Below are 72,089 nucleotides of genomic sequence, written 5' to 3'. Positions count from 1 at the left end.
AATGAATACGCACTTCACGGAAAAACGAAAGCATAATAAATGCACGAAGAAGCCCTTAATGTCCCTGGCCACTAGAGTGTGCACATTAAAGCAATACTAAGATTTCCGTCTCACCCCACAAAGGAGGTCCATCATAAGAAATCAAATGATGACAAATGACAAGGAAGGTGGGAGAGGGCAGGAAGGCTTGTCCACCGTGAGTGGGAAGGTGAACTACACAAGCCGCTGTGGAAATCAGCGTGCAGAGTCCTCAAAAATCTGAAACTAGAAATTGCATTTGGCCTGGCCATTCTTCTAGATATCTTCCCCCAAGAGTTAAAGACGTCATGGTGCAGTGATCCACACACACCCGTGCGTACAGCAGGACCAAGGATTCTTCAGGCCACTGGAACAAGAGAGGATCACCCAGAAAAGACGGAAATGCTGGGGGTAGGCAGAAAAGCTGCCAGGCAGAAAAAATGCCAGGCGGAAAAGCCGCCGGCCCTCGGCGCACACTGGAGCAGAGGGGCTGCCGGTCAGACAGGGCATGACGGGGGGTCAGCCCAGTCACCGCCTCCCACGCCTGAGTCTACAAGACGTGGGGAATGAGCTTGCTGTTGTTCTCGTCCATCTTCTTCTGCTAAGGCGGAGCGTTCCGTAGTGACTGATCAGGAGCAGATTCACTGGCTCATGGTCCCGGGGGCTGAGCAGTTGCTTTGCTGAGGGCTTTGTGTGGTGGAAGGACAAGAGCTAGCAAGTGAGAGTGAGAAAGCAGGAGAGGGACGGGCGTGTGGGTGACCCCTGCTCCACAACACTGAGTCTACCGTGCAGTGACGACCATCCAGTCATGAAGGTGGGGCGAGTTCTTGTACCCATTCACAGCTAGAGAAGGCTGGGGACACACGTGAGGTCACAGGCAGTTGGAGAGCCAGCCTGTCTGACTGTGCCACCTGCTGGCTGTCACCCTTGGATACTGACCTGGGCAGGGTACCCCCCTGCCCACAAATGGCAAACTGTGTGTGTCTGAAACACAGATGCCTCTCTAACATCTTCTGTAGCAGTCCCATTGCTGCGTCTGATGGTCTGGGCCAAGTTCCTATGGTTCTGGAGGGAAAGAATCACAGCTACCACCAGGCCTGGCCAGAAGCTTCAAGGCTCTCCAGGGTGCACCACGCAGCGTAAGCAGGCTCGGCCGCCTTCTGAGAAAGTCACCCATGGGCGGGCAGAGCTCTGAGCTTCGGTTTTTCCACAGCAACCCCACTGTCCTCTTGTGTGTAGGGCAAGGGGTAAGTGACCTCTTCCATGGAAACGGCTGAGCCTGCTCCAAAAGATGTGCCAAGAAACCTGCTCTTGTACCAGGCTGGCTGCACCCTGCAGGGCCCAGCGACAGCTCCTTCAGGGCAGGGTCTGCGGCAGGAGGAGCTCACGGATGCGCCACTTGGCCCTGCACCAAGCTTGTCTCTGGCTCTGTGCGGTTCCCTGCTTGGATGGCCCTTCTGCCACCATGGACAGGGAATGTGATTCACTGGGACACAAGGAACTGTCCCTGAACTTACTACTCGGGCTGCAGGATGCAAGAACATCAGTGCCTCGGCCTCAGCCGATCCAGCCTTTCTTTCAGGACAGCAGAGCGGGATGGGCTGAGGGCAGCAGGGTGGGATGAAGTAACGATGCTCAGAAACTGGGCTGGAGGCGACTTCCAACAAGTCACCGAACTGTTTTCTGTTCCCTGTTTAATCACCCCGAGACCTGACTCCAGGAGTGTTTCAGAAGTTACATGCCATGGGTGGTACTGGACCGATGGACAGGCTCCCTCTCCTCCCCTCTTGTCCCCTCTCTGTCCTTTTCCTGTGCAGGTTCTGGAAGGATCTGGGAGATGAGCAGCGTGGGCTCTGCACTGTGGGATCTGGGACCCCGTCCAGGTGAAAGGGGTGCCCCTGGCCTGGGGTGATGCCCCCCCTCGGGTGTGTAGGAAGTGCGTAAAGGATGCGCTCTCCCTCCCCGCGCTGGCACTGGGGAGGTTAGGGAGGTAGAAAATCACAGACACCAGGAGCCAGGCTTCATTTTCTGCAATGATATCGGCGAGGATCATCTTCAATCAGTGTCATTTCCAGGAAGAAAAGAGCCACTTCTTAGTTCACCCTCATTTTGTACAAAGGGAAGCTTGATGAGTCTGTCCTCCCTGCCCCTCATCCGCGTGCCACTGCCACCACCTGGAGCCCTGTCCTCCCTCCCTCCCACCTCATAGGCTCAGCATGCAGCCCCTGGATGGGGAGTGGCCGCAGCAGCTGCTGCTCCTTGACATCCCCTCCTTCTCCTCGCTGGAAGGGGCTGTGTCTTCTGTCTGGCACCCTCTCTCCGGCATAGAGCTGTTGTGTTTCTGCCAAGGCAGCACAGCTGGCCCCCGGGTATTCTGTGACACCCCACCCTGGAGTCACCAGCGGGGGACTGGCTCCTGTCTCTGCAGCCACCGCCTGCCACCTTTCCCTTTCCCCTGCTGTCCAGGCTGGAGGGATTGTCTTCCCAGCCGTAAGCCCGCACAAGCCGGTCTGTGATTCCCATCTGGCCCTTGACTTCGGGCCATCTCCTGACCTGAGAGCCTGCTCTTGTCCCTCACAGCTGCAGGAGCCCCCGAGCTTGCTCTGCCTTCTCCAGAGGCGCCTGAGCACAGTCCCCAGCGTTGTTCTGCCAGCCAGCCCTCCGCAGCCTCTGCTCTGCTCATCTGGGGGGAAGCCGCCCTCGGGGGCAGGACCATGCTAGCGGCTCTCCTCTGTCTGCTCCTGCCTCGGCGACCCTCTCCAGGTGCTCCCAGCATCCAGTCTCAGGGCACAGGCGGCACAGGACACATCAGACGCCGGAGCCAGCTGTCTCCGGCCCTCCTGCAGCTGGCAGGAGAGCTCTTGCCAGCTTTGGGCATCGAGCTCCACCCACACATTCTGCCCGTTTCCACCTCACCTCCTCCTAAACTACCTGAACAGCAGTCCCCACCTCTACTGCCCCAAGAGATCCACGGCTTTTCCTTTGTTTCTTGTCCTTTCCCTGTAGTAGTTTTTTTCTCCAATACCACCCTGCGGTGGAAGCCTTTAATGTCACCTTTTGTAAATCACAGCCCTCCCTCCTGCCCTCTGACCCTTTCCAGGCTTCCTGCCCCCCCCCCCCCGCCGTGATAAAGCCCCACAGGGACAGAGCCCCTGTCTGTATCTCAGTGCAGAGAGCTGCCTGGGCTCCTGTCAGGCCCTCGGGAGGCACACAGTGGGTCAGCGGGCAGTCATCTCTGCAGCCACGATGAGCCTGGTCCCCTCTCCACTACCGTCTGTCTCATTCTTCACTGCAGCGTGCATGGCCCTGACACCAGCCTCATGAGCTATGTGCAGCAGGAGCACCACAGAAGCACAACCCTCTCTTCAGGAAACAAATCTCCCTCAACTTTCCCTGGCCATCATTTATGTCCCAACGGTACCTAGATTTTTCATCATCATGTGTCACCAACATTCAGGACTCAATGCAACCCAAGTGACCTTGCTCACCTGTTCCCCACTCAGGGGCTGGGCTCCCCTTGCGGGTGGGTGGCTCTCACAGAGATGAACAATGGCCCTGCCATTGCCCTGAACTGTCAGGAGCCCTCATTGGCTTGATCCATGCAGGCGACCTTTATTCAGACAGAACAGAAGATCAGTCAAGTCAGTTACTTGACAAGGTGTCTAAGACACAATCAATTATGTGATGGAAATATACTATCAGGTGGGTTGGTTGGTTTTGTTTGGATATTTACCCTCCTTCTGAGACTCTGTAAAGAATATGTATCTGTGCCTGGTTTTAACCCCCAGAGCGTGAACCTACACTTATTTCATTTGCTTGTCTGTAGGGATTACTATTTGTGAACAGACCTGGGGAGAAAATTCCTACTCACGTTCAAATGTGGGTATTTGTGATCCTGATCCCTGAGACTGCAGCTGACCTGGAGCTGGGAACGAAGCCCTGCAGAGTGGCCACACTGGCTGAGCACTTTCCGTGCACTGTTATTTATCTCTCAATTCAGCCTCATGGATCGGTTTCATTATCACACCTGACTGATGAGAAAACAGAGGTGCAGACAGGTGTGCAATTGCGTGAAGTCACTAGATACATTGTGGCAGAGGTGAGACTTGGGCCAAAGACTATTTGATTCTGAGATCAGATTCTTTTAGTGCTTTGGTCTTCAGCCTTAATCTTCACTCTTCTGGGCTAGTTCTGTGGTCGGCTGAACGAGACGCATGTTTAAAGGAGCAGAAATGCAGAAGGAAGAGATCAGTATTTTGGTTCCTTCCCCTTGCGTGGTCTTGGAGCTGGTCCACTCTCTCATCATTTACACAAGGATGCTGGGGATGTGGGCGTCACCCATTAGTATCAAAAGTCAACCATCTTACTTGAGACTCATGAAACTGCCAGAGAGAGAGAAACCCTCTGTGAAAGGTTTTAAGAAATGAAAGAAAAGCGTTAGCACTCTGAAAATACCATCCCATTGTTTGAACCCACTTCAATAGAAGTGGCATGCAGGTGCCAAGCTGACCCTGGGGTGACAATGCTCTTGATCTCATGCATCCATCACCCCAGTGTTAGTTTTTGTCACCAACCTGTCCCTTGGGGTGACAAGTTTGTCACAGCCAGCTATCATGATCTTACTTGAGCAATTCCAGAAGAAATGGGCTATTTCTCTCCCAGAATTTCCAAAAGAGTCCAGGAGCTGAGTCTCCCTAGCTTGGCTGGACATTGGGCCTGTGCGTAAACCTAAATAATGGCCAAGAGAATTGACACGCTGATTGGCCAAACAGAGTGGGGTGAGCCACATCCAAATTCATGTGTCGGGGTTAGGGAGGTGGCTCAGTGCTTGCCTAGGATGTGTGAGGGCCTGGGTTCTACCCCCAGCACTACATATACATGCTGCAAAACTCATGCACACCGAGTCAGGGTGATGAAAGGATTTACACAAATGAATCAGGGTATCATGGCCAGAAGGATGGGAGGAACTGGATTTTGGATGGGGAGGAAAAAAAGTGTCCACTAAACAACTGTATTCAGTGTATGATCTCTATGGATATCAGCTACCCTCTCTGTATAACAATCCTTTCAGGCATCTCACAGCACTTTTCAAAGATTCAGTGAGCCAGTGTTTAAAACTGCAGAGCACAATGCTCAGGTCATGGTAAGTGCTTTAAGTTCAGTGTCATTATTTCGTGTTACGATGTCCCAGACCTTGTGACTCTGTTGTGTTCTCTGTGCTACAAGATTGTCATATACCCCTCCCACCTCTGGTTGGCTATTTAAATGGCTGAGAATTTCTCAGATAATCATTGGAATGTCTGATGGCCAGAAGGTCCGTGGGAAGCTACGACTTTCAAAACGGCTCCTACGGAAGCTGTTGGCATCCCTCGCTTTTCAATGGGGAGAATGTGTTTTCAGATTTTTGTACCTGCTGTGTGAAGCAGAGGTACCCAACTTATTATCCCATTAATCTTCTAATGTGTCACTACTTGGCCATAATCCTTTCTCCTGAAAGACAGTGAGGCAGGAAGCAGCAGTAACAAACACAACAGATTGCGCTTTATACCCACGTGAGATCTGGGGGCGTGTGGCTAAGGGAAAAGCTTCATCCATGCAAAATGCTCCTTCCAATCTGGTCCCTCTAGCAATGAACTGATTGGGGAGACTCTTTGAGGGAAGTTATATTAAGGAATTATATTAGGAGATAAGCTCCTGGAGACAGCTTCTCTCTCCCTTTCCCTCAAATCTGAAATGTAAATATTTCAGGATAAATACTGAGAGCTGACTCTGCCTCCCTGGTGGTGGAGAGCATTGTTTTAGGAAACAGTTTATATGCAAGAATCTGAAATGCTGTAAAAAAGCCAGCTGACTCTCCACTGATGGAAAATAAAAATGGCCCAGAAAACCAAGGAACACAAGGGAACAGGTGACTGTGACAAGGACAATGCCGTCTTCACCTTTTGTTTTCAAAACATTTTTTTGTCTGCGCGTAAACATTATTTTTCGATTCCAGATGGAGAAGGTGTGTGGTGATCTTCTTGTGGAACTGGCGCCTGTTTTGAAGAGTAGGGATGCATTCATAACCAAAACAGATAAAGTCCTCACTCATTAGAGCTTGCCTAGTCAAGGAAACCGAAAATTAATGTCATGTAAGAATAACTTTCGATGCAGCAAGTTTACATGATAGCGTGTGTGAAGGGGCCAGGGGTTGTACAGGTGCGCTGATTCCCATTTGGATCCTATTTATTTAACAGATCCTGCAGCTGTTGGAGGCTACAACTCTGGCTGGTAGCTTAAATCTGCCTCCTTTGCAGGAAAATTGTCCTTGATGTGAGAGATGGCTGTGGCACAATGAGGGCGTGACTGATACACTAAATCCTGGACCCTCCCTCCAAATTGGCCCATCTATGAACAGCATTGTGCCCCAGACTTCCCCCATCACCCCAATCCCTGGGTCGATTGAAGGCTGGACATTACCTACCAGCACAGTTAAGTTCCATTCTTGCCTGTGTTGTTTTTTTTTCTCCCTGTCTGCTTTGTCTCTATAAAAGCTTTTCCTAAGGCTTTATTTCTGGGTAGCCCAAACCAAGACAGAAATCAAGAAGGCCTCCTTAAAGGGATGATATGTCAGCTGGGGGATGAATTATAAGAAGCAACCAGGCATGTGATCCTCTGGTAGAGTGAGCTTGCCATGCTGGAGGAACCCAAAGAAAGTCTTAGATGCACGAATTTAGAGAGAAAGATCAAAGCCCAGATCTTACAGGGTAAGGACTGTGGACTTCAGTGGAATGTACCAGGGAGCTGTTAGAAAGTTTCTGAGCAGTTGAACATGCTGACTTATGCTTTAAGAGTGGTCAGTGGATAATCCTGGGGTCCCAATGAAAGCACGGAGACCAGCTAGGAGCCTTTGAAGCGATGACCTTGGTTTCCATTACAGGCATCTCTTGTGTGTCTGTTTTATGCTGGACAGCTTGCTGTACTTGTCAAGTTCCATTAGCAGCTCCATGAGTTAGGTATCATTCTAGACATGTTAAAAGATGAGGAACTGAGTCATAGTTTTCTAAGATGACTAGTATAAAGTCATGCAGCTGTAAGTGACATATCTGGGATTTGAACCAAGGTAGCTGGGTCCAACACCCATATACCTACATTCTGTCCTCATCATCTTATTTCTGTGTGAGTAGTTTTCTCTGAAAGCAGCTCAGCATCTTGACTTGCCAGTATCAGAAGATATTGGAGTGGTTTTGTCTCACTTCTCTGCTGAAACATCAGGCTGAAAAGCTCCGGAAAGACTGGTCGCCATTTGCCAAACACATCTGCTTGTAATTATGAGACGCCCTTAGACTTCCCCTTTTTGTCAGCATAATTACCTTCAGTCACAGGCATGCTGCCCTGACCAGCCCAGGGACCGAGTCCTCTGCCAACTGCAGTAGCTGATTTCCAAAGCCTCTGCCCAGTCCAAACGTATGGGCTCTCTTCTCAGCTCCAAGAACAAGAGGGTTTGAGTTCAAAATCATGGAAATGGAGGTTGCTTCCTGCTTTGTCTGTGTCAAAGTGTGTGCAAGAAGTGGTTAACTTACCTAGTGCCCTGGCTGGAACTGTAAAAACACCAGGAGATTTGTGCCAAGGAGGAAATTTCAGTGGAGATTTAGTTTGGAAGCTTTTTCTCCCCCCATGAACAGCCATGGTATCCAAAATCTCCTCCTTCCATCATGAATCAGATAGAAAAAGAGAAGCCAAAACTGTCTCTAGTGATCAGTTTAGGATCAAGGCAGAAGCGACCTTTCAGTGTTGAAGAACAGTCATGACTTTGTGCATGGTTGGCAAAGATTCTGGATTAAAGTCCAAACTTTGAAAGAAGCAGGTCAAAAAGTTTTGTGAAGTTAATCTAGGAGTGTGGAGTAATCGTGAGAGGAGTCCAGCGTGCACCAGGACATGGCAGAAAAAGGAGCGATAACATTTCCTTAGCATCACGCTTGCCAGGGATAGGTTTGGTCTCCATGGTGACGCTTAACCCTTAGGCCACTCCTGTGGGGGGATGACCTGAGGCTGTGCACTTAGCAGAAGGCATAGGCAGGACTGCAGCTTCGGGCTCTGTGTTTCCAATCTGTGATAAAAACAATGGAACAGTGAGTAAACAAGGGAAATACAGAGAACATGAAGAAGATTCGAGAGATGTGTGCTTCAAGGATTCCTCACCAAAAACAACAAGCAGCCTTTGCATTTGGGGTTGAGGCAGCATTAGAGATAACAGAATCCTAAGGCATACTAACTACAGCTTGATGAATGCGTGAATGTGTGTGTTTTAAATAACAGCATATAATTGCTTATAATCCTTTCCATAGAGCATGGCTCGGTTGTGCTGGAATATTCTCTACGACCCTGGGCAATCCTACAGAGCCCTCGGGGTCCTGGGGAGCTGCAGTAGCACATATCAACAGCATGCAGAGCAGGTTACACCTCTGTCCGAACCGATGGCATCGGGACAGGCTAGTGCTTGCACCTGTGCTGTGGGCAGTGGCGTTGGTTATTACCCTAACTCTAATTCCATTGATCACATGGAGGGCTGAGCCATTGACGAGGGTCTTCCTGGGTATTTCCAGTAACCATCAGCCTCTCCCTGCCCTGTCCTACATTTTTATCAGGGTTTCTGAAAGCGCTTCTTGCTGTCCTGGCGGATGCATAAGCACGCAGATGACCTGCCAGCTGACTCAGATCTCCCGCCCTGATGAGGGGTTGCTATCTGGCTCCCTAAATGGAGTTTCAGCTCCTCTTTGTAAGGTCCTGTTTGTGGAAACCCTGGGGAGCGTCTTGATTTCATGCAGGGCCCTCCCTACGTCTCCCTGCCCTGTTAAGGTGATCTTAACGTCTGTGAAGGTGTCAGCCTGCTCCCGATGGGAGGATCCTCCTGTTTCTCCTTCTGTCCTTTGCTTTCCTCCATCTCTCTTCCCTTTTTCTTTTCCTGCCTTTTTATTCCTTCCTTCCCTCCTTCTTTCCATCTCTTAGCTTTCTTTGTTCCTCTACATGGCTCATCCTTTGCAATTTTTCCCCTTGTCCACCTACAGTTCGAGCTGATCTTCTCTGAGGATTACATATCCAACTACTCTCTGGAATGTCCTTTGAGAATTGAGAAACGCGACTGCCAATCTTAGCAGGGTTCACAGAAAGCTCTATTCAGAAAGGATAAGTGGAAATATGATCAAGTGAGCACTTTAAAGTCTCAGTAAAATGCATTTTGCTGAACTGACAAGACTGAGAAGCCAACTTTAAAAACACAGTCTTCCAACCAGAGCAGCATGGCGGCGCTCCCCTGGCTTTATACGACCTTCCTCCCGGCCAAAGGGATGCCCATTTGGCTGATTGAGCTACATAGGAAAGTATTTAGGGCATGGCAAATTCTGGGTCTGTTTTCTTATATTCCTTTCATGTGTCTCTAATTGGGCCCCTGTGATAGATATAAACATAATCAAACAGTGATCAATTTTTAAATATCATGTCAAGGATGATGCTAAGCATGGCATAATGCTTACCGACAATAACCTTCTGGGGTGAGTATTACGAAAATTCCCGCTTACATTGAGAAAATTGAGCTTAAAACAGGAAGAGTTCGCATCAGCGTCAGCACAGTCAGCAGATGCACCCCTGTCCTGCAACACAATGCACAGATTAGAGCCCCAAGCAAGGGAGAGTGGAGACTACCACACCTGCTCCTGGGATGAAGAGAACAAAAACACCTGGATGTGTAGGGAGGTGCCACCTGGGTGAACCAAAGGACTTGTGTGTACTAAACCCCAGCTCTGCCACTGAGTTATAGCTCCAGCCCCTGACTCAGTCTCCTTAATCAGCTTCTTCAACTCTGCCAGACATGTGGGAGTGGCATCCTCCCTGGTGGATTCAGACTCTGCTGGAATTTTTGTATTTTTGATAGGAATTCTTGCTTAGGTTTTCTAGAGTCTCAGTGCTCTCTAGTACAAACACATTCTTGTCAGTTGGAACATGTTTTCTGTTTATATTTTCCACCCACAGATTTAATGCCTTTTCCCAACTTACATTAACACTTATCACACATTGGAACCGTAACGAGTGCAGTTGGAGGTGTGACAGCAAAGCTAGCACAAATTTCTTTTGCCTTCTTCACGGTTTCACGGACAGAAGATTCGTTCTTGCCGTAGATGGCAGCGACACAGATGCGGCAGAGTATCAGTTGTTTATTCATGTTACAGTGTGGCTGGCTGAGAGCTGCGGTTCACTGCTGCTGTCTGGAGCCACAGAAGGATCACACCACATATCAGTAGTCTGGGAAAAGATCAAAACTCAAAGTTTGAAAGATGTTTCTGTCGAATAGATAGCACTTCCATACCATTGTAAAGTCAAAAATCCTAAGTAAAACCATCCTAAGTCAGCAACCGCCCATAGGTGGAGATGTAAGGTTAGCTGGCGCAAGGTTATTAACATCTTAACTGGCTTTGCTTTCAGTTCGGGAATTGGGCGATGCATCACTCCATAAAATAAAACAAGTGACATGACAGACTAACCACCAGAGGTTGGCTTTATAGACAGACAAAGGTCAAAGGAAACAGAAACCAAACAAACACAGATTGGTCCCTGTAGTGGTTGATTGATTGTGTCAGCCTGAGACATTTAGAAGTTTCACGAGATCAGCTTAGCAATTCTATACCCTGGGGTGCAGAAGACCTACCCTGGGGCGCTCATCGCCTGGATGGTATGAAAGGGAAGGAGAAAGGACGGATGGGGTTCCCCTCCTTGCAGGAGCTCCAGTCTGTGCCTTTGATTTGGACTTTGTTTCCCTCTTCGGCTTCCGCCTTGGATCCTTCAGCCTTCCGTGCAGAGCCCTCAGCTTGCTGGTGTGGACTTGCACAGGCACTGCGGTGAGCTCTAGACCCTGGACTGACTCCTTCGGCCTCCAGCGTGCAGACACCCTGTGCACGCTCTCATCCAGCTCTGTGGCTGACCATCGCAAGCCAACCTGTCATTTCTATGTTTGTATGTCTTGTGTTATGTCTATTTCTCCAGGAAAGCTCTGACCAATACAAGCACTTGACAATTACTTTTCTTGTGAGAGGGGGAGAGGGAAACAGAACAAAAGGAAATCAACCAGTGGGCTGTCACAGAGCACCTTCTTCATGTCAGGATTGGAGTGGGGGAAGCTCCATCCTCACTCAGCTGACACAGGCCTGGACAGAAACTCTCCTGGGTGCTTGGGTAGGGCTGATACTAACTTAGTTTCACTGTGGTGGACACAGACCTTTAGCGCAAATGGCTTCATTCGGATTTTTATGCTTAGTCCAGAACAATGGCCTCCTAGGATGTTTATTCAACCCTAAAGTTCTCATGGGAGGCGTCTAGGGAAGAAGAGAGGGCAGATCATTCCTGGAAGACGGGGGAGCAAGTGCTCCGACTCTGGCACAGAAAACGTGGCTTGTACGCAGAGTCCAAGGGAGCAGAAAAGCACAAACATGTCAAGTGGTCACGGCACCAAGTGAAGCCCAAAAGTCTGAGCAGCAGCCAGCCTCAGCTGAGCCCGTAAAGCCACAGGGTAGCCCCTGACTCGACTCTGGGCACCCCACTCTGGTGTTATACACATGGACATTTTCCATAGGGCTGTGGGGCTCTGCACGATGGTCTACTGACTAACCCAGAGTTTCAAAGGAGACTGAAGGGTGGTGTGAGCGTGGTCAGGAAGAGGCTGGATTCACAGCAGGAGACAAGGGGCTGGTTTCTCCTTATGTGGCCAGGAAGGTTGCCTGAGCCCACGTAGGGCGGGAGAAATCAGAAGACCAAGGACCCCTGTGCAGCCTGAAGACTTGAGCTGGACATGGTCACCCAACGGGATTTCTTCGAGCCCTCTGCTGGACCAAGACCTCGTACTCTGGACTCCTCTGCGGGGCCCCCACAGCAGCTCTTGGGTCCAGTGTCCACCACATCTCCGAATCCCCATCCCCAAGTGTGGTTTCACATTCTGTGGTTTCAGTTAGCCGTGGTCAACCTCAGTCCCAAAATATTTACTGTTATTCTAGAAATAAACAATCCGTAAGTTTTAAAGTGCTGTGATCTCACCCTATCCTTCATCCAGCCAGGACACGAGTCATCTCTCTGTTTGGTGGATCTGGGCTGTCTGTGCTGTCCCCTCTGAGTCCCTGAGCAGCCTTCTCTGCTATCAGATGGATTCCTCTGGTTCACCGTGCTTGTGCTTGGGAGATCCTTACTTGGCCTGAAAGCACAAGGGAAGTCATGCTAGCAATTGAATTACAGCCCTTTGGCATAATTGTTCTATTTTGCTATTAATTATTTTGTTAATCTCTCACTGGGCCTAATTAAGCTTTATCACAGGGATATAGGTACAGTACAGAAAAAATAGTGTACATGAGACACATTATTTCCCATGGCTTCAAACACACATGGGGAGACTCAGAAGGTGCCTTTACTTACAGAGGAGTAATGACTATTGAAATTTCTTTCCATCAGCATGGGGGGTTCATGGGGTTTCTTTTTTGTGTGTGTTTTTCGTTTTTATCGGTAAAAGGGATCGAACTCACGACTGCCTGCTTACAAGGCAGGCGCTTATGCCGCTGAGCTAAATCCCCAGCCCCTCCATGGGGTTTCTTGTGACACACGGAATCAGTATGGAGGAAACAGAATGTTAAATGGCCACATGGACCACTGGATGAGCAAATGAACCTGGGTCTGATTCACCCAGAGAGCTAAGATTCTACTCATGAAGACCATGTAGCACTTACTTTGATGTCCCTGGCATCAAGGTCCTCGTGACTCCTGACATTTGATGATGGGCTGCACATCAAACCCAGACTGTAGGAGACTGGGTCCCCAGATGAGAATCACTGCCCATCCTGCACAACAGGATTCATTTCAAAGGCAGAGAATTTGGATAGTCAGGGACACCTGGACTCGGAGAGATCCCATGGTGCCATCTGAATGCCAGTCCTTCTGCAAGGTGACGCCCTAACTTTGTTCACTCTGTTGACCCCTGAACTCTTTGGTGAGTTACCCGGATGCCACAGCCACCTGTTACCAGTGGTGTGCCCTCCTGTGCCTCTGGTAATCAACAGATATCATCTGGCTGCCCTTTCTGTCACACGCTGGACACCTGATGCCCCCCATCTGCCAATTATCTGCACATGCTCTGCTCGGAAGGCCAGTCTGGATACCAGATTGGAGCTCAGCCTCTTGCCAGGACCACTTGCCTGCCACCTGCTCTCCCCTCCCTGAGACAGATGGCTTGCTTTTGTGTCAACCCACGCATACTTGGGTTGCCTTCTGACCTCAGCAATCAGGGTCTCCCCAGAGTACAGGAGGCTCGGAGAAAGCCTGGCTCGGTTTCAGCCAGCCCAGTCATTTGCAGATGGTGACAGGATTAGTTTTGCTGTCCTAACCCTGGACGGTAGCTCATCCTCAGGAGGTCCTGGACTGTCACTAATCCCCGGCACATGTCCACAGTGTAGTGTATTTGTCCTGCTTCATTTATTTCTTTGCTCTCTGGCTCAGCACTCTTTTTTGGGTTCCTCACGTCCTGCTTAGTGCCTGCTGTATTGCTCTTCCTCAGAAAGTCCTTGTCCTGGTAAATCTTCGCTGATGAGAGTTTTCTGCCAAACTGATGGACTGCCTTGAGCCCGGAGATGCCTTCCTCAGATGTGAATGCCTTCATTGGTTACCTGTGATCCCTAGTTCACATTCTTCCTCGAGACCAGCCTCTGTCAGGTTGTGGTGCTGGACTACGGTTCCTCCTGTGAGGGTCATCCACAGAAGCTCATCCTGCTGGAGAGGTAATAATACCAAAGTTAGGGATTTGGGCCCCAGGCCAAGCTGCCTGAATTCAAATCCTGGATCTGCCTCTTCTAGTAAGGTGTCTTTGAGCAAGACAGGTAGGTGTCTGTCTGGGTTTAAGTTTCCTCATCTGTTAGTAGAACTGACAATCACATCTATATTACTGGTTTCTGTAAAGATGAAATATGTGCCTTGGGAATGACATGAAGCAGACAGTGCGCTCTGGACCAGTACTGGTTATTGTATCTTATCTTTTCCTACTAGGTTGTTGTAAGTGGGTACTTGCTGAGCTTAGGCTGATATTTCAGATCTCGCAGACGTAGAGTGGTTGGCAAGATTAGCAAGATCTCATAAGATTCTCCCCTGGTCACCAAGTCACAGAATTTACTGGAATCAGAATGTGGAAATGAAATAAACTCACATCTCTTTACCCATTCTTTGTTTTGCTTGTGTAAGAAACACTTATAAGCCTCTGCTCTACAAAAGGCGCTGGGCCCAGTGCTTTGCGTCTCTTGCCTTACCTGGAGGTACAGTACTCACATGGAAAGCTAGGACCTTCCATCCTGCTATGATAAACTCTGCCTAGTGAATTGTGAGTTCCGTGCGAGGCAGTCTGGTCTGTGCCAGCGGAAGCTGAAGGTCCCTCACACACTGCCTGCTACCCATTCTTGCTAATATCATCACTCAGAGTTAGATAGGAGGGCATTTTAACATAAGTCCTCAACACGGCCACCTCTGCATGTGGCTTCCTGTGGCTTCCAGGCTCCAGGGGGCTGGGACTCTTTCTCCACCCTGCCTCCTACAGAACGCGGACTCGCCCCACTGTGCTGTGTGCTGTGCCCAGGGTCTCCTTGTCCACAGCCATTTCCGGATCTGTGTCTTTGAACCCCTCAAGTCAAGGTCTCCTGCTGCCTAAAGTTTCCATGTCCTTCACCAATCCCGTGTTCCTGATCACCACAGGATAAGCCAGTGCTCTGGGCAACCGAGAGCAGGGTTTTGTTTTCTCCTAGAATAAAATAAAAGGCCACAGTCCAGGGTATCTTGGGAAGTCTGATCACATTTGCTGCAAAAAAAAGTCCATAATTAAAACCACCAAATTGAATGGTAGTTCTAAAAGCCGGTTTCATTAGTAATGGGAAACTATTTAAATGCATCAGATTATGGACAGTTTCGCTGCTTTTCAGAAAGAATTGAATGTTTAACAAAGAACGGAAGAAGAGGCTAGAAAATACTCTGTCTCAAGCAGTGCATAAGAAAATGTCTCTGAAGGCTCTTGGGCCTGCCTGCCCTTGCTGCTTCCCTTCTGAAACAGCCGTCAGATGGTCCTCAGCGACAGCAGGGCCAAAGGGCTGATTGGGGAACAACGGGCCCTTGGGAAAATTTGCTTTTTCCTAATCTAGAGAAGCTAATTGATTGCTTGGTGGACGGAGGGATGCGGCTGGCTGAGGAGGGGGAAGGACTCGCAGTGTGTCCTGCTGGCTGGGCCAGGCTGGCAGGTGTCCATGTGGTGCTTATAGGTGGTCATTAGTCTAGACCAGGTCGGAATACAGCTGGGAGGTTTGGGGACCCATGGATGCTGGAGCAGCCAGGGAGGAGAGAGGTGAGCTCTGTTCTAAATGTAGACTCGCTTACAGGCTCACTGGGAATCAAGGTCAGATTTTTTCACCTCACTTGGTCTCCTTAACTCAGGTGGAAAATCGGTTAGCAGATCCCGTACATGGGGAAGGGCTGTGGCTCCTGGGGCACTTTCGCTGGCCTGGTGTGGGGTTTCTGAAGGACAGCCGGTCAAGGCGGGTGGGTGGACAGGAAGAAGGACGGGGCAGGGCCTCTGCGGAAGCAGGCGTGTCTCCCGCCACCAGCAGGAACTGGGCTGCGAGCCGTTTGCATTTCCCAGCATTGCGTTCCTGTCAGATGTTCTTTTCTTGTCTCAGACTCGGAGCGAGGACCATCGCTCGAACTTGGCTTGGGCCCAAGGGGCTGCAGGCTGTGGACTGGGCATTCTGGGAGTGAGCACAGCGCTTCAGACAAAGGCCACTCAGTGGCCGATGAAAGCCAGATCAATAACCACACCTGCTCCTCCTCCTCCTGTCTCGACACTCAGCTCCGGCTTAAACCCCCGTCGCCTGGCCCTCGCTGGAGAAGCTCTGGACGGTGTCTTGGGGTTCTGCTCTTTCCTGCTCTGATTTTTACCCAGCCCCCCCCACCTCCAGTCACTGCTGCCCAGATCTGTTCTACAACTCAACTCTGCCAGAAGTGACCGTCAAGACTCTCTTGGGAGGCAAAGGCACCCGTGTGTAGTTTCCTAAGGTGAATTTGTGGAATCCCTTTCTCTGAAGATAGTGATGATAGAGACCAAGCTGGGTTTGCTCACTCTGCGCACCTCTGTCAAGCGTAACCTCCAAAAAGAGAGATAAATAGATGTTCTTCACTCACCATATAAAATGAAAATTTTCTGCTGGGTACCTGGCCCTGGACAGGGAACCATTGATCATCCCGAGCAAAATCCTTCAATAAATCTTTATCTCTCCCAGAGATAATTGGGAAGATGGTGACTTCTGAGTTTGCTGTCTTTCAATAGTTACTTTCCTGTCTTTCTTCTGGGCATATTTGTTTTCAAAGCCAAAATGTACAACACGGCCCCATCCATCAAGCTGAAGGAAGCCCAAATGATTTCCTTTTTCAGCTCTGGTGTGTCAAGCTTGAGGATTCTTTTAATCTTCTGGCTTTATGAGGTGCCTGGCATTTTCCATCTGAGGCGGGCACGACTTCTTGCCTCTGTCCTCCTGAAGGATGTACCTATGCTACCAATGTCATGGACATGTTAATTTTTAGGACATTTTGCCATTCATTTTTTCATTCCCCACCTAAGCCATCAGATGCTTATCATTATCCTGTGATGTCAGTTGCTAAGGTAAATCTACTGTAATGTGTGCCTGTGGATATCTGCCCAGGTGAAATTCCCTGGGGTCCTGGATCCCTGGTCAGTGTTTCTGAGAATGTGCAGCTGCAACAAAAAGACATCATTTTGGTTGCCACTAAATCTGTGCCTTTTTTACTCCTAAAATTCATTCGAAATATCCAAAACCTTCAACTTGGTATTCGTGATTTTTTCTGAAGGCTTAATTAGCTGTGGAGCTGGCACATCAATATCATAAACCTCATATTCATTTCTTAAAATCTAGGTTATAGTAATGTACAACTTTTAATAAAACCTTCCTGCTATAGTAATGCAAATCACAGAAGCTCTGAAAGGCCCATGAATCAAAGCCACTCACGCCCAGTGGAGGTAGTTATTTGGTATTTGCACAATAAACTTTTAATAGAGGAATGTGTTCTCAAACACACTGGGTCTCTGCAAGGCTCCCACCCCCATGATTAGGAGGCTTAATAGCCTGTGTGTTGCACTCTTTGTATGGACATAGCAGAAGGAGTTTTCACCATGGCAGAAACAAAATGCTGATGCTTACGATGAGGTTTCACCAGGACCTACCGGGTGTAAAGGTTACCAGGGCAACGCAGAGGGCTGCTTTCTGTAAATGGTAACATGCTAAGGAGGGCGCCTCCTATGGGCGGAGGGAGACATCAGATTCCACCGTGGAGGCTGCTGGAGTACCTTAGGGATGGTAGACCTGGTTTCCCTCAAAGTGGAGGAATCTGGAAAGCTTACAGTTAGCAAAGGGAGGGGTATCAACCCCACGGACAGTGGAATAAACGGGCACTAAGTGCCTTCTGGTGGCTGCCCTGTGTGGGACAGAAGGTTTCGACTGCAGTCCTAGGAAGTGTGTACCTGGATCTGATGGAACCAAGGCAGAGTGAAGGATGTTCTATAAATACCCGGCTTATCTTCTATCTATCTATCTATCTATCTATCTATCTATCTATCTACCTGTCTATGTTTGTGTACCTCTGACTTCCATATCTGTGTGTATGATCTGCTAACAATGACATGGAATCATTCCACAGTAGTCAACATTAGAAAATTTGACACCGAGGAACATAAAAACATTACCCTCCGTCCGCATCCTCACCCTGTCAGTCGTCATGGTCAAGCCCTTTAGACCAAGGGTCGGCAGACATCGCCCCACTCACCATCTGCTCGCACGAGCAAAGTTGCATTGGAACAAAACCGCGGCCATTCGTCTACATGTTGTCTGGGGCTGCTTCCACACCAGAGCCGCGGGGTGGGGAGCCCTCAGCAGAGACCATACGGCCTGTAATGCCGGAAATGCTTACTCTCTGGCTCTGGGTGGGAAGGGTTTGCCAGCCTCTGCTTTTGCACGGTTTCACGCCAGCCCCATCCGGGACGGATGCTTTACACTCAACCATCGGGGTCTTTGATTCTCCTTGATCAGGATTTGTTCTCCAGCCTTTCTGTGTGTTTCTTGACATTGGTATTTTTGAAGAGCCTCGGCCAGTTATTTTGTAGAATTTCTTTCACCTTGGGTTTGCCTGCTTCTTTCTCCCAACTGGGTGTACCTTCTGCATTCCCAGTAGGGCACCACTGCAGAGAGGAGGTGCTTTTCTCTGGGCTTTGTACCAGAAGAATATTCTAGAATTTTCCACCATAGGATGATGATAGTGTGGGTCATCTAGCTGAGGCAGTCCCAGAAAATGACAGATGTGTTTTCCTCTGAAGGACATTATTGGCATGGTTAACCATATTCAAATATAGGCTGTGTGTCAAGTAATAAATCTACCTAATATTAAATTTCCACTACTTGATCACTGTGCCATGGCTATGTATAAGGACGACTTTGTTCTTGAAAAACTAGTGCTGAAGTATTTAGGCATGGAGGATTATTACAGTTATCACTTATGGTCAAGTGATTCAATGAATGTGCACACACACACAGCAGAAATGTAGAAAACACGCCCAGTTGGCCAATCTATATAAAGTTTGCAGATGGCTATTGTGCTATTCGAAAACTTCAAAATTTTTGTGTGGGTTTAAGTTTTTTAAATAGCAGTTTAAAATCCGAATGAGCCCACATCCCCTGGCACCTGAGATGGAGTGGAAGGGGCAGAAGAATTGTAAATCAGACAGGTTGATCATGGTGATCGCTGCCCCTTTGAACTGCAAGGAACATTTGTAGTCACTGTGAGAATGACAGAGGAGCTTGTAGAGGAAAGAATCTGGTCATTTCTCATGTTCCTGGCCATTCCGTGGCATTCACCCGCCGACTGGGTAGAATTGATTTTTATTTAATTGAATCGCATGCCTCAGTGGGATTTTTAATTTCCCTGCAAAAGCTACAACTTTCAAGTTGAGAGAGAGAGAGATAGAGAGAACCAAATTCAGCCTAAAGATTTCAGCTATAAAAATAGAGCAAATTATTAAGTTTGATGCCTCACATAAGGTCAAAACACAAATGCAAAGTGGAAAATAAATTATTTGCAAACAAGGCTGAGACAAAAACAGCAGACATTAGATCAGACAAATGAAAATGCAGAAACCAGAAGCAGAGAAATGAATGACACAGAGACAGAAGGTGAGATAAAACGCACTGCACTCGTTCTTCTTTGTTTGTTTCTTTCTTTCTGCTGAGTGGATCAAGGCCTCGGGTTTGCTTACCACATACTCTACCAACGAGCTGAGTGTGCAGTCTCTATTTAAAAACGTTAATCTACAGTTAAGACAGAAAGTATATGAACTGAATAATAAGTCACTGATTAAAACACAGAATCCACACAAGAGGTAATTGATAATTATAGAGAGTATCCCAAAGCTCAAGTTCAGTATTTGACATATTGAGGAAACAGCCATCTAAAAAAAAGTTACACACACCACTTAGTTAGCTAGTCCATCACTAGTACACATACATCAAAATGTATTTATGATGCCTGGGAAATGTTTATAGAGATGGATCATGACCAATATTAAAAAGCAGAGAATGTCACTAAATCCGAGATTAGACATTCTGCAAATCTCAAAAGATTGTCTGTAAATAAATCAAATATCTAATACTGAATAACATCCATTTATAAAACATCCATTAAATAATTACAATTATAAAATAATTGAAATATTTTAAACCAAGTAATAGAAAATGAATCAAAATGCTTCATATGTTTAGATTTAAAGTATTAATTTTGATTGTAGCAATATTAAAGAAAAGTCACTGTTAAAAATTTTAAAATAATACTTAGTATTAAGCTATGACTGTAGCTTACAGATTATCTCACACAAAGATATGCTCAAGAATGCATACGCTTACTAAATTACTCTCTTTTTTTTTTACTTTTAAAATTAACTTTGAAAAACCTAATAAATGTAACTCTCTGTGTTAGGAGCAGTGAACAATAAGAACTACCTAGAAAGTTGGTGGAAAATAAAAGCAAAAGTTAATTAGACTAAGATTCAATAAAATTGAGAAAGAAGACACAATTTTTAAGAAAAGCAATAATATAAATATCTTTTTCAATACTAAAAATACTAAAAATGACATAAAATACTAAAAATGACATAAAATGACATAAAATACTAAAAATGACATAAAGAAAACTGTTATGCATGTGAAGTATGCAGACATATGAAGACAGAAGCAGAACTCCAGATAGTATCCCAAGTGGGAGAATGTATCAGTCACCAAGGAACGACTTTTCCAGAAAATATATCACCAAAGTTCCTTCACAGAGCTTGCAGAAACAGAATATTAACTGTGGTAGAAAATGGAACGTGTTGTTAAAAAACTTCCTGAAAAATAAGTATTCAAATTGAATCATTCCTTGAAAGAATTGTATCCAATGGTATTTAATAATAAAATAAAGAACACTCAACTATGAAGCTATCATAAAACTGAGTTTAAGAAACTACCATAAAAATGACTTTAAAAAGCTGAGAACATTAAATATAGTAACTGATACAGAAAAATAAAATAACAAGCAACAGAGGGGAAATTAAAAACTGTCGAGTTACTAAATGATGTTTATAACGATTTTAAAATCATTGATGAAGAAGCTTGCTTATTCTTAAAATTAACAGCTGATACACCACTAAAGAAACAGCACAATCTCGAGCCTCACTCCATAGTGTTCCCAGAAATTCTGTGGTGGGATATAGTTAAGTCACAAATAAAAGCATGAAAAAATTTAACAATGGGGAATACATGTTAAATAGCAGTCCATGAAAGAAAAAAAGCAGCATCAGAGAGAGAACCGAAGAAGAACACCATTATCTGTCTGAATAACATAAAACTAGAAAGTTTTATAGGAAGAAACACCATAAATTAATCCCAGAATTAAGTAGAGCAGAAGGCAACAGGCAAGGCCAGCAATGAATCTGCCTTTAATCTTAAGTTTTAAAAAATGTTTACAAATACTACTGTGATTAATAAGAAGACAAATGCAGAATAATTCAGCTGATGCACTTACAAGTATATGTGCTAATGTTAGTCGAGCATTTGAGTACATTTTTAAAAGTCTGTTCTTTGAAATATTGCAAGACTTGGCTTAATTGGAATTTCAGGCAATTCCTTGCTTGTTGTATGAGGGATTTTTACTGTTATAGGCAGGATGAGCAAGCTGTTTAAAGAGCTTACTGGCAGAACTGGACTCAGAGGTTTCCGAAGAGATGGATTTGGCTCACACAATCAGGGCCGCCTGGGAAAACATCAAGCAAGGAGCATAAACCTGTCCTCCTGACATCCTGTCTTGTTGCTGCACGAACATACAAGTGTCATAAACCTCTGCATTCCAGAAAACCCAGAAACTAGAGGACGAAGCAGAGGGTCAGATCCCCGCATTCCAAACTCATTACCTGTTTCTAGGTACAAGTATGGAAGGAATTAAAGACGGACCAAATGCAGAGCATGGACTCAAGCATTTGAAATTCATGAGTTGGCGCATGGTTTCTCTCATGTGTTTCTGGGTAAGTTTCAGCCAATCATGCTCACCTCCCAGGAGCAGGGTCCACATCATCTGTCTATGGAACTTGTTAAATGCATGGTGCTATGCTACAAAGTGCAGCATTCTCTGTGCAGAACATATCAGTGATGGGCTCTGGACACTTCCTTAGAGAACCTTAGAATGGGACAGAGATGGCAAATAAATTATGTTGGCTGAGATGGAGTCTTCTGTTTGGATCATGGTATGTTAACTGAGCACTGGAAGACAGCCTATTGAAGAGAATGCTTTTCGAGCACATGAAAGGTCAGCAGAGAAGAACACAGCTCTACTTTTTTGCAGGCTGCATAAGGTGGAAAGAGGCACAAGAGGTCTGAGGATTTAGAATGGTTTTGTGTCCCGCTGCCCCGTGGTGTAGCTCCAAGGCTGGTCCTTGGATCCGAGTGTTATTCTTCACAAAAACCCATGCCTGCAATTCAGTGGGACCATATGAAGGGGTCTTTGTCTGAAAATTAGCTTGATTCACATCAGAATTACAAATGATTACCAACGATTAGTTGATTACATCTTGACTTGAGCTTCAATTGCTATAGAGTGCTCTGTAACACCCTACAATATATTCTACTGCAGGCTGATTCTATTTGCTTTGTGTTGTCTCTTTGCGTGGGAGGCTCATTCTCCTAGCACATCCTTTGCTGGATTTAGGGAACCCGTGTGTGTTCTCTTCCTACTCACTAGCTGAAGGTCTACAGAGAGCAATTTCCTGCACCCAAGATAAGGCCCAGAGCTCTTTCAGGGGTAGCAATTTCTCCAGTAAACATACCATTTCTGCTCTTGCTATAATGAAGAGGAAGAAACTGAATCCAAGGCCTTGTCCTAAAGCTTTTTTAAATGTAGCAGATATGAATGGCTTGAAAAATAAGCAGTCTTAAATAATACCTGAAGGCAAGGAAAGATCTAGAATAATATGCATTTGCTGGGATAAAAATTTTCTAAATATAGCAGCATGAAGAGTCCTCAGTGCAACAGAAAATTTCAGAAGAGACTGAATTATAGCAGTTCATATGAAGGAAAAAAAAGGCCCACAATTACTACTCACAATGTATATTGTATAAGGGCATAATATAAATTTATTACTATTGAAAGCTTTCGGGTCTGACTTCTGATTCTATGTGTACCACAGACCTGAAACACATACTTTTTAAATTTCCATTATGAAAGAGGCTGCCCAGCCTAAGGAAAGGGAAATAGCCTCCCCAGTTCATCCAACCATCAAGAGTGAGGATTCAGGTGAGGAATGTAAGCTTTCCTGCGGTTACCTTCTAAGATCTCTCATGCCACAGTGTGGAGTGCTGTTTTGTTCTCATCTGACAGTTTCTCAGAGGAGTTTTCTGCTGTTCGTACCCTAAAACTTCTCCCAAACCACTGCCTCGGCTGCAGGCACCTCTCAAGATCTTCCTGCCCAGGCCAGGCGTTCCACAGTGTCGGTGCCGCTCAGAGATTCCTGAAGAGCTGCATAAACAAACAGTTCTGGATCCTACTATAGACTTAACAGGTCTAGAAGAAGCCAGAGAACTTGCATTTTCCACTGGCATATACTTTGCATACTGTAATAGTTTTCCTGAGATATACTTTACAACTGCAAAGGTCAAGATTTAAAACATGCAATTCAGTGGAAACTTTACTATTAGCAAACTGTTAGCATAGTCTAGGCCTGGAGGAGTTCCTCCACCCCACAAGGATAATGTGTGCCCAGAGTCCAGATTCTGCACCAAGGCCTAGGCAGACATTAATGTGATTTCTGCCCATAGACTCATCCTTCTGGAATTATACAGTGTGTGGTCTCTTACATTTGCCTTTTTCCATACAGTTCACCTTCCTGAGGTCTGTCTGTGTTATAACACTGTACTTTATTGCTTTTTATTGCTGAGTAGTGTATCATTCACTGCATAGGCAACAATTTATGGACCCGGTCACCAAAATTTTCATTTTTGTCAAATTTCTCTTTTAGGGGCCACAGTTTGAAACTAGTTTGTGAGAGCACTTGTCAAACATGAACTTTGAGAAAAATAGTCCTCAACCTTGGCTGCCCATCGGAAGCCAAGAGGAGATTTTATAAAATCAGAAGCCTGAGGCTCATGTGTATTTTGGCTTAAATAGTCTGGGGAAGGACCTGGAAAAGGAACTTCAAAAGACCACCCAGGTATCGTGCAGTGTGGTGGAAGCTAAGGATGACCAGCAGGGCAGGGCTTACCTGGGAGCCTGCTGGACTCTGAACCACAGGGCCAGCCTTAGACTTGCCGAATCAGTGTCCCCAGGGGGTCCCTACGCTCAAACCTAGAGGTTTGAGAAGCGCCTTTCCATATACAGCAAAATGGCAAAGGAGCAGAAATTTCAGAGGAAAATTCACTTCCGGCTGAGTTGTGATGGGATCCAAGAAGTGGCAGTGAACGACCAGGCTCTGACTGGCTCTGCATTGATCACACCCTGGGGCACCAGTGGCTGGCCTTCCTCCCTTTGTCCGGGGCTGCCGATGAGCATGGTAAACCGACTCCGGGGAAACTGCCTGCTCTCGGTGGAACTCACTCCTCTCAAGGAAGTGTAGATGGGACACACCAAGAGTTTTATCTGGGCCCATGCTAACGAGGATGTATTGGGATTTATCAAACAAGTGTTTCTTTCCTGAATTATCAAAGCAGCTTGGATTCCATGAGTCCCCAACATCTTGACTGGGTAATGAGTCCAGCTGAATTTAGTTCTGGGCATGAACAGATAAGCACAGCATGAGGGCGTGAAGATCAAGATGTAGTGTGTGCCTGGAGGGATGTGACACACTGTGGGCTCCCCGCACGTGAAGAGAGTCAGTGCTCAGCGCGATGGTGACAATGGAAGCTTCAGGACAAAGCCGTGTTTGGTGGGAGGAATGCAGTCGGGGACAGTTTGTGGAGGGGATGATTATTGGGACAAGTCTGAATAACTTATAAGAAGGTTCGAGGCTGTGGAGATGATGGGGTGTGAGGGGGTCTGAGACAGGCAAAGGGAAGAAATGCAGTGAGAGCCTACAAATGACAAAATACTTGAAATTTTGCTTCTTTTTCAGATCCAGTTTTGGCTAAAATAAATAAAACTTATTTTGTACACAGAAGCTCAAGTTAGCATATTTTGTGCAAGGTCAGAAGGAGAATTTTGAAAATGGAGCCAGACGTATCTGACTGCAGCCAACAACCCCAAGCTCAGCTCTGTTCGTGACAAAGAGGTGGGCTTTGGGAAGGAAGTGACGGGCACTACTGTGAGTCTGGGGCTGCAGCACAGGGAGGTCCACTCAGGGTCACCATGGTCCTCTCTCAGCCTGACAGCACTCTCTAGAGCCTTGTGACACAAGGGATCCCAAGAACATGTGAAGAATGCTGACAACCAGCCACCAAGGAGTCCACCTCTTGGGACTCACACGGGCACAGTGGGGTGGGGATTGGGGGAGAGTCTAGGCAGGGAGCCCTAGGCCTGACCTCTAGCATTCTGAAAACACAGAAGATAGATATGAGCTCAAATCAGAGCTGTGAGTGGAATACCACAGGTTTAAACCCACACGGATGATCAGTTGATGCTGATCCACTTCTCTCTTGGGTCGGACAGCTTTCCTGCACTGGACACAGTACCCCTAGTCCACAGTTTACAGAAGGAGGACTTTAATTTGACTCAGGTTTTAAGAGGGTTCAGGCCATGGTCAGCCAGCTCCAAGATGGAAACACCATGATGGATGGGCGTGGTGGAAACACTGCGTAGCTCATGGTGGCCATGAAGCTGAGCGAGAAACAGTGTCAGAGAGGAAGGGGCAAGGGACCAGACTTCCATGACCCGCCCTGACACCCCTAGCATGCTTCACTGGCCCCCCAGGCCCACCCCAGGGTCCCAAACCCTCTCTACCTTTAATCACCATATCTATCATATCCCATTTCAGTGACAATACTCAGAATCAAAGCCAGATCCCAGTTATCATGTGCCAGAGTGACTTCCCCACAATTTCCTTTTGAAATTCTTCTTTACTAGCCTGACCTTTATCTATCTATAGAGTCAGACTTATGTTGTGGGCTATAGATCCCCGCAATAATCAACTGAAGAACGTCAGTTCCCCTCTCTGGATCTCTTTTCCTCCTTCCTCCCTTCCAAGTTAAATGAACCCTGCTGCAGCTGCCTGGATACAGCTTAATCACATTCACAACGAGTGGGAAAAAATTAACATTCAAGGGTGGGTTTATTTCAACCCAAAATAACTCCTTGAAGTAGCTAATAACATACTATCCCTATTTTACAAGTTAGAGATCTTGTTGAAGACCACCCAGCTGGGGAGCAGCAGAACTGGTCTGTCCAGATCTACCCTGGCCCAGGCTGTGTCCTAGGAGACTTCTTCCTGTGCTGGTTGCTCAGCAGACACTGGAGGGTCAGATGTCCACGGATGACCGAGTTGCAGTCATGTCTGGGCCACTCCCTCAGAAATAGACCATGATGGATGATCTGAGGGCAGCCCAGGGGTTGGGCCAAGTGGCTGTGACCTTGAGTGGATGGGGTGGCTCATATGCTAGGATTTGGCCCAAGGCATATGACTGGGCCTTGTTTAGAATTCATACTGTGTGGTGAGGTCAGTGCAGGACTGGGACCCAGGGAAGGGCGCAAGAATCACAGTTGCAGAACAATTCCCTTTCATTGGATGCCAGGAGGAGAGTTAGCTAGAAAACAAATTATGCTTAGGACAGGGTTGGATGAGTCCACTATGGACAGCCCGCAGTGGTGCAGGTTATTTCTCGCCTTTAATTACTCTGTCCTCCAGTGCTAGAGGGGATACAAGGTTAATCCATTACATTCCACTCTCAAAGCACAGACCCCTTGATTGTTTCCACTTTTAAGATACTCATTTTGTTTGAATGAATGTGATTGTTATTTTAAATTTGCAAATTAATGTAATTAACGAAGAAATGCTAACTGAAGTGTGGGATTACATTTATTTGGCATCTCCGCCATTAATTTCTAGCATCTAAAAAGCATTGTTAATCATGTGCACACTGTTAATTATCTCAACATGTTTAATTGTTGTTTTCTTAAATAACTAGTAGGCCATATGTAAATGATCTTTCCAGCATTAACATTTCATTTCTGAAAAAGTAAAGCACAGAACGGATTGCATGATTCATTAGATGGAACATGATCTTTGGGCCTTTCGTGCTGGATCTGTATGGTAGAATGTGAAACAGGGGACCACTCCCCCTACATCTCAACCCAAGCCCCACTTTCCCTGGGGCGCACATAACTATGCTTGGAAATGTTACAGAATTGTCAAAGGAACAGAAAACCTGCCGTGGAAATTTAGAGACATATGTTAGAATACTATTTTTCTTGTGATTGTGTGTTTGACATCTTTTTTGTCAGGCTAAGAAACAAAAATATTAACATCAAACATCCAGGGAGTGCTTGCTCTCTATTCCCAGAAGTGTTCCAGGGCGGGGAGCAGTTTTCCATTTAATTTTCATAATGGTCTTACAATAAAGAAAATATGATTGTCATCCCATTTGATAAAGTCGAGAGGAATACGTTTAATCACTTGTCCAAGGTCACGCACCTCATGGCCATTTGGGAAGCCTGACTAATATTTCTCATTTGTTCCTCTGGATGAGACTGACCAGTAACCTCCTCTGGTTTACATCCTTAAAATAAAAAGCTAATGATCGCACCTCTCTGCTCGTTGAGCATCTAAGCTCAGCATCTAATAGGAGATATAAAATTCTCTCTCTGGCAGTCCTAGAAAACCTCTGCTATCACTTGACGTCCCACACAGTGTGCTGGGGGAAATATATTAGTCTGTTCAGGAGATAGATTTACTGGGTGGAAATGTTCTTGATTGTTTTCTTTCTTTTGAAAACAAGGAGGCAGGCATGGTAATGAATAGAGCAGAAGGGAGAGTGTGCACGTGAATGTGAGTGTGTGTGTGTGTGAAAAAGATGAGCAAACACACAGACAGCAAGAAAGTGAGAGAGACAGCCAGGAGCAGAAAGGCACATAGGACATGAGGAAAGGACCCTACTGATCCATGACTTGGGTGTGGAGAGCTATCTTTCCCCTCCAAGGATTCAGAGGACTGAGATGGAGCTCTGTGTCTGACTGTGAGGAATTTCAAGAGCAGCACCCGGGCAGGACTCTGGCTCCCTAAACATCACCTTGTTGGATGCTTATCACTGATTTAGTGGGTGTGGAAATTTTGGTTCTTTTGTCCAACCATGCAGAGGGAGAAATAGAAGCTGCATTTTGCTACAGGACAGTTTCCAGCAGAGCACGGGAACCTCAGCACACTGCTTCATGGTTTGGGTAAGTGACTTCCTCGGCCCAGTGTTGAAGGCTTGGTCTCCAGCAGGTGTGCTACTGAGGGCAGGATGGGGGAGGGGTGGAACCTTGAGGGGGTGAGGCCTCATGGGAGGCCTGTAGGTTATTGGGGGTGTGGCCTTTATAAGCAACTGAGCCAGCTGTCGACAGAAACTTCTGAAGCTACAAATCAAAATAAACCTTTCTTCTTTTAAAGCCACTAATCTAAGGTATGTTGTCACAGTAGTGGAAAGCTGACTGATACATACACTGCAAGAATCACTCAGCATCATAGTAACCTTGGTGATGGCAGGTGCAGAGAGCTGAGAATTCTACCAGAGGGCTGACATGCAGATGCCACAGCCAGAGGGAAAAGCTGTGTCTGTGGTGATTGACCTGAGCTGAATGTGAGTGAAGATAGCACTTAACTATAAATGCCAATCTGCTACATAAGTTTGTTCAACAACCTACTCAGATTTAGCATTTCATTAAATCTGCATGGTCTGAAAAACATAGAAAATGAGTGAATAAACATAAATTTAGAGCGTGGTGATAAATGGAATGTGATTTATTAGAGTCAATGAAAATGGCAAATGAGGGTTAGAAAACAATTTAGCTACAGGCATCCCCGGCCACTGCCAGAGATACTGTTTAGAGCACAAAATCTCTGAAATGTCGCCCATGAGAGTAATTGTGTATTTTCAGAGAATATCTTTCCTCAATTTTGAGGTCTTGGTGTTTCTTAGTTTTTGTTTGTTTGTTTTTTAGATTTGTCTTGATTTTTGTCCCGTCAGACCACATTTCTGAATCTTACTTAAGTTACACAGAAATCAGTGGTTGTCTCTGGGTTCAGAATATGCATCAGTTTAGAGAGGAAGTAAGGATGGGGAAGTCCCTGGAGTCCTCTTTCTTTAGAGGGATAATATTCATAAGTCAAAACCAAGCACGCAAATACAGGCGTAAGGGTCCAGGTTCCTGTTCTGTCCTGTTTAAAATAGTGAAGATTATGTGTGAAAAATATTTGTGGTTCACACCCCTGCAATGTGACAGGGTTACATTTGGAAATGTAATATCCAAATTCATACAGTGGTTATATTTGGAGGTTGGACCTTTGGAAGTAAATTAGGATTGGATGAGCTTGTTTGGGTGAGAGGGTTTGTCTCTCACTCATAAACCCTAGAGGATCCACACTTCTGGACCACTGCTCTAAAGAACAGTGCTTACTTCTCAGGCCTGCGGGTCCCTGAGTCCTCGTCCTACATGGAAGGAATTGTTCTAAAGTTACTTCTCAGATGCTCTAATTGCTGTTTGGTTTTCTTTGGAATAGTTACCTTCACTGCTGTTCATCTGCCAGCACCCTATTATAGTCTGTTTTAGTCTATCATCTGTTGCTATAACAAACATACATAAAAGTGGGTAGTTTATAAATATGAGTTTATTTGTGTTAAAAGTCTAGAGGCCTGGGAAGTATGAGAATAGGGTGTGGGCACTTCTGCTACATTATAAGAAGACCATCACACCGTGAGACACAGAATGCGTGTTAGTAGCTCTGGGCCTCCTTTCTCATAAAGCCATTAACATAACCTGAAGACCCGTCTTTCACAAACAACCTCATCTAATCCTAACTTACTTCCAAAGGTCCAACTTCCAAATGCAACCAATGATGAATTTGGATATTACATTTCCAGCACACAGCTTTTGGGGAGACACAGTGAAGTCATGGTAAAAGTTAGCGCCATTCCCTCTCATCACTCTCTTCCCATTCCGTTCCACTCAGAAGCCTCGTTATCGGTCTTCAGGATTTAGCCTACAACTGTAAGTGTTGGGTACGGCCTTCCCTAATCACCCCAAGGTGTGGGGGATCAACCTTTGGGGGGTTGTAGTTGTTTTGATCTAATGCTTCTTGAATAAGGAACTATTGGCAATGACTGTGATATCTTAATCCTCTAGGTATCTCCAAAACCTACCAAGACTTTGGGAAATCTCTTTGAATTCATAACTGCAGGGTAATTAGTAAGAAAAAGGCAAGTAGAGAAAGAAGGGAAGCAGTGAAAAGAGTAGACAAAAAGAAGAAAAGAAAACCAGAAAGAAAAAGAGAGGCAAAGCTTCTGCTCCATCCAGTTCAGTAAGGATTGGGAGAAGCAGTTAAAGCCCACACTGTCCCTTGGGATCATCATATGGCTGTTGGGACACTTTCTCTGTGACTGTCACTGTGGCTGCTGCCGGGGACTGGCAGTGCCTTGGGAAAAGGTAGTTTTCCCAGGATACCTCAGCAGAAGATTGGTACAGCTTCAGGGGTCTCGTGAACAATACAAGTGGTCCGTGACTCTCAGTATGTTTCACATCAGGAGCTCATGAACCTCCAACTTTTGCTGACAAGGTCTCCTCACCTTGAAACAGCCATAGCCCTGTGGATGGCAAGTAGCACAAATGTCTCACGGCGCTCCTCACTCCTGGCTTGAGATATCAAGGGTGTAGACCTCCCTGGAGCACCCAAATCTGCATTCCAGTGGCCTTGACTCCTTCCGGCTGTCATGATAACCGAGGCTTTCTCTTCTGGTTTCCTGCTCTTCCTCTGCTGATTAACTGTGCTTTGGTATAAATAAGGATGTCTAGGCCGTAGATCTGTGTGTGGGAACCTCAGGAAGCGAGCTTTCTCCAGGGCCAGCCTCAGTTCCTGGGGCCACGGTGTGCATGGCAGCACACATCCAAGTTCTCAGATGCTGGAAGAAAGGTGAAGAAGGCAGAACAGAGCTTTATATCTAGAGAAAATAGCACAATCTGCCATCGTGCCTTGGAGCCAACTGAGTGTGGACTGAAACCTCCAAGAACTGTAAGAAATAAACCTTTCCTTCCCCAACTTTGGGCTTCAGGTATTTTGTCTCAGCAACGACAAAAAAGTAACTAACACAATGCTCCCTGTGGAGACGGCTTCCAATGAAAGTCAGTTGGGAGAGGACTTTGAACAAACTGACTCAGTCCTCTTGCCCTGTGGCCTCTCATACTCCAAGGACCCCAGGCTTGTTTTGTAGTCATATTGCTTCTCAAACATGTTTTGCAGGATTTAAAAAATGACATCCTTATGCTGCCTGTAAGATGAGTGTTTGGCATGGATCGCTTTCAAACTCCTGGCTCTTCTTTGTCTTTTTTTCTGAGAACTTACGCTCTCTTACCAAGTAGCTCACCTCGTCTCCTGGCTTCCTTTCCTGTCACCTCTGAGCACATTTCTTGGGCTTGGATCGCCATCTCGTTTGTACTTGGGGATTAGATCCATCACCACTTATTCTCAGCCGGACCTCGAAACAAATTGGTCAGGCTTTAGAGTTTCCCATGGCGTTTAAGCAGAGAACTCAAATCTCTTGATAAACACAAGACAGGGTCTCTATCTGGGGAAGACTGAATCCTTCCAAGTTTCATTTCTCTACTGTGAGGCAGGCATTTAGCTATCAGATTCAAGGATGAGAGCCCCAGACCCACTGGAGCAAGAGAATTTAATAATGAATTCAGAAAGGAGGGCAGGAACTTCCAATTCCCCTTGGCGATGTGTTTAGAATTAATCCTGGGGATAGGAAATGAGGCTGCATCTGACGTTTAAAGTTGGATGTCTCCATCTACGGGTAGGTGTGGGCTGTGCATTCTCCTGAAGCCATATGGCTGGGTCTGCTCTGGTTTCTTAATGTCTAGGTCATTCCTTGGGAATCACCAATGACTACACAAGACTGGACGTCTTCTCTGTGAGGGTTATTTCCAGCGGAACATCTTTCTGAAAGAAGTTATGACAGGTGATGGTAACAGCTCATTGCTGTATCCCAGGACCAACTGTGCCTGTAGGAATGTGCTTGCTCCCTCCCTTTGCAAGCCCTGCTACCCAACAGCTCCTCCAGGCCTTCACAGCCCATTATCACCTAGTTAGAGAGGATTGCCATCAAACCAGCCCCAAAACCCCACTGTAGATGGGTCCTTAGTGACATGATTATTTGTGTTCTCCTCTTCAGAACTCAATTTACATGCTAATTACCTTTTGAGTAGTGAAACACATTTAGTGCACGTTTACTGGTAGCCAGTGGTGGCTCTCTTCTTCCTCCTGGAACGTCCAATTTTGTTAAGCTACCATCTCGTTGAGAAGCAGTCACAGGCATTGGGTTTTTTAGCCCAGAACTGGAGGCATTCCTATTGCAGAACTCTTCCAAGTCACTCACTAATTTAGCCTCTAAATGGGGGGCAAGGACAGAGCAGCCTGTGTTCCTCAATACAAGAGAGGACGTTTCTTCCTGCCTGGATCAGCCTGCAAGGCCATATGGAAACCTGTTGTCTAACAGTCAATACTGGGAACCAAGCGATTTCCCTCTATCCAAATGCCACTCTGAAGTCTTCCGATAGTGACTAAGGGACCCATTTTGCCCTCTGTACTGTTTGTGTGCAAGTGTTCTGGAGCACGAAATGCCAAACTGCGTGTGTGAGCAGAGGCTGCTCCTCTGCAGATTTCACTCCGCAGTTTTAATTCGGATGTAATTGACCATGACCAGACGGAAAGAACTGGAACCGTCCTTTATGGAATTAACTCCAAAACATTTCACCTACTGGTGAGACATGCCACACAGCAAGGGCTTAAGCAAACAGTTTGTTGAAATGGCAGAAGACAATTACCTGGGAAGTTAGGGAAATACAGAACTCAGGACAGTAGCCTGAAAGGGAGGCTCCGTGGGCCGCGTGGGCTGGCCTGGATTCCTCTTCGATTTCCATTTTTATGTTCATTTAATCATGTGGCCCAGAGGTGACAAGATCTGCTGGTGTCCTGCGGACATTTCCCGGTTGCCTTGATGCTGTGTTTCCCCGAACATTTATAGGTCTTCTTGGAGGGACTTTGGTGGGTGTGGGAGTCGGAGGAAGGGTAAGATAGTTCGGAGCCTATGAAATCACTTTTGGCATTTCTCCTGAATTGCATCCAAGGAGTCTTTCTCAGAACACATAATTGAAATTGGGAGTCTGCGTCTCTGGTTGAATAAGACACTACGTGACAAAACTATCAAGACCCTGAAAGGCCGCAGGGGTGTGTAGGGGTGTTTCTACTGCACAGAGAAAGCCCTGATGTTCAAAACAGGACCCTGGAGATGCCTCTCAGAGAGTGTGGGTGAGCAGGCAAACCACTCAGGATGAATCATCTGTCACCCTGCTCCCCAACACCCTCCCACCCACCTGCCACCACACAGCCCCTCAGACTTCCATGGCAACAACTACCAGCACTAATTGCACCTGTTTACACAGGGGTTTCTCCCACTGGGCAGTGGGTTCCTCAGTGTCATAATCGTCTCTTTTGTCTTCATGCCCAGATTTTAGCACTTGGTGAGTGTACCGTCACTACTTGAGCTCAATTATATAGGACCATCCATTATAGTTTATGTCTGGATGTCCCCCAAAGCCTCATGAGCTCAGAGATTGGGATTTTGCAAGCTGATCAGGTTATGAGAATGTTATGGTTGACCTGATGCTGGGAGGTGGGGTCCATACAGGTTATGTGTGTAAATCCATCTCCTTTCCCTGCTGCACCCTTGATCTCTCTCTCTCTCTCTCTCTCTCTCTCTCTCTCTCTCTCTCTCTTTCTCTGTCTCTTTCTCTCTCTGCTTCCTGTTAGCCATGAGGGGAGCAGCTTTTCCTCCATCCAAACTGCTGATGAGGTCATGTGCTTGCCCCTGGGGAAGGAAGCTGGCCAGTGCACTCATGAATCCGGACAGTCTAGTCTCCAGGGCCCTCTGGAAGGGAGTTAGATTTCATTTCCTACTTTAGAAAACATGACAGTCACAGACTGCAGCCCTTCCAGGGAGAGAACTAGCAGTGTCTCCTGAGATCCACACCATGTTGGAACTTAGGACTCTGGGAAGCTAAACAAGCACCTCCCCTCCCTGGTAAGCGGAGGCAGTGGGGCAGACTGCGGCCCTTCCAGGGGGAGAACCAACAGTGTCTCCTGAGATCCGCGCCATGTTGGAACTGAGGATGCTGTGAAAACAAATGACCATCCTGCCTCCCTGCTTAGCAGTCGTGAACCTACTGCTACATGGCCTAGAGTCAAATATCCCACTTCCCCTATCCTCCCCCCACCCCACCCATTAGCAAATGGGAATCAGAAATCTGAGCATCTCCTAGGAGGTTGATCATAGCAAATAAGGGGGACTTCCTTCTACCATTTCTTTGAAGGCAAATACTTTTATTACTGTTTTGGTCTTTTCTGATGAATGGTACTGCTCTATTCAATATTCTGTTTTGATAAGTTCTATAGTGTTCTATATTTCATCTCATTTTGATATAGGTGATTAAAAGAACAACTATTATAAAGATAACAAAATATACTGTGATACCTATTACTGTTATCCCGGTAACCTGCTGTGAAGTTCTGTACCAATTTCACTGTATGATCTTAGTTGGCTTTATTCTGACTTGTTCTGTTGTATACTTTCAAAATAAAATTAAAAAAAAAATAAAAAATAAAACATGACAGAGCCACAAGTCAAACATGACAGAGCCACAAGTCTAGGTGACCATGGAGACAGAAATGATCATTATTGGCACAAAACTTGCAGATCAAGTGCAAAGTCCTAGGGAGGAGCCTCTGACTCTGCCAGTGGCATGGAGCTGCTTCCTCCTCATGCAGTTCGTGTGCTGCAAGCCACTGAGTATGGAGAACCGCACACCCCGAACGTCTCTGCCCCAGACGTTATCATGAGAGGATCGTGCTAACCTGGATGTGGGCAGTTAGGAGGCTGCACCTGGGCGAGGGAGCAGGTGAGCCGTGGGGTTTTCAGGGTTGGAGACCGGCACAGAATAAGCTTCACTGCCATCTCCTGCTGCTCAAAGGTCACTGGAAATATCACAGATTGATGCGGGCAAGTAGAGCTTTATGGATGATCTAACCTGAGACCCCTAGAAGCCCTCAGCCTCGTAGAGAGCTTGATAGGAAAAGAAGCTATGAGAGAAAAAGCACCTAAGATTACCTGTGCTTCTGATAGTGCCAAATTCTTCACAGGTATTATTCACTGAACCTTCCGAAGGTCGGGAGGCTTAGCACCTAGCATTCTCTCTCTCTCTCTCTCTCTCTCTCTCTCTCTCTCTCTCTCTCTCTCTCTTTCTCTCCTCTTCTCTTTCTTTATAGTCAGGCTCCAATCCCATGGCCCAGCACATAGTAGGCAGGCACTTTACCACTTATTTACATTCCCTGAACTCTTGTGTATTTTTTAGAAGAGAAAAATAACTCATCCATGATTTATTTAAAGTTTCAACATCAGTAAGTAACTAGTTGGCTCCAAAATTTCTGGTCTATTCATTTTCCTGGAAAAAGACATGCTAAAAAGAAGAAAGGGAAAATTTACAAAAATCAGGCAAAGGACAGGGAAGACGAAGAGAAGAAAGAAAATAAGGAAAAATAGAAGCTGTGTATGTCAGGACAGAAAAGGAGGAGAAATGTTCGGATTGGGTGCCCGCCCCCTTAGTCTGTACTGGAGGGGATCTCAGAGCGAATTACAGGCAGCGGAACTCCTGCCTTCCCAGCTCTCTGCCTGACAGCAGGCCATTTTCCACTGTGTTTAGCTCTTCATTTTTCTGAGCATACAATCCGAGTTTGGGTGAACCTCTGAACCCACAGGCTGACGAAGCACACGGTGCAAAAAGCCCATTGATCCTGAGGTCACAGCGTTGCATAAGTCTGTGTCTTGTAGGAGGAAGATGAAGTGTGAATCTGTTCAGCCGCGATGCTGCTTTACCTTGAGTCAGTGGACATGACAGGGGTGACCTTCAGGATGCACGGTCGACACTGTCTAGTCTGCCCTGCCAGGCATGTGACGTGAGAGTCTGGCTTCCAGTTCTCGTGCCCTTCCTCGCTTGAGTGACTTCACTTGGGAAAGACACTTGGGTCCTCATGGTGATACCTACTCAAGCGTCTTTCCTGTATTTACCTTTTTTTCCTTTAAGCTTGGCTCCATTCTCAATGCATTACTCTTTAAATGTTTTCCTTAGCTCAAAGATTTATTTCTTTAAAAATGTCTTTAATGGGGGCTGGGGATTTAGCTCAGCAGCATAAGCACCGGCCTTGCAAGTGTGTAGTCGTGAGTTCGATCCCCGGTACCGACAAAAAAGAAAAAGACCAAAAAAAAGTCTTCAATATTTTGATTGACATAATAAATGTACATATTTTTGGGTTGCAGTGTGATATTTCAATCTTATACATATTATGTAATGATGAAATCAGGTTAATTATAATATCCATTACCTTAAAGATTGTATCATTTCTTTATAGTGAGCACATTCACAATTCTTTCTTCTAGCTATTTTAGAATTTTGTTAAAAAAATTCTTCTTTTGCAGAAATGTAGCAAATATTTACTTCTCTCTCACTTTATCATTTTGTGTGATTTTATAAAACATTTTTTGAACATTTAAATCCATTTAATTTAGAGATATTGTATGAGGTAAGGATAGAATTTATCCCCAATCATTCAAGCAGCAAGCATTTTACAATAAAACCTATCGCTACTAATTTCTGATGTTTCTTTTAAACTGGGGTATTTTCTTTTATTTTGTCTTAAAACTTCTAGTGTATTACAGTCCTTCTTCCAGACGTCGTTCTGGTTTGTTTTGTAGAGGGGACAATGTTTTGCAGGAATGCAGTAATAATTCTCACCGACTGCCTGTCATTCGTTTCCTTGTCATCTTTCTCATGTTCCTATAAATCTTTGTCTCCTCACTACCATATTTGGTCATGTCTTCTGATTTCTGAAATAACTTTTCAAATATTTTCTTCAGCATCCATTCCATTTTATGCATCATAAAGTTTATTCTTTTTTGACCCCAGTGCCAATTTTTAATCTGTTTTCAGAGGGATTTTGTGGCAGACTTTAAAAGTTTTATCCTAGAATCTGTCTTCTCATCTCACCTCTTCTTTTTTCCTCTGTCATCTTCTCATTTCATGGTTCTTCTTTATCTTAGAAAACACAAATCAGATATTTTTTAAACCTGATCTATTTTCTCAGCCCCTGTCAAAGGCATGTTTTTCCCTCTGAGTCCTCCACATCTGTTGTGTCGTGGTTTTCTCATAGACAAAAAGTTGCGTACAAAAAGATACTGAAATATTTGGCAGGAGACAAAATCCCCATTCCCTCAGCTCTTTATCAGAAGCCTTGGCCTTTGGATGTCCCTAGAGAAAGCTGGGGGACACCCTGTGCATCTAATTTGTCACTAGCTCCCATTTGGCCCTCGAAGGTCTGGAGGAACTGTCAGGAAAGAGATCAGTCTGGGCTTCAGGTTTGGGGAGGGATTACAGAGTCCAACATTTATAAATTAGTCCTCTCCCCTCACCCCACCACCAACATAAGACCGACATTTAACTTACTTTTTTGTACAACCAGCGTTCATCACTAAATCTTTTCCCTGAGGACACAGTCAGCCCCTGAATGTGGCCTCATCTTGACTCCTGGGGGCAGGGACGTGGCTAAACCCACATGACCACACGCTCCTCTGCATCCCATTGGATAAACCTCCGAGACCCTGCTGGAGAAGGTTTGCTCACATTTCAACTCTTGTTCTGCTCACGAGTCACCTTACTACCCTGAAATACAAATGCATTCTGATGTTACTGGCTGATTCTTGCTGTAACAGAGTGAAAACAGAGATCATGGAGAATGTGTAGTGGTCTATAAAATCGTCTTTTTAATTTTCTTTTTAAAAGCTGGTTGTAGTATCTATCAGACTGTATCTGTGCTCCTCCTACAATTCTTTATGCACTTGCCTGGTCTAAAATGCTTGACCCTGGAAGACTAGAAATTTCAACACGTGTCCTTCTACAGAACTTCTCAGAGACCTGCTTAATTGAGATTACACCTACGAGGTGTAGGAATCCAGACCCTGGGGAGTGGCAGGGTCTATGAGTGGAGTGTGGAGACAGCATATCATTCTTGCTTCAGGTAGTATTAATTTCATCCTGCACGGTATCATTTCTAATCCAGTGTTTGTCAAAGATTAATGCACATCAAGGTCAACACAGTTAAACGCAGCTTCTCCATCAGCAGATCTGGGTCAGAGGAAAGGATTCTGTGCTCCTGACACCCTCCCAATGAGTCTGGTGACCTTGCTCGGCCTTTTGCTTTGGAAAAAGTCTGGCAGGAATTGTTAACTTGATTTAGTCTTAAGATCTATGTTTCTTCTGTCTTTGGGTTCTCAGCGGTTGTGTGTCCGCCTCTCTGGCTGGAGAATCACCCTGCTAAGCCCAAATGTGCACACCAAACACATGTGACCAAAAAGCTTATAGAGCCATGCATAACCTCAGTCACTTTTCCGTCACCTCTGCATCCAGCACCAGATGCATTAGGTCAGTGCACTCTGTGTGGCTTTCAAACACCTGTTCTCATGGAGTTGAGATCGGTTTGGATCCACTCAGGAGCTTAAAATCACACCAGGTTTTTAACAGAGAATGTTAAATATGCAGAATTGCATAAAGTTTCTCACTATGCATCATGGAGGTAACATGCACAGGAAGCCACTCGCACTCAAGAGCTGGAGAAAACAGAAAACAAAGCAAAACAGTTCAAGTTTAGAAGTTTGGAGAGGGTCCACTGCCGAGTTGGACCCAGATTGCTGATGCTGGCATCTGTGCTCAAAGGAGGGTCCCAAGGAGTCTGACGTTACTGGTGTCACTGGTGGTTCTGGTGTCTCTGGTGTCTCGGGGAGAAAGAGGATAATATCTGCGCACAAGTGTGGGAGAAACCGCAGACTGACTCCAGCTGCTCCTGCAGGAAGGACCCGTCTGGGGAGACACTAGCAGGAAGGGGGAGGAGAGCAGACTCCAAGGAAATGGCCTGGAAGGAGCGGGCATCTCCGGCCCTCCTCAGACGGGGTCTCCTGAGTGCCCCTGTTGGAAGCTGTGGGGACGGAGCAGCTAAAACGAGGTGTGCTGAGGCCCCGCCTCACCTTCACTAAGCCAAGGACAGAGACAGATTTGGAGCTGATGGACAAGAGCCGAGGTCTTAGTAAGTGGCAGCCTGTGCCGGAGGCAGGGCTCTGCAAACACATAGATTTGGGTAAAATTGGCTAAGTAGATGTAAAAATTCAGATTACACCTCAAAATACACTGCTGCTGGGAATGTAAATTAGTACAGCCACTGTGGAAAACCATATGCAGTTTCTTTAACAATTAAAAATAGACCTCCTGTATGTTCTGGCTATATCACTTTTGTCCAGGGACAAAGAAGTCAGCATATAAACAAACCCTAAATTTCCAAGTTCATTGTGACATTATTCACAATAATCAAGCTAGATCTGTCAACAGGTGAATGGATAAAGACAACATAGTGTGTAAAAAAGAATGAAACTATGTTATCTGCAAGACGACGGGTGGAATGGGGGGATATTATGTTAGGTGAAGTGACATCGGCCAGACACCGGAGAATAAGGCTTGCCTGTTTCTTTTTTTTTTTTTTTTTTTTTTTTTTTTTTGTCTTTTGTCTTTTTATCGGTACCGGGGATCGAACTCACAACTGCCTGCTTGCAAGGCAGGCGCTTATGCCGCTGAGCTAAATCCCCAGCCCCTTGCCTGTTTCTTGTAATTATTATTGTGGAAAAGACAGTAACAAGATAGGAAAGCAGATGAGAGATCACAAAACTAGTAGGAATGAGACGGGGATCTGGGTGTGGTGATGCAGGCAAGTGAGCGGAACAGACAGACGGAGGTGGACAGGATCATGGTGCCACATACACACATGGGGGAACCTCGCAGGGACCCCCTCAACGTGCACAATTTTGCCTGGTAATAAAAGACGAACCTTTACAGTGTCCTGTGTCTTAAATCGTGAGGCTCTATGGTTTCCCGACAATGAGTAACAGGGAGTTTATGGCACTGGGGGAGGCGTGGATCCTGCACGAGGCACAGTGGCCCGCTGGAGGATGGAAGGCAGGGGAGACATGGGAACACCCTCGTTCCCAGCAGAGGTGCGGGGAGGAGATGCTCTCTTGGCTCAGAGAGGTGGACGTGACAGTCAGAGGGCATCAGACACAAGGACCTTAGTCCCTGGCCTCCAGAAGGGGATAGAAGAGTAGAAGAAACCCCAAGGAGGATGATGGGGGTCTACGTGTGGAATTTCTGGAACAGACGCCCTTACTGCAGGTCCCGAAAGCAACATGGACCACCGCAAGCCTTTCTTTCGGCTCTCATATGGCAGGTGCGGAGGAAGTCAGTAAGGTTCCAGGGTGTGGGTGGAAGGCGGCCAGGAGCGAAGCTCCAAAGGCCTTGCCTGGGTCAAGGTGAAGCAGAACCGAGCCTCTGATCACAGCTGGCAGACCTGATCCAGCAGCAGGGAGTTTGCGGGTTCAGCAAGAGCCGTAGGGAGGGTAAGTCAGTGATGGAGCCTCGAGGGAACGGTGACATGAAAAAGGTCATGGACGTCCCCAACCATGACCTTGAACTGGAGCTCCTGGCTGCAACAGGTTGCCAAGTGTCCAGGCAGAGTCATGGTCATCCCTGCCGAGGTCTCAGATGATAGCACAGAGCCCGGAGAGGAGGCAGAAGTTCCCTTCCTCGCTCAGGCTGAAGACTATGACATCTTCAGCAAAGGAAATTTCAGCTCTGCTAAGGTGTTTGCACCTTTAGGTTGACTTAGTGTTTATTAATTTACCAAAACAACACTGCATTGCCTTGAAAGTGACTTAAAGTGAAAGAGGATGACAAAATGTGTCACCAACAACTCTGTCACACACAAAAGCACACACATGTGAACAGGAGAGAGAGAGAGAGAGAGAGAGAGAGAGAGAGAGAGAGAGAGAGAGAGAGAGAGTCAGAGGACAGAAAACCCAGGCCCTTGAGAATATAATAAGACCTAAATTAGTCACCTGAAAACATTCTCTCTTCATACCCAAATACAGTGCAAAGTCTGCAATATTCACTACACAGTCAGAGTGTCCATTGTCCACCTGGTCCAAACCTTTGATGGAATAGTGAGCCTGTGGTATTCCTCTGTTTCCCAAGAAAATATCACCAAACAAGTGCCCTGAGGGACACTCTGGGAACGCTGGACCACGTTCAGTACTCACTTCTACCATGTGAAATCTCTGTCATCTGCAAAGCACAGTGGCACCTCCTGACATGAATCATCTGTCACCAACCCCTAAAAAGGGGAGGCCCTGCCCTGTTAGCATCTCCTCTGGGGAGACAGAGGCTAAGCAGTTCCTTCCGAGTCAAGGTCGCATATAAATCAGGATTCAAGCTGAAATCCATTCGATCTCAAACGCACCGCCCTTTCTCCAGCCCCGCAAAATCACTGAACAACCGAACCTAGATTGCAACACCTGGAAACCACAAGAAGGCAGACCGGAGGAGCCCTAGGAAGGGCCGCTTAGTAACTCCTAGGCCCTGAAGAAAAATAATTTAGAAGTAAAGTAGCACAGAAGTCTAAGGGAAAGCCTCCCCTCTCCTGTTCAGATCCTCCACAGCACTGATATTTGCATCACGCTTTATCTGCCCAATTTTTCTTACACAATTGTCAAGTATTATCTCTAGATCTAAATTAATTAAAGTTGGCCAAAGGGTACAAAGACAAGGAAACACGCTCTGTAGGAACATATTAGACGCTGTTATCCATCAGTGATGTTCTTGATCATTGCACGAATTGCAGAGGGCGTCACTGAACACATTTTTCTCTCCCGTCTCTAGTGGTTTCCAGTCTTATTATCTCTAGGAGCTTTAGTGTTACGTACTTTTAACTCTTTTATTCTAAAACTGGCACCAGGAGAGTCACCCAGCTCCATCCTCAGTGCTGGCTTAGGTAGCTGAGTAGTAGTCATTGCTTTTTACTTGTGGTCTTTCATTCATTTTCTGGGAGTCCTGAACCCCACTGCCTTAACCCTTTGAAGTCCCCGTGTCACAGGCCTGTAGTGACGTACAGCTGGACTCCCCAGCACTGCGCTCAGCTCATGTGCTCAGTTTGACTCTGTAGTAAGCGACCTGTTTTTGAGAATCTGTTTCCTTCCTGGATGCCTGCTACACAACTCTCTTGTTTTGCACTCTGCTCATAGCTTTCTTTCCTTGTTTATTATATCTGCCTCCTTTCTTGCTTCACAGTGATTTTCCACGATATCATTCTGCCCACACCTGAAACCGATCTCCTAAGTATCTGTCTTTCGCATGGCACTTAGCCCCGAGCTGACGGAATCTGCATGTGGCTTCCCGGCAGGTGAGCAGACCGAACATCTTCAAAGCCAGCTTCATCTCCCAGACCTTAAAGCCAAAGCTCCTGCTTTCCCCAGTTTGGCTTTAGCTTCCTCATAGCAGGCGGGAGGCTGGGAAAGCAGACAATCCGAGTGCTGTTCTCAGGGGCCTGGTTACCCTGTCTGCTGGTCCCCGAGGCCAGCGGCTCCCCGCACCTTGCCCTTTGTCCTTGCCCGTTGGAATCACCTCTCAACTCCTCCTGCTCCTCGGCTGTTCACCACGCAAGCTCCTCTGCTCTCCCTCCTCACCGTTTCTGCATGTGTGTTGACCAAATCAGCTCTCTAAACGCACTGTCCTCCAACAGTCCCAATGCTAAGACGCTGACAGCTTCCCACTGTCTTACTGTTTTGCTTTAAATCCAAACGGTAGCCGGTATTTTAATACGCTGGCTTCAGGCCACCTCTGCAGACCCGCCTCATTCATCATCAAGCCCCTCTGTTTACACAGCGCTTTATTCTCCTCATCGCTCATAACACACTACAGTTCAAAAATCCAGGGCTGGGCTCAGATGCTTGCTTTCTTTATTACTCAGCTTTGTTAAGACTCACTGCAAATGTCATGCTTCCTGCGGTTCTCCAGGATCCTCAGACAAAATCGACTGCTCGTCCTGCTCCGTATGAACGTGTATAATGTCAGCACACTGCATGGCCAAATGTGCAGCAGGATGTGAGACAGAAGACTTTGTTCTGATCTCAGTGTATCTCGGTGCTAGCTCGGTCCCGTGCCTGATTGCACTATTCTTAGATAATAATGGCGTCTCTCGTTTCTGTACTTCATAAACGTAGCCTCAATTCAGACATTCAGGTGTCAAGCTCCGAAAGTTTTAATTATCTCCAAAAATAACTTTACTTACCTGCAGTGGAGAAAGAATCCCTAGTTTTTCTCTCTTAATTCATCACTCCAGCAAACCAAGAAACAAATCTGTGGTAAGGTTTTGCCAGGCTGGTACTGACACAAGGTATCCTAGAGGTCGCTGGTGCTGACAGACGATGACCCTGACTACCTCGGGGACTTCTGCAGAATTTTGGAGGCTCCAGCTGTCCACGTGCCCCCACCCCATCTCAGGAGACCTCACTTTCTTTTATTTTGGAGCTCCACCACCTCTTCCTATGGTACTCTTGAGAAGCCAGCAACAGAACCAGGTTGACTCTCTCTGGCGGAGTCGACATCCAGATCCCATAAAATACTGGCTCCTCTTTGAACTGCAAACAGCAGGGAATTAAGATTCTTCCTGGAAGCAGCAATAACTCGCCTTCCTTCCCAGCAGCAGAGTACTTGGCCAGTCTGTCTCGTCTGCTCACTGTGTACCTTCACAAGATCAACCCCTTTCCCAGCTTCTCTCATATCTATGTTCTCTGTGAAGCTGCTGTGAAATCTCGGTCTCCAGCCTTGACATGAAAGAAACAGCATCCTTACATTTCTGTCCTCCACGGTGGGAACCAGGTACCTCGGGTACCACATCAGTTCTTGTCAAAGAAATTTCATCATGAAATCTTACTTCCCTTGGCATTCTCTCAAAGCACAGAAACAGAGATTAGTGCCAGAATTCCCCGAGTGGGGTGATCACAGGTCAGGAAATCAGGTTCCAGCCACTTACTTTCAAATTCTGCTTTTCTGTTCTGGTCTACTTCACTTAATAAGCAGCCTCTATAGAACTTGGTGTTTGGGTGAAAACTTGAATTTCAATATCCTGTTTCACAGAAATTCACACAAAGCATGTAAAATGTGGGAAGCATGAAAATACTTTCTCTAAGTAATGCTGCATTCGGACCAGCCGTACCTACCAAAATTAATGGAAATCCAACACGCACGAATCACGTACAGCATGGAGAACGTGGAAATTTCTGCACCTGTGCTAGGATGGTTTGAAAACTATAGGACTGCTTTTAGCATGAAAATGTGAACTCCTAACACACTCATATCCAGGAGTACTAAGTATGAACTCTGAATTACCTTTAAAACAAACCAAATGACTATTTGAGAGCTTTTGCGATTACTAGAGAAAGTATGTAGCGGGTGAATTCCTACATCTCCTAAGAGTTTCTCCATCCTCCATAAACCACCCCAGTGTGTGTGTAGGGGGGTGGCACGTGCTCATGTGTGTGTATGCACATTCACAGTTTTGTTAGAGAGGCAGCCATGGTCACAGTTAGCAACAAGAAGCTGGGATTTTGATGAAAAACCTACCAGATTTCCTGATCAGTGAGACATCTCGGGAATCAGCAAGGCTGCTGGGAAGTGAGAGAGAAACATTAGAAATGAAAGATAAGCAAAATTATGGAGTTCCCAACTCTGTGCCTAAGCTTTACAAACATTTGTGACTAACTCCTAAGACATAGAGGAAGGGTAGAAATCATACAATCCAAGCTCAGTGAGATGAACTGGCATACAAAACACAATTAACTACAGGTATGATCAACTGGATTTGAGCCTTAGATATAATTGGCTCCTTAAAAAAATCAATAATCTCAAAGCTAGGCATGGCGGTACAAGGCTATAACTCCAGCACTGTGGGAGGCTGAGGCCAGAGGATTGCAAGATTGCAATTTGGACAACTTAGTGACCTAGTGAGACCCTGCCTCAAAATCTTAAAAAACCATTTTTAAAAAGCTGGGAATGCAGTGTACTGAGAAGATCATAGGTTCGGACCAGTATCTCTCACACACAAAATCAAGCATTGAACACATATAAGAATCCATATAAAATCACATTTGAACTGCCCAGGACAATATTCAAGGTCACTTGACACCCAAAGAATGAGGAAAAAGATGAGCAGCGGCTGCCAACCTTGAATGACTCACATGCTAGAAATATCAGATATCTACATACGTGTTACACTAAGTTAATGGAAACTGTATTGATCACACACACATAATAAATATGAAGATGGCAGATCTCTATAGAATAGGTAATAGACAACAGATTGGTCACTGTACAATGTAAAACACAATAACAGAATCTTCAACAGATGAGTTTAATAACTATAGAATGGAAAGGAAAGAATCTATGAACACAGAAATTAGATCAACACAAATCAAATGGTGTGAAGATTAGAAAAAAATAGAATAAAACAATAAGCTACACAGCCTAAGAACTTTAGAGACAGTTTCCAAGACTTCAGAAATCTGAGTCCTAGAAGTAGAAGGAAGAATGAGAAAAATACTTTGAGAATTTATGACCCTGAACTTCTCCAATTTGTTCAAAAACAAACAAATCCGCTTAAAATTCCAATGTATGAACATTATATACTTGGGGAGAGCCACACCTACACAAGTCATAATCGTACTGTAAACATTCAATAGAAAGAGAAAAACATTTGGAGGTCACTAAGGAATCCCGATACATCAAACACAGGCAATGATAAATCGAATTACTGTAGACTCCTCATTTGAAACTATGGAAATCCAAAGATTGTGGAACAACTGATCAACATGTGGTCTTATGCATGTATGCAAATGTTCCCAAGTGAATGTAATTATTAGGTATTGCAAACATACACTAATAAAAATGGGAAAGAACAAAAGAGAGAAACTACATCTGTAAAAGTCTGTTGAGAGGGAAGGGTGTGGAGGAGACCCTGGCCCAAGAATGCAAAAGTCAAGTTAGAAAAAGTAAGTGCAAGAGATGGATTGTGCAGGGGTGAGTGGAGCTACTCACAGAGTATGACTTGAAAATTGCTAAGAGAACATTTTAAATGTTCTTACAACAACAAATAAGTGTATCAGGTAAAGCTATGCTAAGTCAACTCAGCTGCTCAACAGTATATGTGTATTTCAGTCCATCATGTTGTACATCAACATTGACCATGTTAAAGACTTTCTAAGGTGCAATAAAATAAAAAATAAGGGAAACTGCAAGTTCAGAACTTTCCAATTAGCAATGATGTTTTAATAAATAAAAGAAACACGACTCTGCTAGGGTAAGAGCCCGGGTGATATCAAAAGGCAGCAGCTGGACCTGAGCTACCAGGTGCCCAGCCCACTGCCAACACCACGGCCACAGCTCCAGGAGCCCCACCGTGAAGGCAACATTTGATTCTAGAGTGCTGCAAGCACAGCCCTGCAGGCCAGCCTGAGCCTCAAGGCCATGGAGTTCTCCCGGAGTCCTGGAATTGGTGATACTGGGCTGTTGCAGTGGAGGACCGGCCACCATGCTGCCCTCCTGAACCTCTGTGGTGAACCCTGAAACCGGGTTCTAGCCAGTTTCTAGCCGACTGGACAGAGTGCCTTCAGCACTCACTCCTGTGACAATAATCACTGTCACATGCACAGAGCCCCTGGACTAGAGGCACACGAGAGTCTATAAGCTCCTCAATACAAGCAAACAAGCAAAAAAAAGTAATAAGCATTGGAAAGAAAAAATAATTTTAAGGCTCTAATGCCATGAAAGGGAAAAATCAGAGAGCAAGATAATACATAGAACTAACATCAGAGGAGTCTGAGCTGATATTGGTCACAGAAGGATTTTATCTATTTTGAATTCATATTTTCATTTGGATTAAAGGATGTTTTGAAAAACATGTTTCCAAATTGCAAAGTTACAACCACATATGCAGGAGGCTGAGATTAGAGGACTGTCTGGACCCCGGAGTTTGAGGCAAATCTGGGAGACACTGCAAGACTCTATCTCTAAAACCAACCTCAAAAGCAATGGAAACAAAAGTTATACCAACAGTATCAAGCTGAGTAATGGATTTGTCACTGGTAAAGATTATGTTAGTGAATTGGAAGCTCAACCTGAAAATGTATCTCAGCATATGGCTTGCTTATTTGATTGGTTTTATTTGTTTGTTTGTTTGTTTGTTTTTACAGTGCAAGGGGATTGGCCCCTGGGCCTTTCCCCTGCTGGGTGACAGCTTCACCCCCACTCCACCTCTCAGCATATAGTTTAAACAATCAAAGAAATAAGATCTAAAAATATACAGCAGAACACAAGGAGGTTAGATCCACAGTAATCAACATCTTTTGAAAGAATCAGACTGAAATCCAACTTCTCACCTAAAATGGAAACTAAACATGAAAGAGTTTTGAATTAAAATATCCTGGTTTTACTAAAACTTGACTCCAACTAGGAAAAACAAGATTTTTTTTCTATATCAAAGGGAAAAAATTACATACGGCCTACACTTCCCTTATTTATTGACAAGAATCTACTTACCATCCCTCTGACAAATCAGAAAGTGAATCTTAACACACAGAGTTTTCGCATGAAAAAGTAATAAACTCTAAATGGTTCCCTGTAATAAAGCTATGAAACATAATTCAACTGTCAAGTGTGTGTTCTCTCTACGGAAAGAGCTTAGGTGGGAAAGATGTACTCAACTCTTCCTGTCATTTTCAACTGTTCTGTAGAATCCTAGGAGTGGGGAATGTTTAGTGACACAGATCTGACGTTGACCAGGAGCTGTGAGCATAAATGCACTTCCTTAAAAGTTAGCAAATAGCAGGACAGGTTGCCCTAGAACTTTACAGATGAATGAGAAGCCTGGTCCCTCTCTACACCCAAGAAAGGTAAAAAAAGACACTGATGGATGTGTAGCAGTTTATCTGATACACTTCACCCTTCCAGCCATGAAATATTCATTTTGTCCTGCCCCTGTACAAGGAGATGGCTCAGATCCAGTTAAAAGTCCTCAGTTTCCAGGTGATTCTCATTCCGTGCCAGCAGGTTTGTTTGTACGTCCCCAAGGGCCAGTGACCTAAGAATAAAAACAACAGATGATCTACCCTCTCTGATACACAGTGATGGGAAAGTCATGGAGGAGCCACAATCAGCACCTCCCCTAAGGAAAGACCAGCCCGTTAACTACAGGAATAATGAAATCTGGCTAAGAAGGTTTTGCAAAGTTCAGAGTCCTGGTTGTGGGCCAAGTTCCTTGGAGAGATTTTCATTTTTTCTCTGGCTATTTCCAAAGTAGGTCAGGATAAACATATTCTAGTAGATACTAGAAGTTATAATAGTGTTATGTACTATAAAACTATTGTATTAATATTTCAGAAGTAGGTAATCAGAAAAACACACAGATTATGACCAGCAATAGGAAGAGAACTGGAGAATCTCTCATATGGAAACTTGGCATGCTCAAGGGTAAAACACTTCAAACCATTGCAGTCATATAAAAGAAATAAAAAAAGACCCTTATGATACCATATCCCCAGGTGAATTAAATATCCACTCATGAAAAATATCAGATTTTTAAATAAAAATAAAAGCAAATCCCTTCATAAGGTTGAGTGAAGAAATTATCGACAAGAAGCATATAAAATAGGACAAAAGATGGATGCAAGTGACTATAGCATAGAGTTTAATATGAAAAATAATAACTCAAAATAAATTCCTTTCATATAAATACATTTTGATAACGTATTTATACAGTGACGGATCCATGACTTATACAAAGTACTCTATTGTAGTTCTAAAAATAACTGAAAAAAAGAAATCACAAATGATAAAAAAAAGTTCCAAAGACAGAGTTGCAAGGTAACAAGTAAATATATGAATGCTTTTCCCTAGAGTGGGCAAGAAAATACGCCTTCAGTTGAAAATCTCCTTGTTTGGCTCTCAGAGTAACTGTGAGAAGCGAGGAGGAGAAGCATGCTGCTGAGTCTCACGGCTGTGGGAGGGCTCTAAGTCACAGTTCTAGAGAGCGTTTGTCAATTATGTACGGACAAGTGTGGAGGCGTTTACACAAGCACATAAAACTATGCATGCAAGGATATTTATTTCTTCATTGATTATAATAGCCCGAATTAGAAACCAGCCTAAATATTTCAGTAGAAAAACAAATGACAGTTATTTTATGTCTCTAAAATGGATTATTGTAAAGCCATTCATTTATGAATGGACCCATAGCAATCCTCTTGAGACTCCTTCAGACACTGTTAAATGCTAAAAAGGCGTTGTGCACAACAGTTTACATGGAATCATCTAAATAACTTTCCCTCCTCGTAAATACTTGCTGTTGTGTGCGTATTTATATGTACGCGCATAGCTGAAAGACATACCTAATCTGGTAATCGTGGTTACCGTCAGATAAGGGGGCACTGGGCTTAGGGAAAGAACCCCTTTGCCTCTTCCTCTAGAGCTGGTCTCATAAACCCAGGCAACCACGGACTTTACAGTTAAACCCGATCCCTGGAGAGAAAAACGTATCTAGATCTTTGAGGCTGAAGCTATTTTCTAGCTGACCCTGGGAGAGGCATTTCCGCTCCCATCACTGTGGGATATAGTGGACCTGTAAGTCCTCACTCGCTCCTCCCCTTGAGCCTGGCTCCCCCAAGAAGGTCAGCAATGCTGGTGACCGCATGGCATTCCCTGGACCTTGTGACAAAAGAGTGCGAAGTTGGGAACTGGCCTCTGTTCCTGTGAGATGTGCGCTTTCCTTCTCCCAGACTCCGGCCATCCTGCCATGCGGTCACCCTCAGACATCTCTGTCTGATGACTTTGTCCAGGCACCTTTAAAGGTAGAAATCTGGAAGAGGCCTATACCTAATAAAATGAGAAGAGGGATGAAATAAGCTCAGTAAAATAGAATGAGGATCAGAATTATAACATCAGAATTTAACAGATTTTATAAATGAGCTTTAGTTTTGTTTTCTCCCTCAAGTGATCAAGGAAACACAAGCACAGTTCCCAGTCTTGGTTGTAGACAAAGGTCCTTGGACAGACAACTCACCTCCAAAATAAGAGAATGATACCAGAGAAATCTTAAATATCACCGTGTGTAAATACACTTATAAATCTAGAAAATGCACACAAATATTTAAAGAAAATTACAGAGCCAGCTTGTTGTAGGAGGTTTTACACTACCCCAAGAGAGTTTCAGTCCGGACACACCAGCAGGAGCAGCCAGTGTCTATCTACCCAGGCAGCATCTGGACCAAACAGCTCCCTGGCTCAATTTTGATGGTGGAACAGGGCCTTTTGAGATGTCTCATTTCAAAGTCTCAAAAAAACAGACATTTTTTTGATTTATTTGTTGAAAACGTACAATTACCTAGAAATAGGGCATCCTTTAGAACAGAGTAGGGTGGCCTATGTACAAATACAGGAAGTAGCTCTTGTAATCAGTGAAAAACAATAGATTATCCAATCATTTAATAATGATATTGGGAAAATTCAGTGTTTGGGACGAAATACAGACACCTCACGTCCTACATAGAAATAGATTGTAGATAGGTATAACTTTTTTTCATGCTATAAAATAGGATAAACATATTACAAAATATTTTATATTTGCTTACAAGACGGGAATTTTCCTAATCAATTCAAAAAGTAAATGCCCAAAGTATTTTATAGCACACAACTTTAAATAAAGTTTTAAAAAAATTTTACTAGGAAAGATGTGCTAAACAAAGCCATCAGGACAGGGAGTCTGAAAAATGGCCTTCTCTGAAAGACAGAGCAGAGCAAGGGAAGGAAAAGGAAAGGTCCTGCTAGGTAACAAATAGATAGACGGACAGATACAAAGCTCAGAGTCAGGCTGCAGAAAAGAGCTCACAAAATGCACGGGTCAGTTCACAGAAAAGGCCATCCTCCCTGTCACTCTACGACAGAGAGCGCCAAGCAGGCCACACAACCCTAATCAAAGCCATCTGTCATGGGAAAAGACTGCAGAACAATAGCCCGGGGGGGGGAGTGCCTTCAATCAGCCATGGTAAAAGTTCTCCGATATGTTAGATCCTTTTCAGGCTACAAACACCTACCGGTGTGGAATCACAGGAACCACTTAAATTTGAAAGGCGCTTTAGTTTCTATGAGCAGCTGTTATCTCATTTAATCCTCTCAAACTATGTTAGTCACATAATAGTGAACTTATTTATCTATGAGAAATAAAGGCTCAGAGAAATTTAGAAATCTTTCAAAGGATCAGACTGTGAGTGGAGGGCGTAGGGTCCAGGTTCTCCTCTGGTATAAAAATAGAGACATTTCTACTCCTTTCCTGACATCTTTTCTTTATTCAAATGAGTTTAAACAGCACGCAAAAAAGGGTAAAAGACATGTAAGTGATGTATGTATTATGGTTTGCAACGTACACAGTACACAAAGCATGCATAGCTGTATTTACAGTGCATTTTCTGGTGTGAATAAAAGGCAAAAAATAACAGAAAAATAAGTGAGAAAATTAATGAGATAAAGGAAAATATGTAGACATTCAAAAATACATTTGAGGGGTGGGGATTTAGCTCAGCGGCATAAGCACCTGCCTTGCAAGCAGGCGGTCGTGAGTTCGATCCCTGGTACCGATAAAAACGAAAAAGACAAAAAAAAAAAAAAAAAAAAAAAAAGAGAGAAATACATTTGAATAAATTATTTTGTACTAATAACAGGATACAGATTGAAGATGTAATAGTGTATCGTTTCTTGCCTACCAGTGTATTGAAGTACCAGGATGTTTGTTAGTATTCAATGTTTGATAATTGCATTATATTTTAATTTTACATAATGGATCCTTTTGGTAATTAAAACACAAGAGAAAAGATAGTTTACACTCATTTGATCAGAACAGGACCCATGGGCTGCTTTCTGCCAGCCAAGAATGTGCCCTGCAGACACTGAGGCTTCTGTTTTCCATTTCTGCCAGAGCAGATCTGCAAATACACTAAGTCTAGGTAAGAGTGCATTTCCAAAGATCCCTAGGTGGACCAATGCACAGGGAGGCTAAGAACCTGCCATCCAACAGTGAGCCCCACAGGAGTCCAGGAGGAAGGAACAAGCCACTTCCAGCGGGACAGATGCCGCCTCTGATTTCCTCCCGCATCTTACAAAGCGCGTTGCCTTCCTTACAGAATGGTCTGGGTAATGCTGTTGTTGCTAATAAAGGATAAACTTATACAACCAAAAAAAAAAAAAAAAAAAAAAAGCCACCAGACTTTGTTAAAAATCAGCCAAACGAAAAAGCCACCAGTTTCTTCTGTTAAGATGGAGGGGGAGGAAAAACAAAGTTCTGAAGGAAAATAAAAGTATCGGCCAATCTCTCTTGGTTCACTGCACCAGCTAGTTCGGTGTTAGGTGTTCTCCACCTGATTTTCCATGAGTCCGCGTGTCATTAACAGAGTGTGTCTGAGTCCAATCTAGGCATCTACACCAATAATTTGAAATTTCTATGAAAGCTTAAAAAAGCCTGCAGGAGGGCATCGAGGCTTCCTTTAGACTGGGATTCCTGCTGTCCTTTCTGAACTTGCTCTCGGAACTCTTCTCCCCATTCCGCAGGTGCTGGGGCTGCAGTGACCCTGGGCTTCTTCCCCAGATCTGTGCTTTAGCCCCCAACACTGTCACATTCTTCTGACTTCTGGAAATCAGAGACCAAGGGTGACAGCCGGTTCTCAGTAAGGAACAGACATGGGTTCAGACAGCGAGGGTCATGCTCTCCTTCCCCGCTTCTCTCTGTCTTCCCTGTCACTCACCAGCTTGCACAGAACCACTTCTCCAGGCTGAAAGAGTTTTTGGCATGATAAAAGAGAGAATATAAAGTAAAAATAGCCTTTATTCCAAGGGCGTGGAGAGGAGTCCATGACCCCCAGCGGCCTGGGGCATGGGATATAGATATAACCCCTGACCAGGGGTGGCACTTAGGGTGGGCATTGATGAGGTTCGAGGAGCTGATTGGAGTTTTCTTTACGCACAAACAGGAAAGCGAGTTGCACTTAAGGCTGGGGAAGAAGCAGGAAGTGGTAGGCGTCCTGCTTTGGCCTCCCGCCATGTTAGACCACCGCCATAGCCGTACAGTAATTTCTACTAAGGCAAGAACCTTTCACGGGCCACCTAGTAACCTGCTGCCTGCAGTTTGTAGCTGATAACTCTGGTATCCAGAGAGAGACTTTTTCTCAGATCTGTTCAAACATTACCAGGAAATAGTAGTTCTTCGTCCTTCTTGGGTTAGAGTCCCAACTATGACCAGTTCCAACATGGAAGTCCCTATTTCTGCATCTATTGCAACTAAGTGGTGAGCTTTAGAGAGGGAAGAACCCAAGGATAGAGGGTGCTAGAAAAACAGATAGGTGCATGCCTGCCTCATCACCCCCCTGGGGATGCAGTGGGATGGGAGGCAGAAGAAGAAGGCAGGGTCACGTCCAGGACTGTGGCTAACGGTGACAAAAGCTGTAGAGCAATCAATGACAAGAAGGTTGGAGGGAGGGCCTGGATTTGGTAACCAAATAGTTTGAAGCAACCTTGGCAACAGCTGTTTTTGTGGAGGGTGGGCAGGGATTAGAGCCGCGTTGCCCAGGAAGGCGAGGATTCTAGTGTGTGTGAGCATTTTGTTGCAGGGACCCAGTACCTGACACCCAAGCTTAAAGGAGGAGAGGCTGATTTTTGGGTAATGGTTTCAGATGTTTAAGTGCATTATTTGACTTAAATTTTTCCAAGGCAAAAATTCCACAGCAGAAGGGTGTGGTGGAACAGCTTGACAGCCAAGAGAAAGGTCAGGAGACCAGCACAAGAAAGGAAAGGGACAGGGCGCATGGTCACACCTCCATGACTCATCCAGGTGCAGAATTGTGCTTAACTAATATTCTAGGTGGCTTTCTTGACAGTAAGGTGGACATTCCAGCTGACCTGCAACAGCTGGTAACTAAAGTAGGAGGATTATGTTAAGATATGACCAGAAAGCACTCGAATTAAGCTTTGCTGTTGCTATCAAAGAATGACTACGGCCATAGACTGGCAAGATTTCCACTGACCAGTGCTGGTGAGCGCATTGGCCAGGACCGGTTCTGCATAAAGGACTGAGCTCCTTGCTTTCCGTGATTCAGAATCTGTTCATGCTCTTAATAAATCATGTCTTTTCCCAATATAAAAAGCATGCAGTGATCACACGGGAGCTCACCACAAAATTTCTCACAATATTTCTTACCAACAGATCAATTTATATTAAAAATGTGATATTTGTTCAATTCCCTGAACGAATTATAGTCCTTCCTATTTATAAAACGTTATCTCTTCCTCTGTCCCCTATCAGTCTGACTGCAAAATTGCCTTAACACCTTTCTTGGTGGAGATTTTTCTGGAGTTTTCCATGGAAAGGAAATACTTTTTGCTCTCTAAGTCTGTGAGATTGAGCACCTCTCATGTACCAGAAGCAGCACTGTATCGCTGTTATTCACTCACCTGGCTTGCAGATGTTACATCAGCAGGTGGGGGATTTACACAGCCATTGCCCAAAGCCAGGTCGGGGGTGGGTACAGGCACAGGGCAATGCCCAGGGTCAGCCCTTCCTACCTGGCCCTGCTCTGCCCTGTACAGTTGGCTGAATATCCATAGAAAACCAAGAAAATGAGATGGTTGCACTCCAAGTACCTGTCAGGAATCATACCACATTCTGCCTGCTGTGCTGAGTTCTCTCTCAGCCCCTGAAACAGCCATTGTGAACCAGCAGCTTGCCTCACCCAGGGGAGTTAGATCAGCCCTAACCCCGCCCACTCTGCTCAGTTCTGCAGCACAGAAGGTGACAAGGAGCTACAAGAGAGGTGGGCTTCACCCGGTGGCTCAGCTCAGACAAGGGAATGTTGTGTATGAAACCAGTGTGCTTAGCAGGAAGGTGCTTGGACCTCATATGGAATCCTGGAGGCTACATTTGAGCTGCAGCCCTGCAGAAATGAGGGTAGAGGGTTTCTCTCTGGCAAGACTAGGGAGGAGAGATGGAGAGGGAAAGGCGGGTTAACAATCCCTGTGCTCATTTTACAAAGCACCTGCAAAACCTTGCCTCCCAGCGAAGGAAGTTGGTGTACGTCGAGGGGGAGACACAAAAGTGCCCACTAGGACTGAGTGAGGCGGGGGAGCTCCGCAGTTTTTGGTGACTCCACTTAGACACCTGGAATCACCCAGTGAGAGAAGTCACGTGTTAAGGGTCAGCAGCACACCCTGAAGAGGCGGTTTCTACCCTTTGCCAGCTCTGTGATGTTGGACAGGTATTTAGATTACTAGCCTATCGCTTTTTCATTGCAAATTGAAAAATTATGAGTCCAAACCTGCAGGGTTGCTGGAGGGAATTAACATAGGCAGTGATTCACACAGGACCTGGTAGCTGCTCGGTAGATGATGTTGATTACCTAGATGGTTTCCAGAGCCTAAGATTTCCAGAAATCGGTAGTTTCAATTTTAGATAAGGTTTTGTGTTTGTTTCATAGTCTGACGTCAGCAGTTGTGTTTAGGTGAGTGGAAAGCTGGGAGCAACTGAGAGGCTGTTATGAACTAGTTAGTAAAATCCTGTAACCACGATCTTCAGAAAAAATTAAACTGTTTATTGTTTTAACATTAAATGCTTAATGATATGCTGATTATTTGCAATTCGATCGTTCAACTGACATAGCGCATTTATCCAGCATGTGTGATGTCCTATAAGATCACTATTTTGGAAAAATCTGCTTCTATTGTTCATGCATTGGCAGTGATTATGTCTCAAGTTAATGATAAAAAGAATAAACCCGGAGACTTCAGCAACATTTAAGCTTTCAGAGTCTCTGATAATAAGCCTGATCGAGGAATAGTCTGTGCTTTTCTCCACCATCTGGATGGATTCTGTGGCTCTTCCTGAGCTCTGCTCTGCCTCTGTGGTCAACCTGCCCTGTCCCCTCTGCCTGGCTTTCCGTAGTGCAGTGACACTGACTTTCCTCTCGCTGCACCTCTGCAGGCCTCCCGCTCTCTAGGTCTGCACGCACTGCTTCCTGTAGGTGGCGGGCTCTTTCCCCTCTTTTGAGGATCCTGTCTGCCTACCTTTGGGTCCCAGAGCCAGTGGTTCCTTTTCAGGAGCATCCCTGGTGGGTCAGATGACAGTGAATGTCCCTCCATACCCTTGCATTGCCCTCTGTGCTTTTTATCATAGTTGTTACCATAGGCGCTTGACATGCTTGTGTGTGTAATTTTCATTTGGTTCTCACCCCTATTCACGCTTCCTTTTCACACTAGAGCTTACTTTTCGGTTTATTGCTATATTTCCAATGCTTAACCTTGTACGCTTAATAAATATCAGTGAATTGGGTGAATCAGTCAGAAATTATAAATGAGAAGCCTGCCCCCCCCCACCCCGAGGCTGGTACTCAGGCTCTGTGGTCGGACCAGGTTGACAGGGAAACTCAGCTTTGCCAGCGTCAGTCCTGCAGCCCTGACCGAGGAAGGGAGCGCCTCCAGGCCTCGGAGTTCCTCTTCTGTGAGGGAGATAGTATTTACCTTTATGGAAAGTTATTGTAAAGGGTATAATTTACTTTGTGGGGTGTTCACAAATGCCCTGCACAATGCCAACCTTGTAGTAATCACTCAATACAAAAGTGTCCGTCCTCAAGGATGGGAACTCTTGTTTTGTCTTTCTGAAACAGGATTTTGCCACATAGTTTAGGCTGGCCTTGATCTAGCAGTGATGTTCCTGCCTCAGTCTCCGAATGCTATTATTACAGGCATGCACCACTACGCCTGACCTAAGGATGGTAACTCTTAAGCTTGATATTGTAAATAACTCCAAATATGACCACGACAAATGAATGCTGTGTATGTGTCAGTAAAACTCAGACAACTGGTGCCACAGCAGAGTCAACATTAACGATCAACTGTTTTCTCAGCGTTTATTAAGGATGCAACTAATCACGGACCAGCACGTAACAAGACCATCTGCTGCCTCCCCATCTCGCCTGAGAGGAAGGGTGTCATGCAAGTTGTAGTCAGACGTCTTCATCTTGGGGCTCCTCCAATTTCTTCCAGGAGAGCGACTGGGAGAACCGATCCTGACCCCCAGTTACACGGTTTATGATGATTTGATGGTTTTACTGTCAGCTTGATGGGATAAAGAGACTCCTGAGTGGGCTCATCAGTGTGTTCCTAGCTGGACGTGCTGTTGGGAAGCAGGCTGAACTGGATGAGGGTCACGGGGAGATGGCCTGGAGGGACCATCTCGCATGGGCACTCTCCCACTGTGCGTTACTTCCTGGCAATCACGGATTAAGTCGCTCCGTGGCTCCTTCTGCCGTGATATTCCCACCTCGGAGCTGGCTGACCACGGATTAAAGCTGAGAAATCACAACCCAAATAAAACTCTTCTCTAAGTTGTGGGAGTTGGGTGTTTTGTTCCAGCAACAGGAAAACTGACTGATACAGATAGCATCTTTCCTGCTAGAGGATGGGGCTCATTGTGACCCCCAGTCCTTACTTTAGCATCTAGTCACTTGGCAACATTAGGAAATGCTCTCCAGTGACATCCTGATCTGGTCAAACACATCAGCTTTAAGCATAAAACCATGCTTGGCTCAGAACAGTGCACAGTCTCTGTCACAGGAATGCACCGCCCTGTAGGACCTACCATCTCGCACATGGCCACCTCCGATGGGAATCTGCTTTATATTCGCCAAATAAAATTATTTCTAAAATACTACAACAACCTTTCATTTCTACTTACGGATTGTTGGCAATTGTACTGCGCCAAAAGAAGCAGCAGGTCCTTGAGATGCCCTGTCTAAAGGACCTTTTAAGAACAAGAAAAAAAAAAAGCATGAGAAATAATAAATTAGAGTCAACTACTATTACTAAGTGAATTAATTTCAAACAGCCTATCAAGAGGAGATCCTGGCTAAATGGCCACTAAAACAAGGTGGGATTCACTCAGGCAGAAGGCATCTCAGAGAAAAGACCTTGTTGGTCTTTCTGTCATTACAGAGTACAAATACAATGTTTGCATGTGAGGAGGAATTGCACACTGAGCCTAGAATCAAGGTTTGGAACCAGTTAGCAAAAACACCATAAATCGGGGGTGGGGAAAAGTCAATAAGCAACATGATTTGAGTGCTTGCTGTTCTAGAGGCTGAGCAGTTCAAAGCCAAGGCACTGGCAGATTTGTGTGTGGTAAGGTCTCACCCTCTGTACGGATACTGCCCTCTGCCTGCATCCTCACACAGCAGGAGGGGCACAGAAGCTCCATCAGGCCACGTTACACCAGTCCTAATCTCAGGGCCAAAGGCCACTACTTCTTAATGTCACCTTACTGGGCACTAGGTTCCATTCAGCATATGAATTTTTCGGGGACACAAACCTTCTGACCATAGCACCAGGTATAGAAAAATTCAGCTTGGCTATTGAGTTGATGTAGGTAGATGCCCAACTAGGCTTAGAGTCCCTGGATCCCTGGTCCCTTGGAATTAGATGAGCTCATACAACAAGGCTTTGCCAAAGGCAGATGGGCACAAGAGTGACTTGTGGCTTTGGGCCTGCAGCAGTTAAGAAGTGTTCCTTATCTGCCAGGACTCTAAGGTGAGATGACAAATTAGAAGGATCTGGGTTCCACTCTCACTGTCCAGAGAAAGTCACTTATTGACAAAGAACATCTACATTGTGCCTCCATGAGCAAGAAATGGATCTTTGTTGACCTATGACACTAAAAGTTGTGAATACTTCATCACAGAGGTTGAGATTGCACCAAATAATACGTTATTTAAAAGGGAAGTTCTCACAAGAGTTCTAGATGGTTCTTGAGCTCTTGAATCCATGAAGAAGTGGAAACATCTGCAGTTTGGTGAGCAGGATCCCAAAGCCCATAAAGCAGCGTCTGTGAGTCCATTATCCGGAAGAATCTGTCCTAGGTTCAGACTTCTCTCCTGCTTCCCAAGGTGACTTCTCTGGTGTCTTGGACCTTGACACACTTTAAAATTCCCTTAGCTGTTTCTAAAATAGAACTCATAGTTCACTTTAGATACTTCCTAGATTTTGCCATTTTTACTCTTTGCTCAGTTGACTAAAATATTGTTTATTTGACTTAGTGTCCCATAAGGGGACATTTGGGACCATGACGTTACCACTTGTAAATTCATTATTCTTCCTCTGTGAATGACAATAATGCTCTCTGTTCTGAATGGCTGGAAAGCCATTCCTCTCGTGGTCCAAAACACTCAAAGCAAATAATACATGCATTTATTATCAAATTTACCTTCTTTGGGGTAAGTATGCAACTCTATATAATTTACATGCATTGTATGTCTGTACAATACGTATGTGTATGTTTTCTAATATCTTGGGCTGCTTGTCTATCTTCCCTGGAGGACTTAAATTAGTGTTTGGTAAAACTTTACTTCTAGCCCTAAAACTTCACTGACAAGCTGTGTTCCCTCTGTTCTCCTTGCCAGCATCTTGAAAGCAGTGTAATGTCCAGGGATGGACATAGCAGAGAATAAACAGCCACTCCGAATGTGCGGGGCACACACCAAGGCTACCAGCCCCTACTTGCCTTTACCGTTCCCATCAGACTCACAAAGCCCTCACTGCCACTGAATGTCAAGTTCCACTTCAAACACAGGTGATGACAGGGCTCCTCCGATAGATGACTGAGTATCTCTCAGATTCTAGAATCAGAAATCAGGGCCTTCTGTTGCAGGAACTCTATTCATACTTTGGAATGCTTTTCAATATGTATTCCTTGAGAGTCGATTGTGTGTCAGAATGTATTTCATATCCTTTTCTTCTGGTCTACTGTGCCCTCTGCAGACCTCTCCTTCCCTGCAGATTTCATAAGCACACAGCTGAGCGGGGACCATGTGGCCCCAGAATTGCTACCAGAATTCTTCCGATGAAGCGCACTGACGCCCCCTCCTTCCCATCCCCACACACTTCATTGTCACCTGCGTTCACTTATAAGCACATCTACACGTTTGCAGCCACCCAGGCGAGGCAGGGAGAAGCTCCTCCACATGATGAAATATTCACAGCAACAGTGACGGGTCCTGAAAAGGGCCCTGGTGAGTGCCACTTGGAGGAACGCCGCGTTCTTCGTGGGTGAACTGCGGAGTCAAAGAGCCTGGAACACAGCTGAGGGTCGCTTGCTGGGGCCAAGAAAGGGCAGCATCAAAAGAGTGATCTGAAATATAAAAAAGAATCAATAATCACTCTTCCAAATGAGGCCTTTTCAAACATGGCAAATGTCACTGGCTCTTGGCAACATGCCTTGAGGCTTATTCTCTCGGAAAGGGCACCACCGCGGGGCAGGGATGAAAAGCCCCCCCACCCCAGTGTGCTGTTCTCTGAAACGGCAAAGTAGCAAGAAACAGCCCCGCCCGGGAATTCAGACCTGGAGGTGGATTAAATGTGCAGGATTCCTCTGATCTTTGCTCCTTGTGCCCCGAGGGCCATGTGGCTGGGGTTGGGGCAGTGGACCTGAACAAGACTGGTGCCCGTGGAACCTGGATGGCTCACTGTCACGTGTAAGTCAACATCAGCAGTGGTGGCTTATTTCTTAGTCAGTAAGCTGCTTCTGCTTGCAATCTACAATCCAAAGAACTAATCCCTTTCCTTGAGCCCTCCCATCTCTGATCAGTCCTCTTCTTTCTCTCCCTTGAATCCAAGTCAGGCTGCCTGGGTCACTTCAGCGGCTGCTCCTCTAGTCCCCTGTGTCTGGGTTCCTGTGCTTTCTGAATTCCCCATGTTCATACCGGAGTAATGAGTCTAATACTTCCCTCTATTTAGACCATAGCTCAGGGTTAGACACCGCGATTCTGGGGCTGACCCACAAAGCAGACAGCAAACATCTTGCCCTGCGATGTAGTCCAGTCTTTTATTTAGACCCACAATCACAGTAAACAGTCCTGATTAGGGTCTTCTCCTGCTTGGCCTGTTACATCTCTATAGAAAGGGATGGAGCAGTGTGTTTCTTTTCATCCTGATCACTAGACACAGTGTTCGGTCACATGTCACTGAATGAACTGGGAGGAGAAATCACAGAGGACCCAGAGTTGGGGGCCTCAGGAGTGGGAGGCCACTGCTGTCAGCCTTGCCTCCTCCTCCTCCTCCTCCTCTTTCTCACTGGGCTCTGTGCTGCTCAGCAGGCAGAATCCTAAGCCAAGCACCCTATGGCCAAGGCGTGAGAGCAGCCTGCAGGGCTCCCTGTTAAGAAGCTGAGCAAAGGCAAGCTAATTTGCACAGCAGGGTGATAGATGAGCCTCGTGGCTCAGAGCCACCCATGCACACAGTGAGGCTTGTCAACTGCAAGCACATTAGGCTGGTTAGCTGTTTAAAGAAAGCAAAATTAATTTGTAGCTGTCAATCAGTTGAGTGGGATATGCTTTAGTTCTGAAATTTATTGACAGGCTCTAATAACCAGCAGTTAAATTGTCTTTTCTGGAAGCAAATAGCGAGAGCCAAGTACTAGAAATATGATGTTCAACTCTGGCTCCCAAGCAGAACAGAAAGAGTTCATTGTGGTCGTAGGGTTTTTAAAACCATTTTCAAATTTTAATGGACATTTTTGCTACTGGAAGCATCCCAAATCGGCTCGGTGCTTTTGTTTGTGACTGTGAGGTTAACTCAGTCTGAGTGCTTTGGCCAGGCCAGGCATACAGCACAGGGTGGGGGAAGCACGGTGACCGCCTGTCACAAACCGGGTGCTGAAGGCTCAGACTCAACAGCTGTTTGATGGAGGGACTTCGGGCTATGGGCACTCGGACATATTTTATCTATTTACTTCTCACTACAACATTGTGAAGAAGGGACTCCCAGATGAGGAGACAGAAACTGTAGAGGAAATTAAAGCTACAGAGTGAAAGAATATGGTAAGCACTAAACTCAAGATTTAATGTGTCTCCCATTAATCTCATGATCTATGTAAAGGTAAGTGCCAGACGAAATAATAACTTTCAATGTCAGCAATGCATCTTTTAGGAAGGAACAAAGTTCTTCCTAGCTCTCCTTGAAACTCCCCCAGTATATTTCTCTTTTATTCAAATAAACCAGCCTTCCACAGGGAGATACACGGCCCTCCTAGCATGCCATTCAACTCAAGGCGATATATACTGGCACCTACTAGAATTGACCACGTATTTGTTTTGCACACAATGGAGAGTTATAAGTGGAGAACAGAGCCCAGGCCCACAAGGAGCCCCAGTCTTGACTTAAGGGGTCTGGACATTTAAGGAAGGATGAGGTGGGGTGCTCTCACTGTGATGGTGTCTGCACTTGTGAATCTTAGCAAAGCAAAGAGCAGTAGCCTCTCGCCAAGCCACCTTCTGCCTATGGTCAATAAATGTGGCTTTTGTGGACCATGAATCCCTGAGGGGTTGCAGCAGGCTGCAGGACCTCGGATCCCCCCAAGTCAACTGTCCTTGACTGCTGGGCTTCCAGTTTGAAGTCAAGATAATGCTTTGGTGCATTAGGAAGCGAGGATGTAACTCATGCTTGAATGTCAAGGACCCAGAGAGGAGGGTGAGAGATTTGATTACCTCCCAATGAATTGTTTATACACCAAAATATTAGAAAAGTGCGATGCGGGTGAGTTAGCTATAGATCAAAGGTATTTTACACCACAAAGGTGGACTTAAGGCACATTGAATCCTGCGGCTATGAGCTCCAGCCTTCAAGGAGTTTAAATCTTTTGACAAAGGCAGATATGACTAACCAACATCTGCCTGGGACCTGCAGAAATACAGATGGGGACAAAAGATTTTCAGAGTGCAAAGATCACGCCTGAACCCACCCAGAGAAGCTACCAAAAGCTAGACAAAGAAAATAGAAGAGTCGTCTAAGACAAAAGCCCAGCAGGTAGCTGCACAGTGGGAAATGCACCATACGCTCCAAAGGACAGTGCCTTGATATGCTTGGGCCTGGATTTTGTGGGTGGTGGTTTTAAAATTTTTACATTTTGTTTGTTTGCTTTCATTTGTTTATCTTGCTGTTTTTCTTTTTATTAACATATGAAAAGATGGAGAGAGAGAGACAGAGAGAGACAGAGATTTTAAAGAACTGGCTCATGTGTGTGTAGAGACATGGAAAATCCCAAATCTTCAGAGTTCAGGGACTGAAAAACCAGGAGCATCCAAAATCATTCTGCTTCCAAATGTTTTCTGCTCAGTGGAGATCAGGGCTTGACCTACTAAGGCCTTGAACTGATTGGATGAGACCCACCTGCATTACTAGCTGTAGTCCGCCTTCTCAAATTCAACTAGCTCAGATTTTAATGTCCTCGCACAAACACTTTCACCGAAACATCCAGAATAATGTGACATAAAATATCTGAGCCCTGTGATCCAGCCACGTGCATAAAGTAAGGAGGCATGTTTAAATTGCTGTGCATTTTTCAATCTTTTGGGCAACGGGAATTTTAATCAAACAATGATGAAACTTGTAATTTACAGAAGAGAGAGAGCTGCACATAGACAATGTATAAATTTTTAACTGAACAGATGCTATTGGTGCTAACAGACAAATACAGGAAGGAAAGAGGATTTGGTGAAGCTGAGTTTGAAACGCCAGCATGGCAGCCAGATGTGCACATGCACAAAGCATTGTACACACAGGTGCACACGTGTGCGTCTTAGGGAAGGAGAGTCGTGCTGTGAAACTGTCATTACATGGTCGACTCCTGAAATCAGACATTTACAAGACAGAGGCTGACAAGAAGCTGAGGCCATTCCTGTGAGGGAGAGCAACCTTTTATGTAGTGAGAGAGTAAAGAAAGAAACCACAAATATCTAGAGACAGTGGTGAATGAGCAGGGAGGGTCTAGGGAGAATAGTACAGGGGGAGCAGAACCAAGGTGTGAGGTCTCCGATGCTGTGCATCCAAAATGCTCACAGGTGTGAAGTGTCACCTCACACGGAGGCTGACGGAGGAAGACAGGAGGAAACCGAGCGCAGACGTGCATGGAAACACACCAGCTTCGACTGCAGACGGCTGTTCCCACCGTGATACCAGCTCTCCGTGCCAAGGGCCAAGGCAGAGTGCTCAAGGGCAGAGGTGACAGGAGGCAGCGGAACGCACTGGGACAAACGGCTTGAGACGGGTGGTGAGGAAGCAAGGGCAGCGCGTGCCAAGGGGGACTCAGCGCAGGCTCCTTTTTGGTTGAGATGTGCTTTGATTCATGAGAGCTGCGTTTGCTTTGGGAGCTGTAATGTGTGTGTCTCGTGGTGATCGTGTTTACCCCTCTCCCCCAGTTCCCTTCTCATCTCCAAAAAGTCTGTCTCCCTGTTTCCTGCTATCTCACCCTTATTTGTTCTTTAAATGATTTGTATTCCTCGTATAGGAGAGGCTATGTGATATTTAATCTGCGGCTCATTTTTCCCCTTAACAATATGTCTCACGTTCTGCCCATTTTCCTACAAATGACTCAGATGGGTCCATTCTGGAAGCCCGAGCTGTGCCCCGCTGAGTCTATATACCACATTTCCTTATCCGTCTACCTACTGATGGGCGTAAGGACCACTTTGTGAGTTGGTTCATGTACTTATTAGCCACGTGGACTTCTTCTTTTGAGAGATGTTTATTCATTCCCGCTGTCCATTTTTATTGGGTCTTTTACTTCAGAAGTGCTAATTTGTTGAGTCTTTACGTCCTCTGGTTGTCAGCCTTCTCCCCCAGGAGCAGCTGTGGGCTCGCCCCGCTCTGTTGAATGTTTCCTGTGATGTACATGAGCTTTCTAACTTATGTTAGCATGTTTGTTAACACTATTTCTTGTGCAATTGGGATTCCGTTCAGAAAGTTCTTGCCTGTGCCTTTGTCTTTAAGAGTTTAGTGTATTATTTCCTGCCAGCAGAGATGGAGGCAATGCTTAATGTCTATCTGTGCGTTTCCTCCCAGGTGAAATAGCGTCTCTAACTCAGTACTCAGATTCTCTCTGTTCGGTCACGTCCTCTTCCTCCTCGGTGTATGAAGTGATGTATCTGATTCATAAAGGTGGGAAAAGACGCTTCCTCTCAGGCACAGCCCTCACCAGCACAAGGAGCGTGTCCGCCTCTTCCTGGGCATGCCCCTCCTCGTGTGGGACATCTTGGCCCTGTCTTAGAGACCTACAGGGGGCCAGCACACCTGCAGGTGGGGCAGGTCTGTCACCCACTCTGGGAGTCAGTGCTGGACTGTGATCTACAAATACACGCCTTTCTTTCCAGTGTCATTATCATAGGTTAGAAAAAGAAGTACCTTCTGCTATTTCCTGTCTTAACTTTAAGTAGATTTTTGTGCATGAAGAATAAGGACTATTATTAGGCCCAGGATTCCTTGCAATTATTAAAATAAGAGCAGTATATACATTCTTTGTCATCCACGTGTACAGGCGGAAATGGGCTCCTCTGCTGGTACAGCTCTCATGGTACCTGCGTGGTCCATCTTGGTCCCTCGGATAAACCAAGATTCATCACTTAGAGGTGAATGAAGCGGTCCCCAGAAGCCACACCCTCCTGCATCCTCTCTCTCCTAAACCGGCTGCATAGCAGGATAAGGCAGGCAGAACATGGTCCTCACAGATTCAGTACAAAAACAATATCCAATGCAGGAGAGGAGCTTCTACAAATCAGTACATAAAGGGACAGTAACCAGAAGGACAATGGGTCAGCGATAAGGATGAAGCATTTGACATAGAAAATGAAACAATGATCAACAGACAAAATGATTCCCGAAGTCATTCACACCAGAGAATGCATATTAAGGAGCAGTGATTTCATTGGCTCACTAGGTTTAAAGGACTGATGCTGTAGAATGCTGGTGAGGGCCCAGGGAAGCAGACAGTGTCTATTGCACTTTTAAAAAGTGTGTAAAGTAAGGAAAAAAATTGTAGAAGGTGATTTGGCAGCAGGATCATAATATTATCTGTGCACAGTCTCTGTATAAGTAATTCCCTGTGTAAGGATGTACTCTTGAAAAACACTTGAAGTAGTCTCAAATGCATATGGGCTGTGGTGTGTTCCTTTTAGCACTGGAAGAAACAGCTAGTATTGATTAGCAGTGACTGCTTACACAAAGCACAACGTATACTACGGAATATGCTAGAGAGGGTCTCTCAACCTCACATGACTTTTAAATCTGATGGTTACCCTTCCAGGCTGGATCATTCCTCACTGCAGGGAGCCACACTGCTCACTGTAGGACGCCTGGCAACACCCACACCCGCTTGCATCTCCTATCCCTGTGGCCCTGTCAGCTAAATACGCTACCAAGCACTGGCAAATGTCTGCTGTGGGCTAGCAACACAATCGCCCCCTTTAAAAGTCACTGTTCCGCACACACAGGAAAGGGACGACCTGTACATATTTTAGTATTTTAAATAGAAGTGCTGCTTTCACACACGGAAAGAAGCTGTCAGTGCAGAGAAATGGAGAGCACCCGCTCGCGTACTGAGAAGGTGGACACGGGGTGCTCACAGATGTCTACAAATGACGGGTGCGGAATGAGCACGGGAGGCCTTCGCGCCAACCCCTGCTGCCAGGTGTCCTCTGAGTGGGGAAGGAAAGGTGAAGAGCTTTCTTTCCTGTGGTGCTTGAGGCAGCACGGGGACCACGAAGGAAGTTAGCAACGGTGGTCCACTTAACAGGAAGAAAGCTTCGACCCTGACATGGAGGGAGGCCGTCCAGAGATGGGGAGGCTGGTCCACCAGGTCTTCGAAGAGGCCGTGTTTGATTTCGGGTGTCCTTCTGCATGCAGGGCACAGCACCCGTGCTCACAGAGGAGCCCCTTTCCCTTCTTCTCATTCAAGAAGGCAAAGGACAGCTGGGCACCGAGCAAGTGGGACTCATCCTCTCCCCTTCATGTTGGTGGACAAAGCTGTGCCCTCTGGCTGCGGTTCCCTAGAAGGATTCCAGGAATACGATGCTTCTCTTTAATCTCAGACGTTACACTTGGAACACAATGGATGGGAGGCATTTGCAAAAGTCACCAAATGCGTAGAACTTTTGAAAATGACACTGAAGAGAAGGAGTAGCGAGAAATCAGAATGGTAAGGAACAGTGTGGCAGGAAAGATCAGATGACTGCAAATTAAAAACAATAGTGAAGGATTTGGTGCCTTCTACCAGCACTAGGACGCTTTGTGGCTGAAGGCAATTTATTATTTCTCGGCTGTTTTCCCAACTCTAAAACACCTCCCTTAGGAGATGCTTCTCAACATCAAACTGAGATTCCGCTTCTAGCATTCTAAGAGCAGCAGTTCTACATAGTAAGTGTCAAGAAAAGATGATTTTATTCCTTCTTCATAGGAATCCTTCTGTCTACTAAATGCTACAATGCTCAAGCACGCAGCCTTTTGCTTCTGGAATTGTTTTGTGCTTATTGTACTGTATTCTGGGGGAGACTCTCTACTCTTGAAGGACAGAGGTTTTGGAGTCTGTGGGGTGCTGGAAAATGGAGATATCCTTTATGTCCCATCTTGCTGTCACCAAGTGCATTTACTTGCCTCTTCAGGTGCTGAGCAGGACCAGTGACACAGCAGCTTCACCCAGAAGTGGCAGTGAATACTCAGATGAGGCTCAAGGGAAGGTGACAGAATGATCATGGTAAGGCTGAGTCCCCCGGGCCTCATACAGACCTGTCCAGGCTGTACGGGGACCTTTTTGAAGGCGCTCAACATGACAGATGAAAGACAGAAGGGAATTCAGAAAGCAACAGAGACAGTGTTATACCGGTTGGATGATGGGGATTTTGTTGAGAGATTGTGTATGTGTGTGCGCGCACACACACACATACATGCGCACACTGTGAGGAGCTTTAGAGAGGACAGAATCTTGGTCAAGTGTTTATTTTCTTCTTGGAAGGGTAAAGTAACTCTGATCACAAAACACATACCATCACTAGGCTCAGAGTTTCAAAATTATTTTCCAATTGCTGTGTGTGGTGGTCCTGAACATTTCCAAACAGTAAAATAAGATGAAAAGAAAAATTGTATTTCTAAATAATTGTTAGTTGAAATTGACACAAAATTACACACACACACACACACACACACACACACACAGAGTCATCCCTCTATACCCGAGGGACACTGGTTATAGAACCCCTCATGGGTAATGAAATCTGCGGACGCTCAATTCCTTTATGTTACAATATTTGCCCACAACCTTCACGTGTTCACCTAAACAGTTCACACCATCTCTAGATTACTTGTAATACCTAACAGAATGTAAATCTTGTGTAAATAGCTGTCTTACTGTATTATCTAGAAAAATAATGACAAAAAGGTATATATCCCGTATGGGCACAGTTTTCAAAATTTTTAATTTGGTTAAGTTGAATTCTTGGGTGATGAGCCCACAGATTCGAAGGAAGGGCTCTATCATTCCAAGGCTTGGGAATCCTACCGATGGATGGCTTACCCCACTTAGAATGCCACCTCAGTTTTAACCCTAGGACTCCACCCTCTCTGCCTGTGTCCTCTGCCTGGGTTCTCCTGCTATTTTTGGCCTCTGCGGTGGGCACTTCACTGCTGCTGCTGCTGCGCAGGTTTATGAGCGGGGTCTCCCTCGCTGTCCCTGTCACTACAATCCATCCTTCCTGTCCCAAGTTCTCCTTTGCACCTCTCCGGCCAACACCTTCGCTTTCTAGACCACGTACCAGCTCTCTGCAGCAGTCCTCCCGAGTCCCTTCCTCCTCCGTGTCACCGGGCCAGATCCTGCCCATCCCTTTCTGGAGCACTGTGATCTGGGCACCCGATAACCAGCTACTCGGTTGTCTGGACAAATACATCCAGGTACAGAGAAGTGGGCGACCTTGGTCAAGGTTACTCACCTGCACCTCTCTGAGACGAACACAGAACCTGATCTCTCTGACTCCAAGGTCACATTCTTTTCACAAGGTCACAGCCTGCCCTGCACCTGGAAAATCTCTCTGTGCTCTGGAAGGTAGTGCATTTCTGCCTTTCTCAGCGCCTGTGACCCGGCTGTTTCCACATCAGTGACAAACTGGCCCTGCACTGAGAACTCCACTGTGAGCAGCTGAGAAGCAGCATCAGATCAGGATGCCATTTACAGGGCACTGGAGCTAGGGAGGGACCAGTGCCAGTGCCTGTGACTTCTGTGTTTTAATATTCACTTAACTTTGTAGACAGTAATTATATTCCACCCATTCTCCACCAGCTGGTATTTACTTCATCCTCCATCAGGCATCAACAGAGCATGGGGCTGCAAAAGAGAAATATTACTCTGGCGAGCATAAATATTTCATTTTTCACACCACAAATGTGTTGATGATTTATTAATTAGCCTAAAGGCTGCTGCCTCTGCAGAGCTGAAAACGAGCCTTTCTGCTGTATAGATCGGGCCTGGCTGGGGCACAGTGCCCATGGGTGATGCTCAGCCAGGACCACAGCCCATGCTTGACAAAGAACCTCTGCAAAACCCAAACTAAAGTTTGCTGGCTGGGCTTTGGCCTTTGGCTGCTCAAAAAAGAATCACAGAAAACTTCCTCAGCCATAAAATCATCTCATCTCTGCCATTCTAGGAAATGTGGCCAAGACCACAGTCAACTGGTCTACCTGCCAGCTACCCACTGAGGTGAGGGTGAGAGGTTGAGTCTGACCCAGCTTCTGTGGCCACAGGATCCTGAGGGCTGAATATTCAGGACACGCATGAGAACTTCACATCGAAATTCAGCCTGGTATCAGGTTGGTAGCAGGACTCTTCTATAGCTCTTTTATAGCTGTCCAAGTACAGTCTGGGGGACGAGAAGTTATGGAAGGGTTGAAACACTCATGGAACAGAAGTCTGTTCCACCGGACACCCACACACTGTCTGGCACTGAAAACCCCCCGGAAGGATCTTTCCCTGGTTTCTGAACAAGCTGAATTGTTCAAATGGAGAATAAGAATGGAAGCCAAATCATCAGCTTTGTTATTGAGGCTGAATTAGAAGACATCATTTGCTGGGCCAGCTCCTTGTGTCTCTCTGGAGTCCTGGTTTTAGAGAGAGTTGGGGAGACTGCTCTCAGGAAACATTTAGAAATATCCACACATATTTTTTACTTGTCACAACCATGAAAATGCCATGAGTAGCTAGTGGGTAGAGGCCAGGAATGCCGTTAAACATCACACAACACACTCTAAAGTCTCCCCTGCACACCCCCAAAGAAAGAGTCACCTGGTCCAAAATATGCTACGATTAAGAAACCCTTGTCTACACCTGTGGAAGCATATTTGATGCAGGCGTAATTCTGCAAACTGCATCCACTTACACTTAAACGGGTCACTTCTTGCCAGTGATCTTGGGCAAGACAGGACAATGCAAACCCACATCCTGTGCTCAGAACCTAGGACACTAACTGTATGAATAAGAAGTGTGTCAAAACCTGTTGCCTTTGTCCAGTGACAAGTGACCTTAATAAGAGGAAATAACGGCAGACAAGAATCCAGGAGCACTCTTAGGGAGGATGCTAAATACATTAGGATTGGAGAAGAGGAGCCCCTTTGTAACAGTACCCATTGGCAGACTCCAGTATCAATGACTGAGCAGGATCTACACTGGCCTCCTCCGTAGCTCCATCTAATCATGGTTTCCTTTACTGTTCAGCCTCAGTCCCTTGGCTTCTTGACTTGACTTTGGTGTCTGCCTCAAGATCCTACGTAATTACTTCCCAGTACTCTACCTCTGCTCGAGGGTTCCTCTCCTTTTTCCTTCTGAGTTTCCGTTTGCTTTTCTGGCTCCTGCCTGTAAAACCATACTCAGTCCCAGCTGGAGACAGCCTGCCAAAAAGATGGGAAACCCGCTCATGGAATCACCTCTTCAGTGTCGCTCTGTATGTACCAGTGATTTTTCTCTGGTATCTTTCAAAGGGGGGAATGACCATGTCTATTTAAGTAGAAAGAGGTTAAGGAAGAAGTCATGGTTCCTGGAGCACACGAGAGCACAACAAACATGGACTGAATGTGGAGAAACTATTAACCAAATGAGGCAGCTGACCTGGGGCAGAAGCAGAGAGACAAAGTCTGACTTATTTTAAATTGTAACCTTCCTATACCATGCTGCCTCTGCCTCTGGTCTTAACTGTCGCAGAAAATTTGTCAAGCCAAGCCAAGCCAAGCCAAGCCAAGCCAAGCCAAGCCAAACAAAAAGGAAGACTCTTTGCAACATCTAACCTTCACACCAGTGGACTGTTGGATTTTTACACCAGTGGACAGTGGCAGGAGTAATTTCTCTAAAGCAACCGTCTTGAATCAGGAAGGAGTTTAGTCTATGTAGAATTAGAAGTGGGAGGTACAAAGCAAGTGACCAAATGTTACATGATTGGTTGCATACATTGAATCATATATTGACAGACAGGCTGGTCTTGAAACCATAGAAACATTCCTGCCTTAAGGTGTACACAGTTCCTGGACTCAGTGACCATCTGCAGCTGGACTGTGGACACTATCAGGGTCAAATGAATTTGGCAGAAACAGCAGCAAGCAACCGGTCAGAGGCCTCTAATGGATCATGAAGTATCTGCAAGTTTAGCATCTCATGAATGTGTTTCTACATTAATGCCCCACATTATGGCCCTTCTTTGGGTATCAAACAGTTCACATCATTTTAGTGACTATAGACACAAGCCTTAGGTCTATAGCAAAGATTTCTGTCCCAATGCAATGAGTCCCAGAAACCATAAGACACCAAATAGATTTTAATTCCTGGGATTCCTTGTACCATATGCTTCTAGATCCGAGAGGCATCTAGAGCAATTGTGAGCAGGATGCCGTATACGTACATAGCATATATATTTTCTATCTAGAGAGAGACTATCTACTATCTTTTTTTTAAGAATCACCCATTCAATTAACATGTACAAGAAAGCATCACAATACGTTTTGAGAGGATTCAGAAGGGTGAAAACTCTGAAATCAGACTGCTTCAATCAGATTCCACTTCACCTCAAATTCATTGAATGATGGAGCAATTTTATTAGTCTCACTTTGGGCCTCAACTTTTCATATGTAAATGGAAATAATAATAGCATTTGACTCATAATTGTGCTGTAAAATTTAACCAGGTAAATACCCATATGCTGTACTACTTGAGGACCCTAGATACCGATATTATGCCACCAGGACAACTCTCTCAATTTTAACAAGAGCAGCAGTTATTGAGTCTTTATTCCATTATCTATTTTATCTACTACATTTTATCTATTGTTACCTTATCATCCTGATTTGTTATATGCATTAGAATCAGT

The sequence above is a fragment of the Cavia porcellus genome, unplaced genomic scaffold (genome assembly GCF_034190915.1).
Source record: "Cavia porcellus strain 051 isolate PalLab524CR breed Dunkin Hartley unplaced genomic scaffold, mCavPor4.1 scaffold_23, whole genome shotgun sequence".
NCBI lineage: Eukaryota > Metazoa > Chordata > Mammalia > Rodentia > Caviidae > Cavia > Cavia porcellus.
Note: the sequence above shows the minus strand (reverse complement) of the source record.